Source organism: Helianthus annuus, chromosome 12 (genome assembly GCF_002127325.2).
Source record: "Helianthus annuus cultivar XRQ/B chromosome 12, HanXRQr2.0-SUNRISE, whole genome shotgun sequence".
NCBI classification, from domain to species: Eukaryota; Viridiplantae; Streptophyta; class Magnoliopsida; order Asterales; family Asteraceae; genus Helianthus; species Helianthus annuus.
Window position 1 is genome coordinate 30,579,121 of NC_035444.2, and position 72,089 is coordinate 30,651,209.

The 72,089-nt window shown below is 36.3% G+C and overlaps 3 protein-coding genes and 3 long non-coding RNA genes across 7 annotated transcripts; 1 reads left to right on the forward strand and 5 right to left on the reverse strand.

Moving 5' to 3' along the window:
* Positions 1 to 15,507: 15,507 nt before the first annotated feature.
* On the reverse strand, positions 15,508 to 16,894 carry LOC118485027 (RNA-binding protein CP29B, chloroplastic-like). The gene is made up of 4 exons (XM_035981239.1): positions 16,888 to 16,894; positions 16,700 to 16,798; positions 16,473 to 16,621; positions 15,508 to 15,840 (listed from the first exon to the last, which is right to left on the reverse strand). Exons 1-4 carry the CDS (start codon positions 16,892 to 16,894, stop codon positions 15,508 to 15,510), a joined length of 588 nt encoding a protein of 195 aa, XP_035837132.1.
* A 933-nt stretch (positions 16,895 to 17,827) lies between these two features.
* On the forward strand, positions 17,828 to 26,073 carry LOC110894523. 2 transcript variants are annotated; one of them, XR_004874678.1, is made up of 5 exons: positions 17,828 to 17,965; positions 18,541 to 18,607; positions 20,612 to 21,092; positions 24,506 to 24,572; positions 25,833 to 26,073. It is a non-coding gene; the product is annotated as an uncharacterized LOC110894523 (long non-coding RNA). The 2 variants fall into 2 exon arrangements; XR_002566389.2 differs by lacking the exons at positions 20,612 to 21,092; positions 24,506 to 24,572; positions 25,833 to 26,073 and adding an exon at positions 19,852 to 20,092.
* Positions 26,074 to 26,393: 320 nt separating this feature from the next.
* On the reverse strand, positions 26,394 to 31,326 carry LOC110894522. Its single transcript, XR_002566387.2, has 4 exons — positions 31,211 to 31,326; positions 26,995 to 27,027; positions 26,675 to 26,701; positions 26,394 to 26,607 (listed from the first exon to the last, which is right to left on the reverse strand). It is a non-coding gene; the product is annotated as an uncharacterized LOC110894522 (long non-coding RNA).
* LOC118484845 (zinc finger MYM-type protein 1-like) lies at positions 28,468 to 31,735 on the reverse strand. Its single transcript, XM_035980878.1, has 2 exons — positions 31,532 to 31,735; positions 28,468 to 31,326 (listed from the first exon to the last, which is right to left on the reverse strand). Exon 2 carries the CDS (start codon positions 31,078 to 31,080, stop codon positions 28,519 to 28,521), a length of 2,562 nt encoding a protein of 853 aa, XP_035836771.1. The 5' UTR covers positions 31,081 to 31,326; positions 31,532 to 31,735; the 3' UTR covers positions 28,468 to 28,518.
* A 5,740-nt stretch (positions 31,736 to 37,475) lies between these two features.
* LOC110896543 (transcription factor bHLH30) lies at positions 37,476 to 39,185 on the reverse strand. Its single transcript, XM_022143829.2, has 2 exons — positions 38,517 to 39,185; positions 37,476 to 38,159 (listed from the first exon to the last, which is right to left on the reverse strand). Exons 1-2 carry the CDS (start codon positions 39,006 to 39,008, stop codon positions 37,716 to 37,718), a joined length of 936 nt encoding a protein of 311 aa, XP_021999521.1. The 5' UTR covers positions 39,009 to 39,185; the 3' UTR covers positions 37,476 to 37,715.
* Positions 39,186 to 70,163: 30,978 nt separating this feature from the next.
* On the reverse strand, positions 70,164 to 71,445 carry LOC110896544. The gene is made up of 3 exons (XR_002567977.2): positions 71,299 to 71,445; positions 71,065 to 71,168; positions 70,164 to 70,658 (listed from the first exon to the last, which is right to left on the reverse strand). It is a non-coding gene; the product is annotated as an uncharacterized LOC110896544 (long non-coding RNA).
* Between the last annotated feature and the right edge of the window lie 644 nt (positions 71,446 to 72,089).

The window sequence follows — 72,089 nt, forward strand, 5'->3', positions numbered from 1 at the left end:
AGGAACTGCTTGTAAGTGCACCCTGCACATACGTTAGAATATACAAATGGTATTACGGACGTGCTATTAATATCCAAATGTATCGTAGTGTGTCTCAACGACTTAACATTACCATGAGGTGGATTGTTATTGTCGTTGTTGTTTCAATTGCTTCCACTGGTTCCTCCTTGTGAGGCTGCATACTGTGCTATGGAGGCAGCAATGATTTGTTGGAGTTCTGCCTCGTTGGTAGGCATTCGTGGACCACGTCTCGGCGGCATCTTCTAAAAGATGTGTTCACATAGGTCAGGCCATAATAAGTAAATGAATCATACTTATTATATTCATCAACACATAACATCTCATGTTATAAATAAACGAAACACATAACATCACATGTTATAAAATATACTAATCAATCTAACATCACGTATAATGAGAATACTACGATTGCGCTATCATAAATCAAGACCACAATGTCAGGTTTACAAGTTCATAACTGTATCGTGCATCGTCAATGACTAAGGGTCACATCGCCCTAGTCCAAACTATCAAATCAGTGACAACAACATCCAATATACAAAACATCAAAAATCATAATCATCTAAAATGCGGTCTCCAAAAAGGCTGTATAGTCTGCACAATCGCGGTCCTCTCATCAAATGTCTACCTGCGTCGAACAAAAGGCCTATGCTGATGGCGGTGGAGGAGGGGGAAAACGAGAAAAGAATAAACATCGCATATGAAGCCAGTCCTCCTCCATAGCGCGATGAGAGCGCATCAAGTATGCTATCTGCTGCTCAGGAGTCCAAAAACGAGCGGCAGAGTCGGGGGATAACGGACGAGGAGGGTGTGATACCGCATGTGGGTTCTGGCAATGGCACGGTGGTCGCTGAGCTCTCTCTAGCTCCTGTATGCGATGGGTCAGCGCCTCCTGCTGTATCATCAGCGATGTAAGGATGTCCTCTATGGAATGCCCAACGTGGTATGGGTGATATGGATCGGACAGTTGCATAATCGGGGGCGTAGTCCATAAGAATGGCTCGCCAGATGGAGTGAATGACGGTGCAGCAGATGGTGTAACAGAGGGAACAAAAGTATGATGAGAAATCTGGGGGTGCAAACTGGTCTCCTCCTGACACGAAAGGTATATGACCAAACGGCTGTCGAGATGAACCCTCTCCAGGACGTGGTGGAGGTATGTCCTAAAGAAACGTGATAGGTAAGTCTGTGCGGCGAGTATTAAAGGTGTGTGTGGGAAGCAAAGGAACATCGATGGGAGCCGAAACAGGGGCTGAAACGGGTGCTACGGGTGGTGTAACTGGTATCACGAAAGGTGGGTAATCATCGTCATCGCCTATCCACCCATTGCGGGTGTGCGCGTATCGTGGATCAATATGGGTCGCAAATAGTGCACGGTCAAATAGTACCGGCACTGGATCAGGAAGAGGTGCTACAACAGGATCCTCTAACAAAAGTGGAGCATCAACATGAGCATCAGCAGCGTGATCATCTTCCAACGGCGGAGCAACAACAGGATGATCATCAACAGGTATATCATCAACAAAAGGAGCAACAGCAGGTGCATCGACATGAACAGGGTCATGCTCTAATGCAGGGTCAGGAGCAACAACTGGCTCAGGGGCCTAGCAGGCTCCGGATCAACAAACTCCATGTCAAAATTAGCTGGATCAGCAAACAAGGGATCGACAGGGGCTACAGGATCCTCCAGGGGCTGGTCTAAGTGTACAAACTCAATCTCCTGGCCAGGATCAAAACCAGGTGGAAAAACAGGATCTGAATCATAATCAACATCATGATCAAACTCAAAGCTATGGGCGGGAACCAGTGCAGCTGATGACGCCATGTCCGGGTCGGCGTCGTATGAGTGGTGCTGCACTCCCTGAGTGTGCGAAGGTGCGGAAGCCACAAACTCAAAGGAGTCTAGAATAGGTGAATGAACGGGAGCCTCCTCTGCGGGAGCATCAGCAGGAAGTAGGATATCACCAGCAGCAATAGGGATCTCACCCTCAAGGTCATTCTCAAGTGGGTCCTCCTCAAACAAGTTGACATCATCGTCGGAAACAATATCAAGGGGCATATCAATAATCAGATAAGCAGCAAGGGGCACAGGAGCAGGGATCACCGCGAGTGGTAAATCCCCAGCGAGATGGCCATCAGCAGGCTCGGCTACGACATCAGGCAGCGTAAAGGGCTGGAAGTCGTCATCGTCTGTGCTGGTAGTATCTGAAGTGTAAACCTCGTGCTCCGATGAAACTATGTCATCTGATACTATAACCATGGGATCTGTAGTGTCTGACTCTCCAGTATCTGATGAAGACATGATGTCTGTAATACAAACACACATATGCACAAACAATCAATCATATAATCAAATAAACATGTTAGTCACCAATAAGCAATCAATTAGCTCCCCTAGTCCCACTAGACTAACCTCCCAGCCTCTCAGACTGAACCTCCTAGTCTCTCAGACTACCCTACCAGCCTCTCAGACTGAACCTCCTAGTCTCTCAGACTAATTCCCTGGTCTCCCCGACCAAAACCTCCCCAATCTTAAAGATTGGCCCCTCAGTCTCCCTGACTGAATCCCTGGTCTCCCCGACCAACCTCCCAGTCTCCCTGATTGAATCCCTGGTCTCCCCGACAAACCTCCCAGTCGATAGGACTGAATCATAATTTTTGAAAAATTGTTCATACTTTTTGTTTGTAAAAATGTTTTGTATCCGGGATCTGGACGTAATATATGCAATGTAAAAATGTTTTCGTGAGAGCCCTAGTGATCATAGTCTAGACTCGAGAAGGAATCCTAGTTCGCTATAATCAAAGCTCTAATACCAAGTTGTCACACCCTGGCTTTGCGGAAGCGTGGGTTTATTTGGTGTGACTTCTTAATACCATAGCTTAATCACAACCAAGCTATATGAAAATAAAACCATGATGTTCATCCATTGATTCAAGTTTTAAAAGTAAAGTACGACAACATTGTTTAAAGTTGACACATGCAACGAGTTTACAACACAACAAAATAAAAACATTGTTCATAAGACGCAACCACAAACATGAAATAAACACAGTTTAAGACTTGTGACTCGTCCAGGTAAAAGTCACAACCCCTAAACTTGGATGACATCACTCCTCTTACGCAGCATGAAGACATAGCATACCACGCCAGATCCCTAATTCCCTGAAATACATGTAAGTTGAAAAATCAACAAAAATGTTGAGCGAGTTCATGTAAAAGTGAGTATGTAAAACCTTTATAATACATTTGTATGTATGAAAATCCCTGGTATGTAGCAAATAAGGAAATAAAGAGATCACCAATGGTTTGCAAGGCCATTGATATGTGTGAAGTGCAGTAGGAAGACTCAAACCTAGCAGATTTTTGCGTCGGGCTCAAAGTCACCCCGAGGTCCGTTCGGTTGGGCCTGGAGTTCGGCTTGCTACACCCAGATAGATCTACCGCTAATGACCCTCGGTCCTACAATGAAGATTAATGGCCTATAGTTTCCGCCTACCCACTCACATGATCTAAGTAGTAACCCTCCTTACGCTAACCATACCATGTAAAAAAGTATTCGTAATCATAGTAACATGTATTTCACCCCCGAAGTATAAAAACTGAAAACAGTTAAGAGAAAAGGGGGACATGAACTCACAGAAGTGCGTCTCGAAATAGTAAATCCCAATCAACCTGCTGCGTGACGACCTACACGTACTAATTTCTATTAGACGGACGACCGTGCCTTGGCTTAAGGTTTAACGTCTTTGGGAAATAGTTAGGCAACTATTTCGTATTTACACTTCTTAATTATTTATAAATATATTCCTTCCCAAGGATGAGGGTTTTAATACATGTGCGTTTTTATAATTCCAAAAAAATATTTTTAAGTCTCACTTAATAAAATATATTTTAATTCATTTGTCTTAAATATTCTATCTCCAAAATATACATATTTTTCCCAAAAATATTATATTTTATTCCATACAATTTCCAAAATAATACTTTTATCAAAATACACATTTAAGAGTATTTTCCGAAAATACATAAGTTACGTTTTAAAGTTCGCATTGCATCAACAATCTTGGCATAACTTAAATATTTATTTGTGAGGGCGTTGGTATTATTTTGGAGTCGTTACTTCTCAGTGTATTCAAGTTATATTATTTTTACTCTAAAAATAATATATACATAGTTCACAAAATAATCATAAAATCACACAAGTGTTTTACTATGAAATATATATTCTAAATATATATTTAACAAGTTTTATTTACGAAAATCCACCTCCGACACTTGGTAATTTTGTAATAAAAATAATGGCGAATTTTATTTGGAAAAACAAGTTAAAAATATATTCATAACACTTGTCACAAAAATATTTATAAGTGTTAATTTTCTGGAAAAATTTCACCAGAGTTTCCTCTGTACTTGAGGTGTCCACGCTTACTAGCGTATCATTTTCTTTTAAAAATTCAATCAACCAATTTTCCAATCATCAACATACAATATTCAAACATCAAACTAGTAAAAAATAAGTATAAATCGCAAACTCATGAACTCGTAAGTTGTGTAAAAATATGTAGTAACTTCCTAACATATTTAGTAGATCTTGTTGGCTTTAAAAATAAAATTTGTTTCTTGAAAACATTATTCTTAAAGAATATGAAATTTTACAACTTCTAGTAAAAAATTACGAAAATGTTTCTCTGTTAAATCCTCTTGTCACACAAGTGTCTACACACTTGCTTGTTCACAAAAATGCTTTTAGTTTATGAAAAGTCCGGGTTTTAAACAAGTCTTGCATCTTACACTTGGTCCTTCCGAAAAACCACTTGTAGATCTTTAGATCTACTAGTTTAGAACTCTATTTTACAAGAAAAATCACTTTTACACAAGTTCATGTTTATGTGTAGAAGGGTTCATCATCTTGCATCTTTTACACTTAACATATCACTAGTTCATGTTCCATGAACATGATCTAGCATGGTTAGATCACGATCCGTTCCACTACTAGCAACAAACAACATAAAACAATTACATCTAGACAAGATTCGCAAGATTTACACCACTAGTTACTCTTTATCCATCAAGTTCATCATTGTTTCAAGACTTTTAGTTTGGATCTTGTATGTTCTTGAGTTTTAGCCGTTAAATCTCTTATTAACCACTTTAAACAAGAGCAAGAGGGTGTTTAGAAGCACTTACTACTAGCTCGTGGCTAGGGAAGAATCAAAGCGTAAACAAGGTGGATAAAAGCAATGTAGAGAGGTTCTTGAGTTTCCGAAAACACCGAGCCTCCTTGTATGATCTCTTTCACACTTGTATGTAAGAAAATGGCTTGAACAAGATTTGAATGATGGGTGGGTAATGGTGATGGTGTTCGGCCGATCACAAGGCAAGAGGGAGAGAGAGCAATTTTTGTTTAAGTGTTGAAATGAATGGAAGTCTTATCCTCTAAGCATTCTTATTGACCATCTTATGTGTTTAACCAATATGTAAAGTGCCTCCAAGATATTAGACAACATCAAATAAAACAATAAAAAATGTGAGGGGTGTGTCCTCCTTGTGGAACCGATCGGATTAGGGGGGGGGGGATTATTGGTTGGATTTCAATTGGATGGTTAGTAACTAGGTAGTTTAGTTAGGAATTTAAATTGGTTATTAGTGTGTTTAGAATTATAAAGGGTGTTAGGGTGTTCGGGGACCCTAACTAGCTCAGAAAAGTGTAAACAATGTCATTGACAATATTTTTATGCTCCGGGTAAAGTCCGGTTGTTCGGTTGGACATTGATCCGTTAAAGTGCTAAATAAGTATTTAAAGTGTCTTTTATAGTGTTTTTAGTGACACAGTAAATCCCCGACACTTTGGAAAGTGTCTAGCATTATTTTCCCATATTTTTGCTCTTTACTAGTTAAGTTAAATGCTGAATTTTCTAACAAAGTGCAGAATTTTGTATTTAAAGCATGTTTTAGGCACATCCGGTCACTATAACTATCACCTAGTGACGCAGTTTTACAATCCTCACCTCCCTACACTCCCTACTAGTGTAGTGATCTATTCCCGGCTCATACTGGCCTTAGAGACAATGTCTGTCTAGTGCTGGCAATGTTAGCATGTTTACTGGGTTATCCGCTCACTGTGCTAACTGTGCTTTTGTGCATCAAGTTTATCACTATAGTTCTGTGTAATAAATGGAGTGACAGTAATACTGTATGATGCATGAATATGTATGTATCAAGAATCAAGAAGCAGTTTAACCACAATTGTAAGCAAGCACAATAATTAAGCATTAATTAAATATTAATTAATTTGTACGGATACCTGTTTTGGTGAGGGTTGTCACAGCGGCGCTAATCGAGGGCTCGGTTTGACGAATGAGCCACTCGATTGTTTGACCGTCGGACTCGTGACCGAGCGCACGAGTGAGCTTGGTGCTTCCATTTTCTTTGAGAGAACATCACCTTCTAATTTGATCCAGGAGACGATTTTGCCCTAAACCCACACCCCTTCTAAGAACGAGAACGTGAGCTGCCGGTGGTTCCTTTTTTTCTGGAGGAGAGCCGCCAACCAGAAGCCATACAGGTGCAGCATTGTGTACATGAGGATGCCGTCGTGAGCCGCCGATGATTCATTTTCCGCCAATCTTCAGCAACCAAGGTGCCGGTCGGATTTTTCGGTTGAATCGGTTCATTAGTTTTCCGATTATTTGTTTTACAGGGGTATAAAAATGGTGTTTTTCAATTGGTTAATGAATTGCTCTTGTTTTGGTTGAATCGGTTTATGTGTTTTCCTGAAAATTATGTTTTTGATTATGTTTCTGTTTGGGTTAGCCGGTAAGCGGTGGTGGTGGTGGTTCTCTAGTGGAGGGTGGTGGTGGTTGTAGTTGATGGTGGGTAGAATGAACAAGACAGTGAAAGAGAGGGAGAGGTTTATAATAAACTATGTTATGTGGGTCCCACCTGATTTAATATATTAATTATTTTATTTTAATGACTTAATAGTTATTTTTTATATTAAGGGTATTTTTGTAATTTTACACTCACTTAACATAAAAAACTAACCATCATCCGTTTCAGGGACTATCCGAGAACGAAAGTTGAAAAGTTGGGTACTATAGAGGTAATTTTAGAAAGTTAGGGAGTAAAGGTGAAAAAAGCCAAACCACAGGGACTATCCGGGCATTTAACTCAAAAATAAATGTAAGAAGTGGTGGTGTGTGGAATGCTAAGGGGTTGTTTGTTAGCCTCTGAATGATCATTAAGAGGCTACCTCTTAATGGAACCATTAAGAATTTTACCAATGAGAAGGTAAAAGAATGTGACATGTGATGATTTACCATTCAGAGGTTACCTCTTAACCATTCAGACTTGAGGTTAACTCTTATTCATTCAGAGGTTTTAAACCATTAAGAGGTAGCATCTGAATGGTCATTAAGAGGCTAACAAACAGCCCCTAAGTATTAGTAAATATGCTTGTAGGATTAGAGAGAAAATAAGTGTTTTTAAAGAATTTATAAAAATATGATGTGACAGCTGCCTGGATGCGTTTGTACATTTAGCTCCATGCATTGGTAATGGTCTAATACAGTTAATTTTCGAAAACCAATATTTTGTCAATTACTTGCTTACAGTCTAAAAACAGGAAAATCACCCGAATAATCTTCTGACAAATGCAATTTTAAAATAGAATTTTAACATACGATTTTTTTTACAAAGCCACATGAATTGGTATAATTATATAAAAATATCAGTAAGAAAACGACACATGGATAATAAAAAGTTTTTTTAAAAGTATATCTCATCAAGATTATAACATATTATCTGATCCTTTTTTATAAATCACGTTACATGATGTTGCCTTTGTATTCTTTTAAATGAAAAATCCCTAGGTCAAATGATTATTTTTGTAAATATTAGTATGTTTTTTTTTTTTTTTTTGAACGGCCAACAATTTAAATGAAAAATCCCTAGGTCAAATAATTAGTTTTTTTGTCAATATTAGTATGTTTCGTTTTTTTTCAACGGCCAACAAATCAATTCCGAGTACTCTTGGGCACCCACTGGACAAACGGAGTACTCCGAGAGTAACCCGAGTCGTCCACCACCAATTCCGGAGAAAACCCGGTAACCCACCCGCCCGTAGGCGCATGACGGTAAACTTACCGGTAAAACCCGTTTGGCTCAAGGATCGAACCCAGGTTTCCATGGGTCTCCTATCACTGTCCACGAGTGCCTCACTCCTTTTTTGCACCAAATGATAATTGAATTTGAGTCTTCAAAGAAGAACTCAAGTCTTCAAAGAAGAACTCAAATTCTCTTACCACACTTAAGCTAGATGTTATTGACATGTTACGTTTTAATTGCGAAACTAGAACTAGAGCAATGTGCAGACGTAGAAAGTTAAATGTGCAAAACTTAAACCGAGGAAAAGGAAACAGGGGTTACTTAAGTATTCTTGTCGGGCTGTCGGCCACACCTAAATAGTGGATCAGAGTACAAGCTAGCAACCCTCAACGTGCAGTCAGCCCATCAAGTGTGGTCAGCTCCCCCATGGCCCAACCCAACATTTGGTCCAAATGCCCAATCACTATGCTTTCTAACTATTTAAACACAAAATGATTGGTTTGAAGTTTGGTCAAGGTCTTGAGGATTTTAGTTTACAAGGTTTAATATTGTAATTTGATGAATAATCTTTAGTAATCTCACTAGCAACCTAACATGGTGCTGATCCATTGGCAAATATAAGGCCTTTCTATACTTAGGTTTAGGAGGGAGAGGTCTTGGGTTCAAGTCCCACAAACGACAGATAATAAATCAAATTTGCCATTCAAAAAAAGTAATCTCACTAGTATATATATATGTATATATATATATATATATATATATATATATATATATATATAATATATCGTACATTACGGCTTAACGTACTTCATGTACAACAACGTGCATGATTTTTTCTATAACATGCGTGATTAATGTTTTCAATATGCGTGATTATTGTGTTTCAACATGCGTGATTTTGGATTTTTGAGTTATAACGTGCGTGATTTTAAAATGAACGTGCGTAATTACCTGTCGTACGTGATGTACGTTAAGCCGTAATGTACGTTAAACTTCCTCTATATATATACACACACATTTAATACATTAAGTATAGATAAAACAAATGCTATTCGTTCATGAAGGAATTTAACCAAATTATAACATCTAACAAGTTTTTGTAAAAATATATCTCATCAAGATTTTCAACGACCACATATAATGAGAAGGATTGCATTCCTCTCCTGATTTTTTGTTGATATTTCCAATTGATATTTCTATTTTTGTAATGTCAAAATAGGGGATATATGCTAACAAAAAATCTTTAAGAAGAATTGATCAACTGATCACTTAGGTGTTGTTTGTTTTTCCAGAGGTAAAATGTCAGCAGTTTACGGATCACATCTGTAGCAGAAGAGGTGGACCAAACCTTTGTAGTCTGCAAGAAGAAGACTATTTGTTTTTTTAACTTCTGCAAGGTTCTGAAATAAACTGATTTATTAAATTTAAAAGAGTTTTTTAACATTCAAACTTAAATAATAGTTATACAATACTGAAATAATATTCATAAAAAGAAAATAACATTTTTTAAATCATTTAATCCATGCTTTGCATTAACTGTTCAACAATCTCATCTCGTAACTTAGCAAATCAAGAAGTAATTAGATGATGATATAAATTGGATCAATATAAATATATAATAACATGTTCCTTCATCCAATATCTTTGTATTTAGGAATTTTCCATGATGATTACCATAAAACCCTATCATAGATTAAAGCAATGAAACACATGGTGATTATCTATCTACACAAGATTAAGACGACTTGATAAAAAGCATAAACATTTATCAAAACCTAACATTTCAGGAACAGATTCAATCAACAAGAATGTGCAGCTTATAACTTAAACATCTTTCTCTAGAATAAATGAAGCACCAAGAACATGTCCCCAATACTTACCACTCTTAATCAAGATTCAGTCAGATACAGATCAAGATAAAAAATCAAACCCCCATGAAGTATTGTTAAAGAACCCCAAGTCATTGGTGGTTATCACAACTTAAAAATAAGTAATACAAGTAAGGGCAGGATTGAATACATGCATCAAGAATGAAGGAAGAGAGAGAAAATATAAAAAGAAAGTCTATTGAAAAAAATAAAACCTTTGGAAGAAAGAGAAGAGAGGTGTTGGGTGAAATTGGGTATGTCTCCTCCCTTGAAACCCTTAATCATGCTCCCTTCTTATGCTTACAAAGACTTTTATCTTTTAGTGAAAACAAACACACTGCAGACTCAAACATCTGCGCATGGTCTGTGCGGGACAGACATAAGAGGTTAAGAAGAGCTTTCCACAAAAAAACAAACACCCCTTAGTTGGACTCAACAACTAGTGGCGCTCCTACGAATATATACTTTTAGTTAATAATGTCTACTGTCTTTTGATATTAAAAAAGGGCACTGGGAATGTCAAATTGTCAATCAAAAAAAGAAAAAAAGAAGTAGAAGAAGAAGATGGTGGGGAATGCGGTCATTTATCATTGACATTTAGGCCTTAAATGATGATGAATATTATCTTCTTTTCTACGTTTGAATACCAAATATTCAATGAATTCATTCCCTGTCCAATTGAGCTTTCTATTGACCACCCCAAGACTTGCAATTCTTATACTTGTAATTTAGAAAAGGTCAAGAGGTGGCATATTATAAATAAAAGTTTGTAAAGAAAGGGGAAGTAGATACTAAAAAAGCAAATGTTAAACAATATGATGTGTTCTTCTTAAAGCCATTAAGTATCGGTATGGGTATCAAATTTTGGTCTAGATTTTCGGAGACATAGTAATGCAAATCAACAAAATTAGAAGGGGTTGGTACTTGGCTTAATAGCATACCAAAAGAAAGAGACATGGTAAAAAGTATCAATATATACTTCTATACATTTGAACAAATAACAAAGGAACTAATGTTCATTTGGCGCACCAAATGAAACTATTGAAACACATGATTGTTTATGGGACAAAGTTAAATCACATAAAACAAGTGCTAAAACACACCAAAAGTTGTCTGTTTACATACTCTTTACGCTCTATGATTGATTACAATGTGTGTGACCTTTCACAAAAATTGTTGTTAATTGATATTAACACAACCCAAGTATCAATCGAATTAGGCAATTAGAGGCTAGATCTAGATGGATATAATGAAAGGTCTACAGTTAGATGAATTAAAACCGTACAGAGTAATAAGAAGCCTTAAGTGTATGTTGGATAAGGTGTAATTTGTGTTTGTATTCATAAATTGTAATTAAGGTTGTTTATAAAAGGAAATAGTTATATACTTAACACATATTTACATAAAGCTACCTCTAACTTTTACGAATTTACATTGTCTGTAATATTTCCTCGCAAGCTAAAGCTAGGTAATGACCTGTAGCTTAGATCGTAAAACTGTATATCTATGAGTAGGTTTAGACTTTGTAATGACGTTTGCAATTTGATCTTTAAAATCCTTTGTGGATATGAATTGAACTTGTAGTTTTACTTGTGCAACTTTTTCTCGCACAAAGTGAAAATCAGCCTCAATATGTTTTATTTTTTCATGGAAGATGTAGATTTTGGAGAGATAGGTAGCACCAAGACTATTGCACAAAAGAGTTGGGGGAAGTTGTGTATGTACCAAGTTCTTTCAGTAATGTTTCTAATCACATGATTTAAGCCAATGTGTTTACCAAAGCTTTGTATTCTAATTGTATGGAGGACTGATAAACTGTTTTCTTTTTACGTGTGATCCAAGAGATGAGGTTGGAATCCATATATATAGCGAATACCATATGGATCAACGGTCACTCGAATAGCCAGCCCAGTCAACATCCGAGATGTATTTCCTTTGAGAAAGAAGACTATTCTACACAGTATTACCAGCGAGCGTAAGTAAAAGCTTGTAGATCAGAGTTGGATTCATGACGAATTGGCAATCTGCAATCAATTGAGCCTTTTAGGTTTAGAAGGATGTGTTTTGCAGTAGACTAGTGGTTCTATGTAGGAACGTGCATGTATTGGCATACCTTGTTAACTACAAAAATGATGTGCATTCTGGACAAGGTTATATATTAAAGTGCTCCAACCATTGACAATATTTGGTTGGATCTAGTAACAATGCACTATCCCCAAGATAATTGTTATGACATGCTTATGCGAGATGGTACAGGCTTGCAGTCAGTGAAGGCATTATTGTGTAGAATATCATAAATTTATTTCTTTTGAGAAATAAGAATATTCTTGTCTTGAAGAACCAGGTCAATTCCTAGAAAGTAATCAAGAACACCAAGATTCTTAACAACAAATGCTAGGCTGAGTAGTTGAATAACATGATTGAATGTAGTGAGGTCGCTTCTAATAACAAATATATCATCAACATAAACTAGGATATATAGAAGAGTTTTGCCACTTTGTATGTTTGGTGATGAAACCTTGTTTGTGGAAGGCTTGTGTTTGGTGATGAAACCATGTATATGGGGCTTGTTTAAGGCCATAAAGCGATTTGCGTAAGAGACATGCATGATTAGGATGTTTGGAATCAACAAATCCTTGTGGTTGTCTAATGTAAACTATCTCTGTAAGATTTCCATGTAGAAAGGCATTTTGAACGCTAAGTTAAAGGGGTCACTACTTTGTAATAGTAAAACAGAGAACCGCTAGGATTTCGTCAACTTGAAAACATGGCTAAATGTCTCATTGAAATGAATGCGATATTGCTGGCGAAAATCTTTAGCAAGATGCGAGCCATGTAATGTGTAAAGGTACCATGTTGACCTCTATTGATCCTATAGACCCATTAATAGTCAATAACATTAGTTTTAGGAGCATGTGGAACAAGTGTCCAAGTACTTTTTTTTTTTGGAAAGAGCTCTAAGTTCATCGGTCGTGGCTTGACGTTACTCTTGATATTGGTTTTGCAATGGTAAACGAGGTGGGTTCAATATGATGAAAGGAAGCCATTGAAACATGATTGGTGAAAGGACTTTATGGAACACACGATTTTAAATTTGGTCAAAGATTCGGAGGATGTGGATGAGTTGGTAGAGAAGAAGATTGAGAATTAGAATAAGGAGAATGTGAAGTAGTAGAAGAAGAGGATGAGGGATGTCAGTAGGTGGTGTAGGTGTGGTTGGAGTTATGGGGGTGTAGTATGCGGAGTAGAGGTGTTATCAGGGAAACGAGTAAAGTTTGAAAAGGATGAATAAGTATTGGAGGAAGTAGTTTGAGGAGTAGACTAAGGAGAGTTTTGAAAAGGAAACTTGTGTTACAGAAACTAACTTATCAAGCAATATAGATGTGATATGTTGTGGGATCAAGACATTGATACCCATGACATTGGGGATTGTATCCAAGGTAGATACAAAAGTGTAATGAAAATTCCTTTTGTGAGGATTGTATTATCGAAGATGAGCAAAATTTTGACAACCAAAAACACAAGGATGAGTAGGTCTAAGTGTGTGTTGGAAAAATGTGTAATTATGTGTTGGTATTGATAAATTGTAATTAGGTTTTACAAGCAGGAAGTGGTTATATGCTTAACCCAAATTCACCTAAAGGTACCTCTAACTTTGATTAATTTACGTAGTCTCTAATAAGAGTCATGAAAATATAAGAATTGTAGACCATAAAAAGGATGGGATATTAAACTAGAATATATGATGGGAGAATAACCACCACTTGCGTAACATTATTCATAATCCTATACTCTAAATCCCCTAATCTTATATCTAGCTAGGTTTATACACTGCTCATAAGGATTTGGTTCTTTTTGTTTTGGGCCCATAAGATTTATAATATTATTCCCCCTTTTAAATACACCTTGACCTCAAGGTATAGTTTTGTAAAAGGATTAAGAAAACTAGAACGAGTTTTGGATCATTGATCAAGTAATCCAATGGTTGAGATTAGATGGTCCCAGAATCTTGAAATTACGCAACAAAAACAAGTGAAACAAATGGGGAAAAAGACAAAAATAAAAAAGAATAGCCACTATTGTTGCCTTTTAAAACCACGTTTCTCACGATTTTTAAACGACTGAAACTCTTTCATACACTTTAATATTTTTAAAAAAATTACACCATAAAAATGAACATTTTATTCTCTTTAATTTGATTAGGCTATTACTATAGTTTTTAAATCATTTTTCAATTCTTTTTTAACATGTTACGTGATTACACACCAATACATGTTTATGTGATTATATAACATTACATAATTGCATTATATGCTTCATATTCAGATTAAATATAACCCTACGTGATTTATATACACCAGGTGATTATATACCATTACATAATTAACCGTAGTGTTGCTACGTGATTATATGGACGATTATACCATTGTCTTCAAGTACAGCTGTTGTGAAATTGCGGCTTCGTAACATTCACATGAATTTTGTACTTTTTAAGAGATCTGATCCATATATATCACTACTAGAAAACATGGTTTTTGTCATGTAATTTTTGGTTACAAAATGGTAGCAATTTACTTGTTGTCACCAGTTTGCCACCGAAAATACGGTGACAAAAACACCTGTGTCAATTGCCCTAATGCCACCAAATAGCCACCATTTTTATATTTTGCTACCTTTTTTTACCACCACAAAATTGGTCAAAATTATTTGCCACCGCTTCATGTTTGCTACGCTCCGCCTTGTTTGCCACCGACTTGTGACGCGTTTCATACCATTTAGCCACTGATATTGCCACCATTTAGCCACCATTTAGCCATCTGTTTTTTCATGTTTTAATACCATTTAGGCACAATATTGCCACCATTTAGCCACCTATATTGCCACCATTTAGCCACCATTTTTTACACAATTTGCGAGTTTTGATACTATTTAGCCACCGAGCCACCACTTTTTACACAATAGCCACCATTTTTTACACAATTTGCGACCGAGTTGCGCCACCATTTAGCCACCATTTTTTACACACTGATTACTGGAAGATTGGTTTTTAATTCAATTTTTTTTTCTCGCTGCTATTTTCATAAAAAATTACATATCAATAAAACTACAAATAATATAAAAAGGCTAATAAAATCCCAAAATTATATAAAACATCTCGTTTTCAAAAGCATATAAAAATTACCAACTAAAACATAAAATAAATTCTCCTAATAAGATAAACATCTAAACATTCAAAACCAAGTGTTTATAGCCTATCTTCGAACTGTAGTTGTTAACATAGCTTCAATTTGTGACATCCTATTAAGTATAACATTTTTATCCACCTTATCTTTTTCTTTTTCAGCCAACAACCCCGCAATAATTCCATTGAACCTTTCTTTTTCTTCATCTTTTTCCTTAACGAGCTGCTTGATAACTAAATTCAACTTTTCAATCTACAAAACATAAAGCCCAAAACTATTTTACCGGGTGCATAAAAATTTATAGCAACAGTAGCATGCTTATACTTCACTAAAGAATACAAAAAATATAATCTTCTAACACACAGAAGATGAATACCTGTAATTCAATACCTACCATTGTTAATGTTATGTAGAGATGAGATACTTTGGCAGCTTCAGCAAACTGAATGCAACGATTTGAAGCCATTTTAGTAGATGGTATGTTCAAACCTAAGAATTCGAACTGAATCTGTAAATCTGCTTCATAAGTCACAAATAACTTGGAAATAAGGTTGCTTCTTGGTTCTGGTTCCCAAATGCCTGCCAACTTTCTTGAAACTGATATATTCTTCTTTATCACCAAATTAGTTGATATAGCATGCCCATCAGTATGAACTCCCACCTTTAATCAAAAGTAACATACAATTGAATAAAATTAGTATCGAAAAGCTTCAACCATGTTAGTAGAGATTTGAAACCTTAGCTACAAAAATTTTTATTATCGGTGTGTCAAATAAGATAGACAAAGGTTATCTTGTTTCAACAAAAAGACAGTTTTCACATCATCATAAAGTTTCAGATTGTGTTATGCATAAAGTCACACAATGGGCGACTTCGAACCGTCTTCCTTTATACTATGACAGACCCATTAGTAATAAAAAATGATCTCAACTCTGAGCCGGCCCATTTGTATTGGAACGGGTCAAAACTGCCACCTCACAGCATTAAAAGTTCTATCCTCGATAAAACTATTTACATAAAACTAAAGATTAATCGATTTAAGTACCTTTAGTCTTTAGAAGACTGACAGAAGGGTCTTCAACAGGATCTTTATTTTTCCTGCCACATTAACTACTAGGGGTGGCAAAATGGGTGGGTTGGGCAGGTTTGGGTAATGGGTTAGGATGGGTATGTGTTAGGATGGGTTTGGGTTAAGATGGGTTTATTAAGAAATGGGTTATGATGGGTTATTGTCAAGATGGATTTGGGCATGATAGGCTAAAAATATAAATGAATAAAAAAATCTACATAAACCTTATTTGTGCTGTCATAACTTCTCCCTCCCCCACCTCCAACACTGTTGTAGCCGCCACGACCACCGTCTCTTTGCCCTCTAGAGAAAGAGTCTCCTTTGCTTGGTGGTGGCCCGGAGTTCACCCTCAAATGCCTTCCGCCAAGTTCATGCAATTCCAATCAATGACGTTAATTTATATGGTGTCACGATTAATGAAAAAGTGATTTTGGGTCTTGTTTACTTACATAACCATTGAACTGTCGTATACCCGCCTCAACTTCTTCAACGGTTGACATGGTTACAAAGCCGAAACCCCTGCTTCTTCCACTGGCTTTGTCATAAAAACCTGCAATATTCACAAGATTATAACTATAAATCAACAAGATAAATGATAAATTAAGATTTTTCTCAATTGGGTCAGTGATTCTACTTCACTTGTCATTGCGGATTAACTGTTATTTCAATAAAAATCCCAAAAAAATAAAATAAATAACCCACTAGCAAATCACAAACAGAGTAAAGATGTTGAAATGGTCAATAACTAAATTGATTTACCAATAACATTCAGCAAGAAACTCACAAATTAAACTGATTTTGTAACATCCGGCATCTCATACCACCAATATTATCTATTTTGACGATGATGAACTTCATTTGGTACCGGTTCGGTACCGTACCGGTACGGAACCGTACCCGAATCAAAATTCATTTGGTACATCAAAATTACGCTCAAAATTCATTCCTATTTCATACCCGAATCAACAGTAGAACACAATTATTTTAGCAGAACTATGAATTAAGAAAAGTATATCACGATAGTTCCAATGCTGAATTTTGAACCTAAATCCTCTAACAATTTCGCACCAAAAATATCTTCATTTGACGAAATTGATGCGCCGTTTACTTTTTCCACCAAAAAACTCACGTAACTAGACGAAAATAAAAAAAAGTCACAGTTTATCACTGCCAAAACTGATGTTTGGTTTGCTATATTCAGATAAAAGAATGCATTACAATCTCAATTTTACAGTTGCTATACTATTTACCATCTTTTTGTATCAAAAGATACAGAGATACACCAAAAATCAAATTCCCACTTAATTACAAAGACTTATGTAGTTAAAGGCGGCAATGTAACACCCCAAAAATATAAAAAACTTTATGTATTAAATTATAATGTTTAAAATAAACAAAAGGTAAACTAACTAGGAATAAATAACCTAGTTAGTCATGAATCTAGTAGAGACAAAGAAGCTTAGTTAAAAGCCCCTAAATAATAAAGGACTAATAGTTAAGGGACCAAAGTTGATAGAAATCAAACTAGTTTTAATAAAACAAAAAAATCAAAATCCAAACACACAATTGTGTGTCTGGATCGATCTAGAAACATAGGGGGCGACCAACTCACCTACAAACCCTAATCGTGCAATTTTCACCAAATTGAGGGCTCCAATCTAGTCTAAATCGATTTCCAAGCATGAATTCGTGATCACCTCGTTGAAGGGGTCATAAGGTATGCAAATTTTAGTGTTTTTGATTCATCTCAAGTTCTAGACAAATTGTGAAAATTCAAAATTTAGCTTGGTTATGTGATGTATAGATGAAACTTGTAATGAAAACAAGTTTAAGAATGAATACTAGTTGATAATTGCAGGAATCATGTCAAAAATTATGAAATTTATGATAACCCATTCATAGGTTAAGTGGGTTTTGCAAAATAGAATGAATACTATTCAGAAAAGTCAAATCGTAACTAACAGGTTGACAAAAACTTGTTTAGACACGAATTTTAACGTGTTCTAAACGTGTCGACGTGTTTAACACTTGGTATCTATATGATGATTTCAATGTTAGTATGCATGCTTGACATGATGGAACCGAAATGTGTGAATAAATAGGCGAAAATAACAAGTTGTGAACTTGATTCTAGTTAGATAAAAATTAGACCCGCTAGGTGTTCGTTAAAATGCCTAAGTGAGGATTAATATGTTAAAAATCGGATGGAAACGCATATTTGATTATTATAGCGAACCATGCACTAATGATTATGAAAAGAGTTCTAAATTGATTGTGAATCGAACTCTTTAGGCAAGGAATCCGGATCGTCGAGCGGAAAAGCCGGAGGAGATACGCGTTTGAAAGGTGTGCTTTAAAGGTACGTGACTTGTCGTCTCGTTACATTTATGTAGATAAGTCTAGTCGTAAATATGTTTAATGTTGATTATAGCAAAAATAGTTGCGCTTGGTGAGTCTAGGAAGTGACGGAATTCACTTGACAAACCAAACGGGTCAAACGAAATAGTTGATATAGGTATGATGTCGAAATAGTGAAATTGAAATCCTTTGGTAAGTCTAAGAAGTGATGGAATTCACTCGACAAACCAAACGGGTCAAAGTAAGTAGTTGGTTAGACATGTTTATTGAAAATATTGCTTAATTAGTCATAATGGGATGTAAGTAAAGTGATGTAATTCACTAGATAAAGAAAGGGGCTAAAAATAATGGTCAAAATAGTAGTGTTTGGAGTGACTCGAACGTCACTCGTTAAATTGAGTTATAAAAGCAGAAACCATGAATTAGAAGGGATATGCTAAGGTCGATAAGCCCGGAAATGGGTAATTTAAGGTTAGAAAGCAAAGTCGACAAATTATGAAGGTATGTAACTTGTTTTGTTACATTATGTAAATTTGATATTTAAATAATTTATAATTGTGTTTTAGAATAAGGATTTGTATTAGTTGAAGTGACAATGTTCACTACTTGATTGAATAAGTTAAAATTTGATTAGAAAGCGTTTGGTAGTCATTAGAAATGGAGGATTCCATAAATGAGCCAAACGGGTCGAATAATTGTTTAGTAAGTAATAAAAGTGTGTTTTGAATAGCATTCGACGATGACGGATCACAAGAGCGTGTAACCATAGATTTGGTAGTGAAACGCCGATGATCATAAGCCCCGGATGTTGGGTAAATATGCCTTGCGGTTATAAAATTTGTAAATGGTTGAATTAGTGCAAAACTATACGGGTCAAATAAATACGTTAGGCATCTATAGACTTCCAGCCCGTACACTTTATCTTTGACACAACGATCATGATAAAAGCGTTGGTAATTTAACTACGGACGCGTAGGAAAAAGAATCGCCTAAAACGGACTTACGGGTCATAAGTTATGGAAATTTTAAGTTGGGACTAGTTAAAATTGGAGCTGGGAATTTACAGCATCAGCTGAACAAACAGGCTGTGAAAAACAGGGCTTGGCGTGAGGCCAAGGCCCTTGGCATCACGCGACGCCCCCTGATCCGGGAAAATTTTATTTTCTTGATTGTTTGACCTTTAGAACTTGTTTATACCCATAGTAGCTTTATCAAAACTAACATTTGTGGTGGTTTTAACCTTAGGTGATGTTGGAACTAACCGGAAGATGATCGAGCTAGCTTTTGAAGAACCGAACACTAATTACAAGCTTGCGCAGTGTTTTAAACTTTATTAGAATATGGTTATGGGTTGTAAACAAATAGTTAAACAACTTTTGGATGTTTGAATTTAGACGTTATTCGACTAAGGTTTTTGCCACTAATGAACTATATGTATGAAATTCATGTTAACTTGGCAATTTTTATCTAAAACGTTTTGAAATTATTATTATTATATTCAAGTAATTTAGACGGGCGTTACAAGTTGGTAATCAGAGCTCAAGGTTGTCAACAAAGTGTTCGGTTCAAGCTTGATCGATCGTCCGGTAAGGATTAATTATTTATTTCAAATAGATGTTATCCTATGTAAGTAAAAGAGATGGAAATTAATGTGGACGGAAAGAGTGCGTTAATACACTCAAACCCGAAAGGTGCACTAAATGAGAACGGTCAAAGCAAGTTACGAACTTGGCTAAACCAAAGCAAACAAAGTTATGTTATAAAAGAGATGTTTAATAATTGATGTAAACGATACGAAATATGTGAAAAGTGTATGGGAGGAGTGTATAAATACGCTCGAACCTGGGAAATACACTAAGTAAGAAAGGTAAGGCAAGATATGTACTTGACCATACCGAAAAAGAATAACACATTACTTATGATTAAGTGAGTGTGATATAAATTTCCGTATAATAAGATGGAAATGAATTAAATAAGTATTGATTAACCATTATGGATGTTTCAGTTAAAGAAATGTCTGCAATAACCGGAGATGATTCGACATCTCAATTGACTGAACAAATGAAAGCTAAGATTTCCGAGGCAGTCGGAAAAGCTCTAGAAAATAGTCTATCACGTTATATTGATAGATTACAAACCACAATCGTGCCGGTGGTGGACGATATTATGGCTGAATTGAAAGACATCATATTACAAGAAATAGAAGAAAGGAGGGTGTTGGATATGAATCCAAGTTCCGTAAAGAAATCCAAGTCTAATAAAGCTCCCAAGAAAGGAGTTACAAAAAGTGTGTTACATCAGTGCAAATTTTGTGGAAAAATTCACAAGGGCACATGTGGTAAGCCAAGACATAAGAAGTCTAAATGTCCAGAAAGGCTTGGAACCAAAGACGCAACCGACACAATGTCTGATGCCCAGAAGTCAAGGACAAGGTCGTTTTTTTATAACAGCCACAGAGGCTAAAGTTGAACCTGATGTCATTTCAGGTATGTTTCTTGTAAATTTAATTTAACACAAACTTTATCCGATGCAAGTGCGAATGATAGTTGCATAAGGGCATATATGAGTAATGAATTGGGAAAATTATGTAAAAGAAATACATATATAAATGTATATATATATGTAGATAAGAAAATAAATAATGGCGAGTATGTGAAACCGAGGTAAAAGTAATCTCGGTAAATATTTCAACGGGAAGGAGTGCATGTACACTCAAACCCGGGAACTTAACGAAGTGAATAAATGTTGTGTTGGGAAGGAGTGTAATTACACCCGAAACCGGAAATTGTAATAGTAGTGAATGGCAAGGACAAGGTTATACACTTGGTTAAACTAAATAAAACATATAGGAACATCGTTATATTGATAAACGATGTGAGAAAAAACTTCCATACAACGTCATGGAATAATAAAAAATGAAATGAATGGATTTCCATTATTGTTATAATGGAATGATGTCAACCATAGTTGGCAACAATACAGTATCCCTCATGACTGAGGAGATGCACGAAAGAATCTACGGAAAATCGGAAAGGCTATAGAAGCCGTTTAACCCGGAAGCTATAAGTCACCTTAATGACGGCAAAGAAAGAAGGTTAGCGAGTTGAGAAAAAGCCCATTGGGGTGAGTATTGCGGGTACACGTATTGAAATTTCATTAAGATAACATTGGGCAACAATTAGACAATGGATTGAGGCTAAGAATGAGAAATTAAAACTTGGGCAGAAAATACCCTCAAGGAAAACCAAATAAACGATACATATTATTCGCCACTACGAATAAGAAAGTATCGTCAAATGCAAATTTAGAAACTTGGGTATGGGTAACCATCCAAGTAACATATTATTACTCAAACCCGTATGAGGAAGAATGATAATCACATTGATAAGTGTAGTTGAATAAAAGATTAGTAAAATAAACATATTAGAAGTGTTAGAACGAAAACGGGTAAACCCCAAGAGTTATATAATGATAGCAATGGTTTTAACAAACAAGGCCTAAGAAATGAACCCTCGGGACATTGATAAAAGAGATGGTGATGCAGATTAAAAGTTAAAAGACTCAGATTAAGAGTTATGACTAAAAGACGATGAAATTCTGCAAAACAGAAATTTCGATAGTTGTGTTCAACTATTCCAATATTGGACGGGCTTAAATAAAGTATAGTACTTGATATTTCAAGTGAGCGCAAACCGAATAGTGAAAGTGCGAAATATTAGTGAATCTACGTGATAGGTCGTAAAAGATTGTAGAAAGGAAAATGCAAACCAGTGAAACAGAAGTGTTAAAAACATTATGATAAAGAACCCGGGTAACGGGTTGAAAGGAAGTAGGGGCATGAGTAGGATAAACCGACGCGAAAATGACGTAAGAAGTCATAGAGTCGGAAATATAATCCGAAAGAAAATGAGTGTAGCCTTAGGCTATGGTCAAGGTCAGATGAATTTCAGAAGTGAAAATAAATTATTCTAAACATAAAAAGGGGGGATGCCTTGACGCCATATGTATATATATATATACACACAATTAAATAAAGAAACAAGTAGAAGATGATCTACGGGATCACCATAACCTCCGGGTTATAAACAATATAAAGGTCTACGGGGCCAAAATGACCCTCGGGTCACAAATACAAAGAAACAAACTATAGGGTCTCACCTTAAAAAGGTGAAGTTCTAATAAAATAGCCTACGAGGCAAAGTGAAGGAACCTACGGGTCACTTTGGGATTTAGCATGAGAACTTGTTACGATCCCCCGCGTAATATAATAGCGGAAAAGAATAAATTCTCGTCGTTAATTCATGGATATGAGTAATTGACATAAGTTAAAGAGGAAAACGTTAAACGAAAATTTAGTTTTAGTAAGAAACAACGTTTAACGATTATGAATATTACGAGACAAATTAGAAAATAGTTAATAGTAAAGGATATAGATCTTTACACCGATAGGTGTAAGACGATACATTAGAAAGAAAGATTTTGTTGATGAAAGGTTTATGAAAACTTAAACATGACGTGATGCGATGCGATCATGGTTATAAAAGGTGATATAGAATACAACCACGTTGTAATATGAGTTACTCGATATAAAATTATAAGCTCGCAAAGGGCCGATGACGGCAATATAGTATACCAGAATAACGAGGTATGAGGTAAAACGGTGACTAATCAGTCTAGCCGATAAGACCATCCGAAGTCAAAATATTGTTGTGATTTACACAAAACACTGGTCAATATGGGGTAAGTATGGAGTGAATATGTTGACGAACTCATACTATTGAGTGGTTGATTGTCAATTGGGACAAATAGACGATAAAAATAAGAAATATAAGGCAAAAGCTAAGGTCCATGAGGACTTATACATAAAAGACACCCATGTCAATACGAATGATAACCCTTTACCGAGAAGAAGGAATGTCATGAAAATGAAACTAGGCTCGTTGGTCTAACCAATGAACTACGTAGAGAAGGTTCCGGGGACGAAACCTCTTTAAGGGGGGTAGACTTGTAACACCCCAAAAATATAAAAAACCTTTATGTATTAAATTATAATGTTTAAAATAAACAAAAGGTAAACTAACTAGGAATAAATAACCTAGTTAGTCATGAATCTAGTAGAGACAAAGAAGCTTAGTTAAAAGCCCCTAAATAATAAAGGACTAATAGTTAAGGGACCAAAGTTGATAGAAATCAAACTAGTTTTAATATAACAAAAAAATCAAAATCCAAACACACAATTGTGTGTCTGGATCGATCTAGAAACACAGGGGGCGACCAACTCACCTACAAACCATAATCTTGCAATTTTCACCAAATTGAGGGCTCCAATCTAGTCTAAATCGATTTCCAAGCATGAATTTGTGATCACCTCGTTGAAGGGGTCATAAGGTATGCAAATTTTAGTGTTTTTGATTCATCTCAAGTTCTAGACAAATTGTGAAAATTCAAAATTTAGCTTGGTTATGTGATGTATAGATGAAACTTGTAATGAAAACAAGTTTAAGAATGAATACTAGTTGATAATTACAAGAATCATGTCAAAAATTATGAAATTTATGATAACCCATTCATAGGTTAAGTGGGTTTTGCAAAATAGAATGAATACTAGAATTATAACTGTCACAAGTAGTATTACTTGGTATCTATATGATGATTTCAATGTTAGTATGCATGCTTGACATGATGGAACCGAAATGTGTGAATAAATAGGCGAAAATAACAAGTTGTGAACCTGATTCTAGTTAGATAAAAATTAGACCCGCTAGGTGTTCGTTAAAATGCCTAAGTGAGGATTAATATGTTAAAAATCGGATGGAAACGCATATTTGATTATTATAGCGAACCATGCACTAATGATTATGAAAAGAGTTCTAAATTGATTGTGAATCGAACTCTTTAGGCAAGGAATCCGGATCGTCGAGCGGACAAGCCGGAGGAGATACGCGTTTGAAAAGTGTGCTTTAAAGGTACGTGACTTGTCGTCTCGTTACATTTATGTAGATAAGTCTAGTCGTAAATATGTTTAATGTTGATTAATAGTTGCGCTTGGTGAGTCTAGGAAGTGATGGAATTCACTTGACAAACCAAACGGGTCAAAAGAAATAGTTGAAATAGGTATGATGTCGAAATAGTGAAATTGAAATCCTTTGGTAAGTCTAAGAAGTGATGGAATTCACTCGACAAACCAAACGGGTCAAAGTAAGTAGTTGGTTAGACATGTTTATTGAAAATATTGCTTAATTAGTCATAATGGGATGTAAGTAAAGTGATGTAATTCACTAGATAAAGAAAGGGGCTAAAAATAATGGTCAAAATAGTAGTGTTTGGAGTGACTCGAACATCACTCGTTAAATTGAGTTATAAAAGCAGAAACCATGAATTAGAAGGGATATGCTAAGGTCGATAAGCCCGGAAATGGGTAATTTAAGGTTAGAAAGCAAAGTCGACAAATTATGAAGGTATGTAACTTGTTTTGTTACATTATGTAAATTTGATATTTAAATAATTTATAATTGTGTTTTAGAATAAGGATTTGTATTAGTTGAAGTGACAATGTTCACAACTTGATTGAATAAGTTAAAATTTGATTAGAAAGCGTTTGGTAGTCATTAGAAATGGAGGATTCCATAAATGAGCCAAACGGGTCGAATAATTGTTTAGTAAGTAATAAAAGTGTGTTTTGAATAGCATTCGACGATGACGGATCACAAGAGCGTGTAACCATAGATTTGGTAATGAAACGCCGATGATCATAAGCCCCGGATGTTGGGTAAATATGCCTTGCGGTTATAAAATTTGTAAATGGTTGAATTAGTGCAAAACTATATGGGTCAAATAAATACGTTAGGCATTTATAGACTTCCAGCCCGTACACTTTATCTTTGACACAACGATCATGATAAAAGCGTTGGTAATTTAACTACGAACGCGTAGGAAAAAGAATCGCCTAAAACGGACTTACGGATCATAAGTTTTGGAAATTTTAAGTTGGGACTAGTTAAATTTGGAGCTGGGAATTTACAGCATCAGCTGAACAAACAGGCTGTGAAAAACAGGGCTTGGCGTGACGCCAAGGCCCTTGGCGTCACGCGACGCCAAGGCCCTTGGCGTCACGCGACGCCCCCTGATCCAGGAAATTTTATTTTCTTGATTGTTTGACCTTTAGAACTTGTTTATACCCATAGTAGCTTTATCAAAACTAACATTTGTGGTGTTTTTAACCTTAGGTGATGTTGGAACTAACCGGAAGATGATCGAGCTAGCTTTTGAAGAACCGAACACTAATTACAAGCTTCCGCAGTGTTTTAAACTTTATTAGAATATGGTTATGGGTTGTAAACAAATAGCTAAACAACTTTTGGATGTTTGAATTTAGACGTTATTCGACTAAGGTTTTTGCCACTAATGAACTATATGTATGAAATTCATGTTAACTTGGCAATTTTTATCTAAAACGTTTTGAAATTATTATTATATTCAAGTAATTTAGACGGGTGTTACAGGCAAAGGTGCTTTGATAATCAAATTCGCACTTAATTACAAAGACTTATGTACCAAAAATCAAATTCCCACTTTTTTATTTCGTTGTGGCCCTCGCTTTTTTTTTGCGCTTTGCCTCAAGGCCCGGCGAGGCTTATGCGCCTTGAGCGCGCCTAGCACCGTTAATAACTATGTCCAGTAGTTCATTTTAAAAGTAGTTGCAACTCTGTAGACATTTTATTCTAATCCTAATATCTGGTATAAGGCAAAACACATTCAAATGTCTCAAGTTTACATAATAAATCTCAAAGAAAGAAACCCTTTTAACACTCTAAATTCATAATCTTAATAATCAAAGTGTACTTCTTCTTTACTTTAGGGTTTAATGCACATATAGAAAGCCCTAAAGACTAGACAGTTGAAATCAATAACAAGAAAAACAACTCTAATTAAACTTACAAAAATGAGACCTTCAATTCTCAAATCCTCCTGCTCAAACAGCCATATCTGTATGCGAGCTTTCTGTATCGTAAAAAAACCGTTAAGTAATCGAACAAAATAAATAAATAAAGGTCATGAAGACACTTACACTCTGGAGGAACCTAAAGATGAGATTCTGAATCCATAAAGATTGAAATTGTATCAGTAATCAGTTGAATAAAAGAATTAGGGCAAACTAATTTAGGAAGAAAAGCATAATATTTTGTCTTACTATAGACTTGTGGATGATCAAATCCACATCGGTTGATATAAAAGAAAGGAATTCCATCACGGGAAAAAGGCAATTGCAACTAATTAGGGTTCTATGATCTTAATTGAAATTAGCTTGTTGGAGTGGACGACAATTGAAACTAATTATTAGAAAACAAAATGCATAGGATTAAAAAGTCATGAGAACAAGAATCATACCTTGTGTAGATCATTGTGTTCTTCGATTCAAACCTGGAATGGTGTATAGGGGCGAATGAGAAGTGAATATGGGTCTTGAAGTACAATTGAATTAAAACCCAAATAAGTGGAGAGGCGCCAAGATAAAAATAAACCCGCTCAAATTTCATCGGTCGCTAACACCGTGACAATTCAACTACAATTTTTTATTTTCAGATAATATTTTATAAATTATTATTTTCTTCTCACGAATTTGCAACCAATAATAAACGGTCACAAAGTTTTTGACCGCTTAGCCACCATGCAACAACAAATACGCTTATTTCTCATTATAGTGGGAAATTGGGGGCTAAATTTGCTACGATTTTTTTTTGTGACAAATTTTGGTGACAATTGCCCAGTTTTCTAGTAGTGTGTGTGTATATGTATATATATATATATATATATATATATGGATAGGGTAAAATGAAAACTCATACAAGTTGTGAAAACTTAGAGAACCCAGACTTACGAAAGGTTTCTTTAATTCTTTTTTACCAAAAATCCTAAAAGAACCAACTTTTCCAAAAAAAATCCTTGTTTTTTATTTACAGTAGTCGTAAATGCTAATCAGCTTTTTACAATAGTTGTAAAGGACCGAAAACACCATTTCGATTTTTTTTACAACTGTTTTTATAACATTTTAGTCTAGGGGTGTGAAAAAAATGGGAGCAAAACTCGCACGGATAGGCCGAGTTATCTAAATTCTCACAACTCGTAGGAGTTTTCCCTTGATTCGAATCTGATACACACACATATATATATATAGTGTTGGGTTATGCGGAGAACTTGCTTTATATACAAAACTCTTAAGAACCATTTATAGTTATATTTAAATGGGACAAGGGATGGTATATTTGTAATTAAAAGGACAATAAAATAGTTATATTTAAATGGGATAAGGGTATAAATGTAAACATACACTAATTTAAAATGGAAATAACTAGAATTTGTTCCACTTTTTTCTCCAACATCCTAATGATTATTTTTCAAATATTACTCCATGCCATCATTTATTTAGGCTTTTTATTGTTTTGATTAAAAAAATAATATTTTATTTATATATATTCATCAAACTAATACTTTATTTATATATCTTAATGTTAACATATATGTAAATATAACATTTACATATATGTAAATATTCGAACCGATCATCAATTTATGTAAAATGGTTAGCATACATGAAGGTATAACAGTTATATATATGTAAATATTGGTATCCATCACCCAGGGCCGGCTCAACCATTTTGGTGGCCTTAAGCGAAGTACAAAATTGAGGCCTTAAAAAAAAAAAAAACCTGCTTGTACAGTTAAGAATGAAAAACATACCGTTGTACCCATTCACAAACCTAGTGCCTTGATAACAGACTATTTTATAAAAACCCTCCTCCTTTATCCGGGCTTGGGACCGACAAAATAAACTAAAAAGTTTATACTTGGCGGAGTTAAAAATTTTCTTTTTTTTTTGTATTCTTATATATTTATGTATGTGTAAAGATATGTTTAGATTAAGTTTACTTTTCTAGCTTTAACAGATGCAAACTTTTTAATAAAATTTTCATAATCAGTGTCTTCTAACAAATCGTTTTCAATTGACAAAGTAGCTAATCCATTTAATCTTTCTTGTGACATTGTAGATCTTAAATAATTTTTTAACAATTTTAATTTAGAAAAGCTTCTTTCGGCGGAAGCAACAGTCACGGGAATAGTTAACATAATCCTATAAGCAATATAAGCATTTGAAAAAGAGTTAAAACTATTAATATAGTTTAGTATATTAATAGGAGTGTCACATTCTAAATGTATGATATGTCTTAGAACTTTTAGTTCTTCAAATAAATCTAAACCATCAATATCTATACTAGTATCATGTTTTAAAGAATTTTCAAGATTAATACAATGTTGTTTTAAAGTATTATCATCCAATAATTTCAACTTTTTTATACTAAATAGAAAACCAAAAATACTTTCAAACATTTTAAATTGATCAAATCTAGTTTTGATTGAAGAAATAGCTTGATCTACTATATATAAAAAGTAATCGGTTTTAAATAATTCAATAGGAGTTTTAGTAGTTTCATTAGCAACATTTTCATCAAATCGTCTATTTCTATGGATTATACGTTTTTCACGAAACATAGGTTCTACATCCATCTCTAAAGCGATTTCTTTTGCATCAATAATAGCATTTTCGAATCCATTTTCTCTATAATTTTCAAAATAACACAAAAGGCCATCTAATTTTTTTATAGCACTATCAATACACATATCTTTTTCTTGTAAGCTCTTGCTAACACGATTAATAGCACACAAAATTTCATACCAAATAACTATTCCTAATAAAAATTCAAACTTATTAAATTCAAAATCTGCCAAGAATTTAGCCTCACTTAGAACTTTTGCATCATCATCACTATATAATTTCACAAGTGCCTTTTTTATTTGTGGTGCTTGATATCTAATTGCCTTAACACTTTCTACCCTACTTTCCCAACGTGTTTGTGATAAAGGTTTTAGAGTTAATTTTGGTAAACAATCTTGTAGTATTTTCCACCTTTTGGTCGATGAAGCAAAAATTGTATAAGTACGTTGTATAATTCCAAAAAACTCACGAGCTTTTGTACATGAATTAGCCATATCACAAAGAACTAAATTTAAACTATGACAACCACATGGTGTATAAAAGGCTCTAGGATTAATATCTAACAATCTTTTTTGAACACCTTGATGCTTTCCTTTCATATTTGAACCATTGTCATAGCCTTGTCCTCTAATATTATTTATGTCAAGTCCTATGTTACTAATTTCTTCAACCATAGCATCAAATAGACCTTTACCCGTTGTATCATCTACTATTATAAATTCAAAAAAATATTCTTTTACTTCAATCGGTGTTGATGAGATATCTAAGCATCGTAAAATAATTGACATTTGTTCTTTATGACTAGTATCGGGTGTGCAATCAAGTATAACTGAAAAGTATTTAGCTTCCTTAACTTTGTTAACAATTTTATTTTTAACTTCACATGCTAATAAACTAATTAGTTCGTTTTGCATATTATGACCAAGATAATGATTGTAGATTTCTTTGTTCTTTATTCGTCTAACATGTTCTTTCATTACAAGATCAAATTCTGCAATCATTTGAACAATAGCTAAAAAATTACCATTGTTTTTTTCATAAAGTTTTTCGTTATCTCCACGAAATGGTATATTGTTCATGCTAAAAGTTTTTACAACGCCAATAATTCTTTTAAGTACATCTTTCCAATGTTCCTTATCTTTATTTATAAGAATTTGAGTTTCTTTATCAATTGTATTATTTTTCGCTAATCTTGATTCTAACTCAAACCATTTGCTCATATTCATAATATGTTCTTTACTTGATTCATGCTTTTTTAGTTTATCATTCATATTTCTCCAATCCTTACTACCTCCTTTTGCTAATTTACTTTTACAAGAATTCACATCAAATAATTTGCAACAAAAACAAAATACCCTATCTAACTTTATTGAGTAAAGCAACCATTTTCTTTCGTATTTTTCCCCATTTGCCATTTTTTGCATATAAAAAGAAGAGCTAAAGTTTCTAGAATATTCATCTTTTGGAAAATCATAATCATAAATCTTTACCGGTCCCTTTTCTACAAGCAAATCTCTTAAATTAGTATTAATAACAGTCCATTCAGTTGGATCATCTAAATTTATAGTTTCGTCTTCATTCAAAAGTTCATCACTATTATTTTCATTAGCATTCAAATGTTCATCACTATTATTTTCATTAGCATTTAAAGGTTCATCACTATTATTTTCATCAACATTCAAAGGTTCATCACTATTATGCTCATCCACATTTAAAGGTTCATCGCTATTATGTTCATCAACATTTAAAGGATTATCGCTACTAAGGTCGTCCGTTTTTAATGGTTCATCACTATTGTTATCTTTCACGGTTGTTACATATTTTAATAAAGATCCTTTTAATGATTCCATCTGAGCTTCTAATTTTTGTTTCTTTTTTCTCTTAGAATGACCCGATTCATGCTTTCTATATCTATTAGACATTATAGATTTAAAAACCTAACAACTGTCAACAATTCACACAAAATCTAATCTAAGAATTCAATTATCAAATAAATCAACAGTAATCTCAAAATCAACAGAAATCAAATTAGGGCAAGTATTATAAGAGTACCTTAGAAATTGGAATTGGTAGAAACCAACAGGAATCCAATCTCTGCAACTTTGAAATTGGCAGACTCGAATGTCCAAAACAACATCCAACAACCGAACAACGGCTCCCTCAATCGCCTGTATTTTATATCCCGAATTTGATTGTCAGAAGAACTCAGAATAAAAACAATTTTGCAAAATCAACTATATCACTTGATTCAATTTAGAAGAACAAATATAGGATTAATGAATATATATATATATATATATATATATATATTTTGTAAACTGAAGAACTAAGAAACATGAATAAGAAAGACGTTATTCATGGATTAAATCATGCCTGTGGAGTGTTAACCGTCGCTACAATCTAGCATCATCATTCGAAGTCCATCAGACTTCTTTTCCCAAAAGTCCCGCCGGGATTACATCTTGATTCTTGCCTGTGATTGGGCGTCCGTGCGGCGTGCGACCTTTCCAAGTTTACAGGTTTCCAGCACATTCTAATTGATTACATCAATTCACAATTCACGCTTCTTTTGTTGTTAGTTGTTAGCTATACATGAGGCCCAATACCAATACATTACTGATTTGTTTAAAGGCCCAATTTATAAATAGGCTGTATAATAAAAAAATTTATTGGAGGCCCTACAAATTTTGTGGCCTAAAGCCCTAGCTTGAGTACACTGGCCCATGGGCCGGCCCTGCCATCACCAATTTCTTCAAAGTGAATGTTAATTTACATATATGTATATATATAACTATAATATTTACACATATATAAATATCTATGCTGATCATCATTTTATGTATTTGTTTAACATACATGTATGTAAGTATAATCGTTACATATATGTAAATACTCATATTCATCACCAATTTCTTCAAGCTGAATGTCAAATTACATTTATGTAAATGTTTCACATACACATACGTATAAGTATAATATTTACACATATATTCAAACTGGTTATCAATTTCTTTAAGCCAACCCTTTAGTTACATTTATGCAAATCTTCAAAATCAAAATTTTAAACTATCTGTCCATTTGAAAGTAAATAATGAATACAAACCATATCAAGTCTAAAAAAATATCATGATCATGAAGTTTTTTACAAGACTTGCTTTATATCAAGAACTCATAAAATCCTTTTAATTATATAGCCATTGATCATCAATGAAAAAATCCGATCAACTCTAAAAAAAATCAACAACATGGAAACATTTAATGTATTACCATTAATGTTAAATATAATACACTCAAATTGATAATACAAAGAAAAATTGGATCCTGTAGGTTTCGGTTGTTTTAACGTGGATTTTGTAGATCTGAAAGTGTTTTTAAATGTGAGAAAAAAATGAACTGATTCAAACTTAAACACTGATAAACCGGGATATATAAATCATAAGATAATTGAGGATGTGTAAAAATTGGATAATTCATGTGATTGAATATATATATTTCATTTTGTTTAGATTTGAATGTGAGAAAATAGTGGAATTCATTCAAAAGAAATCTTTTGAAATTGAGATAAACCAGGTTAAATTAAAAATGTGATAATTTTCTAGGTGTAAATTTACTTTAATGCCCCGCATAAATAAAATAATGAAAAAATAGCATGAAATAAAATGAGTGGCTGTAAAGAGTTCTGCAGGTTCTGTAAATTTTTTTGGTTCTGAAATGATCTTGATCCTATATATAGAGGAAGGTTAACGTACATTACGACTTAACGTACATCACGTATGACAGATAATTACGCATGTTCATTTTAAAATCACGCACGTTATAACTCAAAAATTCAAAATCACGCATGTTAAAAATAATAATCATGCATATTGAAAACATTAATCACGCATGTTATAGAACAAAATCACGCACGTTGTCGTACGTGATGTACGTTAAGCCGTAATGTATTAGGTTCAAGAGTGAACACTAGTGTAGCTTGCGAACTGAGTGAACTAATCCTGGCCATACACGTGTGTAGATTAATGGCCAGGATCTGATGTTGAAATACACTAGTGTATTTTACGATTTGATGATGAGATCTTGGCCATACACATGTGTAGATCAATGGCCAGGATTTGTTCACTCAGTTCGCAAATACACTAGTGTTCACCCTAGAACCTCACCCTATATATATATATATATATATATATATATATATATATATATATATATATATAGGACAAGGATCCATTAGGAACCACCCTTTATTGCGAGAACCACGAGAACCAATGTGAACACAACCAAAAATACCTAAAAATTGCTAAAAAACACACAATTTTTTTAACATTTTTTTATAAAAAAATCACTACTTTTAGTAGCCAATTTTTTTTTTAAATTTAATTTTTTTTATACTAAAAGTAGCGATTTTAACTTAAAAAATATTAAAAAAAATTTGTGTGTTTTTTTGATTTTTTTACGTTTTTTGGGTTTTAGTTTTTGGGTGGGGGAGGGGGGTTTAGGTTTGGGGGGGGGGTTTAGGTTTATTTTAGATTTTTTGGGGGGTTTTAGTTTTTAGCATTTAGCTTGGGGGGGGTGGGGTTAGGTTTTTTTTAGCTATTTTAGGTTGTGTTCACATTGGTTCTCGTGGTTTTCGCAATAAAGGTGGTTCTCGCATGAACCTTATATATATATAGGGTGGGGTTCGGCTACAAAGTCCATTTTTCCTACAAAGTTATAAAACACCGCAATTTCAGCCATAAAACACACTCAAAACCCACAAATAACAGAGTGAAGACCACTAAAACGCCATATATATATATATATATAGGGGAAGGTTCATTTGAGAAGAAATTTAATGTGAGAAGAAAAAAGAAGAAAGGGCATATTAGTAAATTGCTATTTCATTTATAACTCATATCATTAAATTTTCTATCTTTAATTAATTAGTCAACTAATCATTAATTATCCTACATATAATCTACAAAACCTACACATATCAAAATTTTCCTACATATACCCTACACATTATAGAATTTTATCCTACACAGTCGAAATTTATCTTACACACCTCGAAATATATCCTACACAACTCGTAATTTATCCTACACAACTAGTAATTTATTCTACACTTTAAATTAAGTTGTTTTTTTAATTTGGAAAAAGTATATATATTTTTAAAAGGAGTTACAAATTTAATTTAGCTAGTTATTAAAGGGGAATAATACAAATTAATGATTTATGTAAGTTTACCAATATACCCTTATATTAAAATTAAATGCAAATATTAAATGAAGTAAAAATGAAGTATTCTTATTGGTTGAAACTTCTTCTTTTTTCTTCTTACAAAAAAATTCTTCTCATTTGAACACTCCACTATATATATATATATATATATATATATATATATATATATATATATATATATATATATATATATATATATATATATATATATATGTATGTATGTATGTATGTATGTATGTATGTATGTATGTATGTATGTATGTATGTATGTATGTATGTATGTATGTATGTATGTATGTATGTATGTATGTATGTATGTATGTATGTATGTATGTATGTATGTATGTATGTATGTATAGGGTGAGGTTCGACTACAAAGTGTAAAACTCCTAAAAAGTGTACAAAGTTATAAAACACTACAATTTCAGCATAAAACACACCAAATACCCACAAATAACATGGTAAAGATTACTAAAACACCATATTCAAACCCTAAAATTCCATAAAAATTTGCAATACACTATTATAGAACTATGAATGTAAAACACAATATGATAATCAACATGAAAATACTAATCTTAGTCATTCGATAATCAATGCCTTATCATTCAAAACACAAAACAAAACCCATAATTATGGTGTTTTAGTTATCTCCATTCTTTTTTTTGTGTGTGTTTTATGGTTAAAATTATAGTATTTATGACTTTTTACACTTTTTAGAAATTTTGGACTCTGTAGTAAATTTCTAGCTCTCTCTCTCTGTATATATATATATATATATAACAATATAAATTTACATCCACAATATCTTTGTGATTTGTGGCTGAGATTGATCGGTGGCGTTTATGTAAATATTGAGAACCTTACAACTACTAGGAAGGGTAAATTGGGAAGATTCAAACAAATATGTACATGATAATCACATGTCATTTCCCCCATCGTATTTAAAACGCCCACAATTTTTTTATACATGATTATTTTCAAAAAAAAAAAATAAATAAATAAATAAAATCTAGCATTTTTTATCTTTCCAAACGAGCATAATATTAATATGCTTTTCGAATAAAATAAACTAAGTTTTTATGGCGTTTTCAACTTTGTGTTTTTATGGCATTTTCACCTGGTTTTTATGGTGTAACGTGGTGTTTTTATGGTGGATTCAACTAGGTTTTTTGAGGCGTTTTTCTAAACTAGATGTTTTTATAGCGTTTTCAACTGAGTTTTTCATGATATATTTCTGAACTGTGTGTTTTACGGCGTTTTCAACTAGGTATTTATAATGGCGTTTTTCTAAACTGGATGTTTTATGATGTTTTTATTTGAACACCCAGTTCATTTCATTTTTTTTTAATTTCAAAAGTATAGTAATAGTATACTCATTGGAAAGATAATAAAACACTCGATTTTATGGTGTAATTTAAAAAAAAATAATCATGTAAAGAAAAGTTACGAGAGTTAAAAAAAGATGGTTGAATATGCATGTGACTTTCATGTGCATGGTTGCCATGTGAGTGTGGCATGTGCATGATTTTTTTGACAATATTAGCCTTTGTGTAAGTTAGCATCAACGCTGCATGTCAACACCAAAATCGTTCTCACCGTTTTCACACTTGTAGCCGTTTTCTATATATATATATATATATATATATATATATATATATATATATATATAGGGTGAGGTTCTTGTAAAAATGACCTTTTTCGTGAGAAGTGTAAGAAGACATAGAAATTGATATGTAGGCATCATGTTTTGAACTTAGGGATGATGTTTTGGCAAGAAAAACACCAAACATAACAATTTAAAACACAATGCAACGTATTATGGGCGTGAAATTTAAAACACACTGCTTAACAGTTAAAACACACTACTTAACGTTCTTGGCATGGTGTTTTAAGTTTTAAGCCTATAATTTATTGCATTGTGTCTTAAATTATTATGTTTAGTGTTTTTCTTTCCAAAACAACCCAAAACATTATGCCCAAATCCAAAATATGATGTTTACATATGAATTTTTATGTCTTCTCACACTTCTCACGAAAAATGTCCTTTTTACAGGATCCTAAGACTATATATATATATATATATATATATATATATATATATATATATATATATAACAATATAAATTTAAGACTTATTAATATGACAATAAGTATAACCACTTAATCAAATTTATTTAACCTAGTATTAACCCCAACCCCGGCATTGCAATGGGTGGGCTTAAAACCGCGCCAAGTAGCACCAAAGCCACAACACAGCTAGCGACCATCAACATCAGAAAATAAAATTTATAAAAAAGAAATAAATAACGAAAAAATGAATCTGAAAGAATAGAAAAGTATTCGTAAAAACCTTAAACCACACACGTGAAAATAATACTAAGTCGATGTAGACTCGCAAGCTGTGACATGAATGTTAAACCGGAAAAAAAAATAAATGTAAAAAAGTTAAACAACGCATGCACGTTACGGCGTGTTAACACTCAAAATTTGAACTAAATTGTAAAACAAAAAATAAAAGGTAAAAAGTATAGGAACAAAATTTAAAACTGATAAAGCGTTAGGATTTGTAAAATGTAAAACATTGTAAAGCTAAAAGTAAAACAAAAAGTTAAAAATAAAAAAGAAATTAAGAAAAATGAAAACTAAGTAGATACAACCATGAATACTAAAGTTACAGCACAACCATGAATAACTGAGTTACAAATGCGAATGCAACAAATTAGTATATACATATATTTTCAATTTCCATTTAGGTTTTAAGTTCTTTGGGAGCCTAAGTAGTGGGGTGGTCATACGCATGGCTACTTTGGTCCCCCACTATTATATATGTTTTTAGTTACTGTTGATATATTATTCCATAATATGGTGAGAACCACACCACCACTCGTGAGATGAATGGATTTAAGTATTTAACTTTATATTGACATCATCTATATAAAATCATGACGTATGTTTTCCAATTTATTGACAGATTAAGGAAATCGTGCATAGCCCTTTCAGGTTTATATGGAGATAATATAACATCACCCACAATATGGTATCAAGGATGATGTTTGCATTTAAAGGTATCATTGTTTGATAAGTATAAAGATAATACAAGGGAAGGTAATTTTATTTATTAAATAAAATTTGATATAAGTTACACATAAGATTATTTCATAAGTATTGGTATTCAAATTTGATATAAGTTGAATGCAAAAGACCACAGATGCAAAGGAAACAAACAATGACTTAATTTCAAAAGATTCATGCAAAACAACCGGCATGCATGAGATTGTTGAACGTACTATAAGCTCATAAATACTCGCTACATTTATTCTATATATGCATTCGATTAAGGATACCTACGATGCTCAAAGATGTCAATGTTATTTGTTCTTCGCCTCTTAATACTCACCAAAGAAGATCCATCCCCATCGTCTGTTTTCTGACCAATTAGCGACTTAAGTGTTTCTTCGATGGCGCTTATCGAATGGTGATCTTCACCTGTTACAAACAAAACGTTCTTGACTCGTCGTCCAAGTGTTGTGATCTCGGCTTTTAGGGTTCTCAATCGTAGCAATTTTAATGTTTTGATCAGGTCTTTTAAGAGGTCTGACCGATCATCGCAACATAATGATGCTCTGATCACGATCCGACCATCTTCATCCGATGTGTTTTCTATGGTCAGCTCATCTATCTCACTTGGGATTGTACTTTGTTTAGCGATGATGGAGGTTTGGTGCTTGAGCTCTTTCACGTGCTGTACCACTTCAGCAAGTAATGAAGCCTTATCTGTCTAAAGCAATTGATTATTATACTGAGCTTTAACTAATAAGCACAATGAAAAATCAATTTTAATTATAATCCAAACCAGGACATATTGGCCTATTATAATCTATACCGCCAACGTGACTAATGACAGAATAAAATTACAACATTCTGATCAGAGTAAATATCAGTCAACTGTTTATTAGGGAACAATTAGGGGTAGGCGAAATTACTTTTCCATTAGACTTGTTCGCCTTTGGCAACGGAAGTAAAAGTTATGAGCGTCATTCGTCACGTTCATTGTATGGATTATTGTCGACCAAATGAATCATAGTTTGGATTATTAAAATTCAATTTCCTAGAAACAAAACCAATCAAGACTTACTTTAGTAGTGTTGGGAAGTATGCTACGGAGCTTAGTAAGATGAGTATTGATTCGTTCTCGACGCCTTCTTTCTGCTTCGCTGTGGCTTTTCGAGGCTGCTACGGCTTTGGCATCCACCATCTCTTGAGCAGTCGTCTTACTTGTTTCAGTTTCGACCATAGATGGGTCGGATCCATGGTGAACCGCATGGAACCATTGGTGGTGGTCAGTGGACGACGATGTAGTAGTACTGCCACCCTCATATGCAAACTGCAAGCCATCAACCACCCTCTTAAACAAACCATCATGGGAAGGGAGGAGTGATGCCGGAGCAGAATACGGAGGTGCAGGAAGGTTAAACTGGTGGTTATCTCCAGTTGGGCATGGAAGAAGATGGTTGAAGGTGGTGTGGTGATGGTTTTGATGAATGACTAGAGGGATTGGTGATGATGGTGATGGTTGGAACATAGATGAACAATCGTAAATACCCATTATGTGATTAATGTACTGCATGTGTTGATGAAGAAACTAGAAAGTCATGTAAAATGAAATGAGATGTGGATGTAGTTAGGGAATAAAGACTGATGAATAAAAAGGGAATTTTAGAAGCAATCCTCTCATGGTTTCTTTAACACTTTACTTTTTTGTCTGTGTGTTAAGTTTTGTGAGGTTGCGGAAAGAGCGACGGGAGTGGTGCCTTTTTATTCTTGCAATAAGCAATCATAACTCTTGAAGCTCTCTCTCTATTGGATTCACAGGAGCATTATTCTTACAAACTTTCTAAATATTATATATAGTTTTTTTTTTTTTTTTTTTTTTTTTTTTTTTTCACAAAGTGAAACTATTTTATTAACCATTCTAGTGACATCTGTGGAATTCATCACATGAGAATGACCTTTTTTGGCTTAACAAACCCATTCAAGAGCTCCAAAAACCCAACATGTAACCCACTTTTAATGCATTTCTTTAACATAGATCTAAATATTTTACGAATTTGACTTCTTAAGGGTGTAAGAGTGCTTCTTACTCTTGCCACACATGTCACAACTTCTCTCTTTTTAATATTAGTGTCTAGAGATTAGATATGTTGTAAGGTTTATGAATACATTAGGTGTTAGTCAAGTTATTTAAACTTTATTATTATTAAGGTTATGTAATAATTTTGTTACAATCGAATTATGTATTATGTATGGGTCAAGTTATGTGCGGATCAAGAACAGGAGCGGGTATATTTAAACTGTCATTTGGCAGTTTTTACCGCCATAATCTTATGTATATATATGGCCTGTCCGGTAACCAAGTCCGGCACCAAGACAGATCATTTCCTAAAATTTTCTGTCCATTCTCTTGTGTTCAATCGTTCTCATTCATCACGTTTATATTCAAGTTTCCTAAATCGTTCATTATCATGAATTTTGATATGCAATACTCTCACTTATCCGCTGCAAATTCGAATGAAATCCAACATAGTGGTATCAGAGCCACATCAAGAATTCCTGCAGAAATTAGAATCTCCTCTACTACACTACCATGCCAACATTGTGAAGAAGAACAACATGAAGGGGTGAAACACAAACGAAGGGTGAAATTATGTTTCTATTGTCACCGGCCAGGACATCAGATTTACTCGTGTAAATCAAAAGAAAATGACGAAGCAACCCAATAGGTTAATCAAGCGATTAACGCCGGAATCCAAACACAAAGGATGGATGCAGGAGATCGGGGTGAAATGATCGTTACTGGCACGGATGGTGGCCAGTGGAATGACATATGGTATGTCAGTTACTCGTTCTCTCATCACTACGCCGGTAATATAAATGTCTTTAAAAGGATTAAGCATTTAATTGGTGTTGATACAAAAACCGGTGAAAACGATTTCTTGTTCATCCGGGGTATAGGAAATGTGGATGTTAAATCCAACAACGAAACTGTAAAAATACAAAGTGTTTTGTATACTCCCGAATTGAACACAAATGTTCTAAGCATGAATCAACTAACATTACAAGGTTTCACCGTCAAGAAAAGTGGTGATACTTGTAGAATTTACCCAATGTTTTCTCCACCCGTGTTAAACACCATAAGTGATGTTTCTGGTCTGTCCAAAGAAGAAGAATTGGGGCTGAAAGAAAGACAGAAAGTCTTAAACTTGAACGATGTGAATGAAAAAAATAAACAAGATTACTTAAATTCATACTTCGAAGAATTAAATGTTTCGAATGAACAAGAATTTGATTGGAGTCGGGTGATCATAAGGGCATTAGAATTCAAGGAATTCTCCGACTGTTAAGCCCTGTTAGATATGATTGACGATCGGGATTTCGTGTTTAAGTACAAGCATGATCTGGAAATGAAATTCGAAACTATGGTGGGTTGGTTCCTAAAAGAAAAAATGGAAATAACTTAACGGATAATACCCCCACAGTTGGATGACGGAAGAAAGATAAATCTGCTTAGTTTGTATATTATGGTAGAAAAGGATGGAGGCTATCAAAGTGTCACGATTGACAATTTGTGGCCGGCCATAGCAAAAGATCTTGGCTTCGAATATCAAGACGGAGATTTTATCAGAATTATCTATGCGATGTATTTAGATGTTCTTGTATTCTATTACAAGTTCAAATCAGTACAGAAGAAGGCACAAGACAAGGAAATGCTGGAACAAGAAGGAAGTCCCATGGCTGTAAACGAAAGATCAAGAAGAAGCAAAAGTGCTGAAGCCGATTTATCACAAGATGATAAAGTAACAGAGCATTATGCCTTGTTTACAGGAAACAGTCAGAATGGATCGTGGAATCTTCACAAGAAACGACGCCGATTCAATTTCAGTGAAGCACGAAAAGCGGTCGATGAAGCCAACAAGAGTGTTATGATATAACCATAATCAAGTTTACGGGAGGGTGTTAGTCAAGTTATTTAAACTTTATTATTATTAAGGTTATGTAATAATTATGTTACAATCGAATTATGTATTATGTATGGGTCAAGTTATGTGCGGATCAAGAACAGGAGCGGGTATATTTAAACTGTCATTTGGCAGTTTTTACCGCCAAAATTAACCGCCATAATCTTATGTATATATATGGCCTGTCCGGTAACCAAGTCCGGCACCAAGACAGATCATTTCCTAAAATTTTTTGTCCATTCTCTTGCGTTCAATCGTTCTCATTCATCACGTTTATATTCAAGTTTCCTAAATCGTTCATTATCATGAATTCTGATATGCAATACTCTCACTTATCCGCTGCAAATTTGAATGAAATCCAACATTAGGTCCCCACTAGATCGCTATCAAACGTATTCTATGGTATCTTAAGGGTTCTCTTAACCGATTGTCAATCTACCACTAGATATTGTTTTTTCTTGGATCCAACCTCTTTAGACAAAGTTCCAAAAAATGACATACAGTTGTGAGATCAAGCACCAGGGCAGAGTATAAGGTGATTACTGATACAACAAATGAGATTCATTGGAAAATACAAGGGGCCGGACAAGTGTTTTAAAAATCAAAAAAAAAAAAAAAAACTCCTATGTATCACATGTTAAATTGTTAGCTTACCTAAATCTGTAAAAGGCCCAATCTTCATTTAAACCCAAATTTCAAACCCAATTGTGAGGCATGTGAATTTAACTCTAATTATGTGATAGTTGAGGAATCATTTTTAGGTTTTTGGTTGTTCATGATACCACCAATAAATGTTGATATGCTTGGTCAAGGCTATGATAATAGAGCAAACATGAAAGGAAAACATAATAGATTTCGAAGTAGACTTTTAGAAGAAAAAAAATCCTTGAGCTTTTTATAGTACTTGTGGTTTTCATAGACTTAATTTTGCGTTAACACGATTACTAAGTCTAGAGAACTTTTTTGGAACAAAACATTAATGGATATATACTATCTTTGCCCATTCCATTAATATCTCACAAATTTTGAAAGACAATATTAAAGGATTGACTCTTAAATAATTGTTTGTCACTCGTTGGGAAAGTCGTGTAGATAGTATTAAGCATATTAGAACTCAACTTTTGGATATAAGAAAAGCTTTACAATTAGTCATTTGGTTTGAAATATTATCAAAGGTGAATGTGGTGGAGAAAAAGTTGTAATCAAAGGATGTGGTTCTTGATGTTGCTATTCATGAAGTGGACAAATTGATTAAACACTTTATGAATTTTAGAGAAGTGGGGTTGTCTAAGGCGATTGATGAAGCTAGAGAAATTATCAATGAAATATGTATTGATGTAGAATTTCCTAAAAAGGGTGATACGTACAAAAAAAAATCGATGAGACTTCAAGTATAAAAGAAGTTATATTTTAACCCGAGGAGAATTTTAAAGTAAATTACTTTTTATGTATTCTTGATCAAGTTATTTCTTCTCTTGAAACGAGATACGATCAATACCAAAAATTCAAAAAAATATTTGGGTTTTTGTTTCCAAAAAAGTTGAAGACACTAGATTAAAAAGATCTTAAGTCTTGTTGTTATCGTCTTCATGATGCATTGAAATATAAAGAAGAATCGGATGTTGATGCTAATGAACTTTATTTGGAAGTGAAGTTGATTGAGACAGTCTCACCACGTCGCATTGTTAATATTTTTTATACTTTAAACAGTATCATGTGGCTTGGTCATTTTTCTAATGCTACAAAATGCATACTAAGTAACACTAGCTTTCAGTAACAGTGTCATCTTTTAGAATGAAGCTTCTTAAAATTTAAAGTTGTTGAGGTTTTATTTGTGATTGATAATGTCTCAAGAAAAACTTAATGGACTGGCGATGCTATCTCTTGAAAATGAAATATTATAAGGTATGGAATATAAAGACATGATCTACAGATTTGCTTCCAAAAACGCTAGGAGAGCCTCACGATTTGTTTAAGTTAGTTCCTTCATTTTGCTACACAACTTAGTCTAGGAAAAATGTTGAGATTGAATTATGTTTCCCCCGTAATATTATGCTCTCACAGAGACACTGAGCTTGATATATTCCTACTAGTATACAAATTGTCTATCTTCTGATTAAAAGCTTGTATTTCGCTAGGTTTGACATTCTTTGGTTCGAGCTAACTTCACATTGAGCATGCGCGGTGATATTAATGAACCCTTTGGTTTTCACGTTCCATATTACGTGTATTACATTAGTAAATACCTTTTGACGTTCCATATGTTTGTAGCTATATGTATTTTTTTAGAATGACAACGCTTATTCTACTCCACTACTTTAATTGTAACACCCCGTGTTTCTGAATGTCAAAGTCAAAGTCCAAGTCAACTTTGACTTCTTTGACTGTTAATGTTTCTTTTTGCTTTTGTATTATGTGGAGTAAGTGTTGTCTAAATAAAATGATCGAATGTTTAACCAATGCGACCGATTTACGACTGTGAATAGTAGGAAGTAACAATGCGATAAAGTTAACTACTCAATAATCAAACCAATCTAACTATCATCGAACTCGAAACTCGAATTACACGAATTTTGGTGTGGTTATACGTGTGTGTGTGCCTTATGTGTTACCTGTGCGTGTTTACTTTATGATTGTGTGGTGATCAATCGAAACTCGAAAAGCAATCAAACTCAATCGAAACCGACATCGAAACGTGAATTACAAATGATTGCATGTTAGATATAGTAGTTGGGACTGAAAGTAATTTGACTAGGAACTCTATCGTATTCGTATCATTGTCCATCGAAATCGAAATATCGAAAACCGTCGCGGAACACTCGAAAAGGGTTGCTGATCGAATAGGAAGCACCCTGATCGAACAGGCCAGCCGATAGAACAGGTTGTTCGATCGAGCAGGCCATTCGATCGGAGGTCCTGGCCGATCGATTGACACTTTCCTCTTTATAAGTTACATCAAGAATTGAAAGTATACAAACGACAAAGATCATATGTGACTTGGTTGTGATTGGACCCTTGGGTGGTCCAATGAGCTTACATCATTTTAAGGCCCAATCATCGGTGTCGGTTCAAAGAGGTGTGCATGTGAAGTTGTTGGTAATCAACGCACCGCCCATTAACCACCCATATTAACCTTGTTATGAATTGTCGGTGATTCTTGGAAGATTATTGGTTCAATCTTGCGGCCCTATAAGAAACATAATTCTCTTCACCGCCCCATTACCCTTTTAATCATTAATCATTTTTAAGTGCATCGTAATTGTTTGACCCATTCAACCGGCCCACTATTTTTAGAAGGCCCACAAGCACCATCCATATCCAGCTTTTTTTCTCACTTTGAATTGTCATTTGTGCAGTCCAAGGCCCAATTATTGATTAGTGTAGTGGACTAGAGGTGCCACCATTTGAAGGTAAACACGTGTCGGATTTGTTTTTGCGAAAAATGACAATGATGTTTGATGAACAGGAGAACTATTATTTTGAGAGATTTAATGATTGGCATCACGGATTTCTAGATGAGGGTTATAGAAAAGTGAGCAAAGATGGATGGGCAAAAAGGTTTAAATATTTCGTGTGTCTGAAAGACGAAACGTTGGATGATCTTAAAGACCGATATAGTGTTTTACTGAATTATCTGAAAGATCATGAGATATATCCGTCAAATGTTGAAAAATTGGATAAATTTGCAGATGCATTACCGATTGAATGGGGTGAATGTTTGAAGAATTTAAGGGAGAACTCAAATTTTTCAAAACTACCTCTAAATCAATTCATCAGCAAACTTAAAGCTCATGAACTTGAAGTTAGAAAGAAAAAAGAAAGATTTGATCAAGGTTTTGGAGTATAATGTGCTAGATCTAAGTTCAGATGTGATTGAAGAGATGCACAAAAGGGTTACTAAATGTATCAGGGCAAAACATGTGCTGAAATACGATTTCAAACGAGGTTGTTATATTGATAATAATGGAAATCCTCTTGATTTCGTTAAAATGTTCTGTGCAGGTACATTCACAGCAAAGGAAGAAGAAACTCCAAAAGCTGAAGAATCGGTGAAGAATGAAACAATGTGCTCAAGATGCGATAACGTCAAGACTGATAATGACAAACTTGTGAAAGATATAGCAAGATTGGCATCTGAAGTCAAAAAGTTGAAAGACGAGAAGCACGCTGCTGAAAACCAGATTCTTTGGTTACATGAAAATTGTGAGAAACTAAAAGCAGAAAATGACAAACTGTTAAATGATTGTAACAGTTTAACTTTGAAAAATCAAGAATTTGAAGAGCAAATGAAAATTCTTGAAGATGGGAGAAATGTGTTCAGTAAAAACAACATTGAAAAACAGAAAATGATAAATTCCCATCTTCAGAAAATTATCAAACTTGAAAAAGAAGGTGAATATGCTCAAATGAGAATTAAAGAGATTGAAAGTAAACAGAAATCATCAGAAGATGAAGATTTCTGGATCAAGTTGGAAAACAAGAACTTGAAAGCGAATGAATCAAAATTTCAAGAACAGATAAAAGTTCTGGAAGATAAAACATCTGTTCTTGAAAATTTGAAGATTGAGAATGAAAATTCTATCAAGTCTCATCTTGAGAGAATATCTCAGCTTGAGGAAGAAGCTAAGAATTCCAGGATCAAGATTGATGAACTTGAGAAGAAATTGATCAGTTTTGCGACGAAATCTGACAAGTTGAATATTCCTTGTCCAAAACCGATCAATTCAGTTCCAATAAGTGACAATGTCACAAACTTTGACACTGTCAAAGTTGAAGATTGTGATGAGACACCTGATGATGAAAATGTTAAAAAAGAAAAACAAAAATTGTTTTTAAATTTGAAAGAAAAATTTCAGAAAACTGTTCTGCAATCAACTGAAAAAGGTGAATGCTCTAAGCAAAAGTCTTTGAAGAAGAAAGCAGAACAGAAACAAAAAGATAATAAAAGTTCATCGGGTCGATCATCAAATCAAAAACAAAAATTACAAAAAGTAAAAAATGAAAACTCAAAAAACGTTGGTAATAAGTGGTGCAGGTCAGACCACAGTGCTAAAGCGTCAAATCCAGCAAATGTGAGGAAGGAATACCATCAAGCCAAACAGTGTTACGACTTGAATGTTTGGAACAACGGTGGTAACTGGTATGATAACAGAATGTGCTACAGCTGCGGCTATCACGGGCACATTGCTGTTAACTGTCAGTACTGGAGTTATGAGACCAGGAGGTGCTATAATTGCAATATCAAAGGTCACATTGCCAGAGATTGCCCAAGAAGATCGAATGACAGATTGAGGGCTAATTCTCAGAAAATGGCAAAGAAGATACCAGTCGTTGTCAAGCCCAAAGAATTGAAAGCTTCGGGTCAAAACGTCAAAGAACAGTCAATTCAGGAAAAGAAAGTTAAACTTTCACAGGGGCAGAAAGACAGACCGAGGAAAAAGAGAAAGAAAGCGAGAGAATATCTCGAAAAGATTTTGTCCTCGGGTTCACCCGACAGCTCGAAGAAGAGTTCTGATGAATCAACTTCCTCGGCTGCAAAGTCAAGCAAGATGAATTCTTCAGATACAAATCTGAGGACAAAAGAGGAGAAAAAGAAGAAAGTGAAGTTTTCACTTCCTGGCGATGAATCTGTTTCTTCGAAAACAAAGGAGCCACATGTCGGCGATGAATCTGACTCATTAAAGTCAGACAAGCCACATTCAGGCAATGATTCTGGTTCGTCAAAGCCAGAGGAGCCATTGGTTGAGGTAAAATTGTCGAAAACATCCAAGGCTGGTCGGGCTTGGGTGGATCTTTTTAAATGAAAAACCTGACTTGCCGGAGCTCCCAGGTTTGTAAGCGTGGAGCATGAATCGGCATCTTTTTAAATCTGTGTTTGAAGATTTTGCAGGAATTGCCGGAGCTCCCAGGTTGGTAAGCGTGGAGCATGAATCGGCATCTTTCTTGAATTTTATTCGGTAACGTCAATCATGCAAACGGTAAAGAGGTTTGGTTGTGTTTGTGAATGTTTTACAAGTGGTACAGAGGATTCTGGACTGCAAATGGTAAATCAAGGACATTAACTTGTACTTGGATTTTCCTACTTTTGTGTGGAAAACAAGATGATGAAGTAACCCCGTACCTAAACTGTTTGGTAAACAAACTAAGTTTTCCGGAAAAGCCATTTTGATTAAAACAAACTTAGGTGTTTTGAGATCACAATGGGAAAATAGTTTGTTGTGAGGGGGAGTTCTGATTGTTTATGCCAGGTGGATAGAGAATTGAAGTGATTCTCATCAAGTTGTCAAGTTTGTACAGTTTGTTTCAAATTTTCCTAGAAAATCAAAATTGAAACATATTTTGATTTTAGGGGAAGAAAAATTTTAAAAAAATTAGAAAATTTGAAAAAGTCAAAAACAATAAAAATTTAAAAATGAGTTTTGTTGTAAAAAAGAGGAAATGATTGTAAATCAGTGGACTATCACAGCACGCTAAAGAAATGTAATGTCAAATGTAATAAACGGTCTCACTGATGATGTGACGATAGGTTTTTGTACATTTAGTAGATTTATTCGGGATATAAACCTAAAATTTCAAACTTATGAAATTCGTGGGGAACACTACTTGGATATATAGGTAACCCCTGAAATCTCGTTTGAAAGGTCTCGTATTCTGATATACTAGGTGTTTATACTCTATGATGTCTGGGGTATTATTCCGGGACTTCTGCTGAACGGTAGTTCTGACCTAGTCCTTGGCTAATACTTTCCACAAAATGCTTGAAATATAGCATAAAGCCCTCAGTTGATTAGACAATAAAATTGATAATCATCTGTTGTAGCTGAAAAGATCCTCTAAAGGGGACACACTGCTAAGTCGAAGCTGATATCCCTCTGCTGAACGGAAGTTCTGACCTGAGATCCCTCAGTTCTCGCATCTTTCCCCTAATTTATGTACAGACATCATTGTAGTGTTCATACCTGTAAGACTGAATATTTGGATTCTGGATACGGGAGTATATTCAAGAGGTGGGACACATGAATTGAACTAAGTTCATAAAATACCTAAATAGTATCCTGAATAGATTGAAAATTGTATGAAAATTTAAGAGGACAATTATATCGTCAATCTACGTGAATTGTTTAGAACTTAAAACGATTAAAAGCTTAACGGTGCTTGTGTTATGTTTCAAAAACTGATATGATCCTCTTGCACAAACTCACAAAAATATGTTTGTTTTGCATTTAAATTTCTGTCTTTGCATTTATGTTTCATATTTTCAAAAATCCAAAAAGATTTTCGACAACTGATGGTGAAGAGCTGTTTTTCAAAATCTCAAAGGCTAAACTTGATGAACATACAGGTTGGTTAAGACATTTGAAATGTTTAAAATGATTCATTAATTTTTTTTAATTTGAATTAGAAATTGAAATGTTTCAAATTTGTGATTAGTGTTTAATTTGTAAAAATTCTCAAATGATTTGTTGATTCATTAAGTTGAATCACAACTTTATTTGTTTGTGATAGAGTGTTTGAGATATATGCAGATGATGCAGATGATGAGCTGAACAGAGAGAAGTCAGGAGATAATTTCTATGGTGGTAACAAATCCCAGATGTCTATCCTAGCAGGGTGATAGGGGAAGTCTGATGAAAGTTATAGCCAAAGAAAGAAAGATCCAGGCAGAATTTCTGAAGAAGACCAAGCTATATCCGAGAATGTCATGTTGAAGACTCTCACTGAAGATTCCGTCAACATTCAATCTCTTGATACGCAAAGCCAGGTGTCGATCCCAAAAGCACGGAAGCTTGACGAAAGGGGGAGCCTGAAGATTCTGAAGAAAGAGAGCAACGGAAGCTGAAGACAGATCCACCGGGATTCTGTTCAAGCAAGAGGAACTCAAGAGAGAGAGAAAGTCAAGTCGCTACGAGTTTCACTACGAGATTGACTACGGCAATATCCAAGGGGGAGATTGTTGATGCATTTATTGTCTATTGCCTTCGTCAATCCGAGTCGTAGTGAAAAGCCGGAAGGAATGAAGTGCATAATGTCATATTTAGTTAGAAATGGCAAGGTGGCAAACTTGTAATTAGTGTGAACTTTCATTAAATAGCCTTAACCATATAAATAGGGGATTATGTCACTAGTTTAGAGATTTTGATAGAAGTTTAGGAGGAGACTTGGAGGAGAAGACTTTCTAGAGAGAGAAAGTAGAGAGAAAAAGTTGTATATTTGTGATTCTTGTACCGTACACGTCAAATTTAGCAATGGAATCACATTAGTAGTACGTTATCGTGTGTTCGGTCACGTTCGTTCACGGATTCCGCACGTGAAACGTTCGTTACGCAATCGAACGGCGTCAAAACCGGTCCTACATGGAGCCTATAAATAGCCCTGTCATTGTCACTCTTTCTACTTTTGGAAAGCTCTGACCGAACCAGCCCTTGTTCTTCACCTTTTCTCAGATTTCTCTCAACTCCGGTAAGTTTTCACTCTAATTCTTGTACGTTTTTCATCATTACACGATTCTACACCTTTCTATCTTTCAAAATTTGATTTCTAACCGTGAAATCACCAAGATCTAAGTGTTCTTGGATGATGTCATCATGGTGTTCTTGAAGAACATCATACTTTGCCCTCATTCAACCATGAATAGCTTATATCTAACCGATTTCCACATAAACAAACTAAGATTTGCAAGAATCTTTCGGGTTAAACATCAAAACTACCGTTCCGAACAATTCACCGGCCAGACTTGGATGATTCCTGTCCGAACCGGTGGCAAGTAAGAACCCACGTTCTATGGTTTAACTCGCTGTTAAAATACCTTGAAATCATAACAAATAATCAAATAGCCAAGTGTTAGAAGATAGGCCGACCAGGTCAGGATCGCTGGCCGAACGGCTAGGCTATTCGATCAAACAGCCCAGCCGATCGGACATACCAGCCGATCGACCGGGCCAGCCGATCGGCTAGCACATGGTCCCACACTTTTCAAACTTTATGAAGTATACTATTGACGAAGTGATGTTCGATCGAATATGCTACTCGATTGGTAAACATTACTCTTCGGATCATGAGATACTATGCTTCAACACTTAATCGATTTACAACTCGTTCGTAGTATGGAGTGCCACCCGATCGAGCATGCCGTTCGATCGAGTGACATCCTGCTGAGGATCACTTCTGAAGTTCCTAACCGATCGGTTAAGCCGGCCGATCGAACAGACCGTTCGATCGATCGACCTGAAAGGTAAGAACACTTCAGTGTTCTCAAATGCTACAACGAAAACTTCAAAAGTTCAACCATCATACACAAACACATCCTTCTCAAAGGAAGAAACAATCCACTCGAATGGTCCAGCCGATCGAGCCTACCAGCCGATCGAACAGGACAGTTCAAACGGACTTTCAAACTGAACGAACAGCTCGTTCGATCGAACCTGCTGTTCGATCGACCAGGCTATTCGATCCATTTACACACGTTTGCATTTCAGCATTACTCATCGTTATGCTATCGAATTATTCAGGCTAACCCTACTCTCAGCGCTCCCTTCAATCCATAATCAACCACTGTGAGTATACTCGAATCCCTTTTGGCTATAGCACTTTTGGGTGTTACATACGTTACTTATCAAAACCATAATAGAACACACTATTCAAACTATTTGAGCGCTAGCCGATTGCATGTATTACGTGACTAAATGTATGCTTGTTGTTATGTTTACACGTGGAATGCTGTCTACCTGCCTTAGCAACATAGTACTATAGTTTGGACTCAGCACCCGTTCTCACGGGGGTTGTTAAGGACAATTACTTGCATGGATTACGGTGGTAATCATGTATTGCGAACTGTCTCGGACAGTCAACCCGCAGTCGTTGGTATTGATAGATCCATGTCGATAATAAACATGCATCATTTCCCTCTGTGTACGTGCTGGTTATGCGTAAACTATTCGAACTCTATATGCTGTTATCAAACTTGTATGCTCACCTTTACATTTTATGTATTGACTTTATTTTAACGTATGTGACAAGTGTTTAAGATATTTGCTTGCTAGGGAAGTGAAGCTAGAATAAAGCTTTAGAGGCCCCCAACAAATAGTTGTCTGTCAGGAGCAAGTAACTAGGGCATAGTTGTCTGTAGATCTTGTCAGGCTGGGTCTTAGAAGCATTGAACAATATTTATTTATGTTAAATCTGAGTTGTCGGAACAGAATTACTTGTTTGGATGATTATCTGTAATAATGTATTTGTTTATTCGGGATACGGTATGGGACGTATCTATAACTGGATTTTATGAATAGTTGTTATGGAAACTTCTGAACAATCTGTTTCGCTCAGTGCCATGCCCCGATGATTCCGCCATCGGTTGGGGTGTGACAGATTGGTATCAGAGCCATAACTATAGGGAATTAGGCTAGACACGACCTAGTCCGGGTCGCTGTCTTAGAGACCTACACTATAGTTAGGAACTAACAGACCAAGCCTATATGCCTCATTATTCTTGCTTTGCACTACACAGCTATCACCTCATCATCTGACGCCAAACGAGTAATTTGGTCAAGATTAGGTGTGAAAGCCTCAAAACTCTCGACTAAATTATTTGTTCCGGCTGCAATCTATTCACAAATGAGGAGATTATTCATCGGGAATAGGTGTGGAAACCGCAAACTCTCGACCGATTTATCTGCTCAACTTCCTCAAATTTTACTAAAACAAGGAAGAAATTGCTAAGCCAGGGGTGAAACCCGAATCTTGGCAACTTATTCCAACGTTTACTCATCTCACCAAAGCTTCGACGGACTCCAACGACCTGAACTCACAAGTATGACCTAGGGAATACGCGCGGAATGCCCAAGAATCGAGGCAGAAACGCGATCCCGAAAGTTGGAAAGTGACGACAGGTCTACTGCGAATAGTCGAATCACTTTGGGTAGTCGATGTCTAGTAGCCGCAGACAATCCAATTCCGGATTTCGTGTTATGAGTTGGCAGTTGCAACTCTGATGATTCGTCGATTTTATGTGTTTTAAGTGTGTTTGCCTGTTTAAATGTTTAATTTTGATGATCGCTCGATTTTTGCTATCACTTCGATTAACACACATGACTCATATCGCTATCCTATCTCAAAATGGTAACAAGTTGCTATAGTTCTAAAAGATACTATGCTACGAAATACAGTTATACTATACTATTCGACACGCTATACGACTATACGATGCTACTCGATATACCATACGCGACCAATATATACGAACGACACACGAGCTTTGAATGATAGGTTTCTGTATTCTGACTACCTCTTCGACTAAATAGGAATGTGTTCTGTGTTTATATGTTTCTGTGCTCTACGTGCTTGTGTGTTTCCGTGAACTATGTGCTCTACGTGCTTTTGTGCTCTATGATTACGTGTATCTGTGGTTATGTACCTATGTGTTTATGCGATATGTGTTTCGACGTGTTCGTAAGCTTTAGTAGTCTAGACGTGTGAGGTGAGATTCGATTTCGTTGCGTTGAGTCCTGTGACGATGTCTGTTGCAGACCATGTCGTCGTCTGGATCCCAACACCACCTGACTCGTCAAGAGAAGAGAGACAAGCGTCTCGCCGCCATCATCGCCAAAAGTGTAGCAAAGGCTGTGAGCAACGTTTATGAGAACGCCAGCAAGTCGTTTGAAGAATCGCGAATAGACGCTCCCAAAGATGCAAACAAGACTGCTTTCAGTTTCAAGCAGTTCAAAGCATGCGGACCCAAAGAGTTCACCGGAGAAGATGGCCCTACCGCCATGTTTCACTGGTTTGACTCGGTCGAAGTCACTCTGCGCCAAAGCGGCTGTCCTGAGAATCTCTGCACTCTCAATGCTACAGGCGTCTTCCAGTCATGTGCTCTAGACTGGTGGACGGCCGAACGGAACAAGCGCGGAAATGATGCAGCTTACGAGCTAACATGGGAGGAGTTGAAGGCAATTATGATCGACGAATTCTGCCCTCCTCATGAACGCCAAAAGCTGGAGGACGAGTTTTGGACCATCAAGCAGAAGGATGGAGACAACGCTGCTCTCACTGCTCGTTTCAAGCAACTTAGCATCATATGTCCTGATCAAGTCAAGACCCCAGGTCAAACCATCAAGAAGTACATTCGAGCTCTGCCCGACTGTGTAGCCGACTTTGTTCACGCCGCCAAGCCAGCAACGATTGAAGAGACTTACCTACTCGCCGCTGAGATCAATGACAAGCGAGTGAAGTCTGGCTTTTGGGATAAGCAAACCAAGTCTCTGCACCAAGCCACCGCAACAGCATCCACCGACACCGCCACTGCTCAATCCTCCAAGTCATCAAGAAGAAAGAAGAAGCACAACAACAACAGCTCCAGCAACAAGCGCTATGCTGCCGCAACAACTGCTGCTCCTCTACAAGCTGTACCAGCTCAGCAGCAACAGCACCACCGCTCAGCTCCAGTGATCAATGCACCGCCAGCAAAGCGTGCATACACAGGCCCTCACCCGCTCTGCCCGACATGCTCATATCATCATCCAGTGGGTCTAGCATGTCGTTTTTGCGCTCACTGCAACCTTTACGGTCATTTCACTGCGAACTGTCGCTTTGGTCCCCGTCAAGCCCCAGTGCAAGCTACTATCAACCAAGCTCTACTCCCCGCCCCTCAAGGCCAACAAGCAGCTCAAGCACCTGCAGTCAATGCTCGAGTCTACTTTGCATGTGGTGATCCTAACCACTTTGCAAACAGGTGCCTGAACAGGGTGGTTAAGCAAGAGCCCCAGCAACAACAATAGCAGCCTCAGCAACAGCAGCAAGCAGCCCATGCTCGAACCTTCAACATCAATGCTCGTCAGGCTCAGGCGGATAACAACGTGGTTAATGGTACGTTCCTTGTGAATGGTATTTATGCATCGTGTTTGTTTGATACTGGAGCTGATAACTGCTTTGTGTCGTTTGAATTCGAGAAGCTCCTTAGTCGTAAGCGCTCTTATCTGCCCTCATCATTCGAAGTCGAAGTCGCTACTGGAAGAACTGTCGCCGTTAACTCTGTTCTCCGTGATTGTACTCTGGAGCTCAACAATCACATCTTTCCAATCGACCTTATTCCGATGCAACTCGGAAGTTTCGACGTCATAGTAGGCATGGACTTTCTTCGCGAAAACCATGCTGAAGTTATGTACTTTGAAAAGATGATTCGATTCTCGCTTGCGAATGGTGATCTATTGTGTGTGTACGGTGAAACAGCTTCAAAAGGCCTCAAACTCATGTCATGCGTCCAAGCTAGCAAGTATCTCCGAAGGAATACAGTGCCTTCTTGGCCAACATTGTAGTAGCGGAGAAGGAAAAGAAAAAGAAGGTTGAAGTCAAAGACGTTCCAGTGGTTCGTGAATTTCCTCAGGTGTTCCCTGATGATCTTCCTGTACTACTGCCAAGTCGTGATATCGACTTTCATATTGACCTTATTCCTGGAGCTAACCCCGTTGCCAAAGCTCCGTATCGACTCGCTCCATCCGAAATGCGGGAACTCTCGAATCAACTCCAGGGATTGCTTGAAAAAGGCTTTATTCTCCCGAGCACCTCTCCTTGGGGCGCGCCAGTCCTTTTCGTCAAAAAGAAGGATGGATCATTCAGGATGTGCATCGACTATCGGGAGTTGAATAAGCTAACCACCAAGAACAGATACCCTTTGCCCCGAATCGACGACTTATTTGATCAGCTGCAAGGTGCCCAATGTTTCTCGAAGATTGATCTGCGTTCAGGCTACCATCAATTGCGGATTCAAGAGGAAGACATCCCCAAAACCGCTTTTCGAACCCATTATGGCCATTATGAATTCGTTGTTATGCCTTTTGGTCTAACTAACGCACCCGCGGTCTTCATGGATCTGATGAATCGCGTGTGTAAACCCTTCTTAGACCGTTTCGTCATCGTGTTCATCGACGATGTCTTGATCTATTCCAAATCGAAGACCGAACACGCGCAACATCTACGTTTGGTTCTCGAGTTACTTCAAGGGAACCAACTCTATGCCAAGCTTTCCAAGTGTGAATTCTGGTTAGAGGAGGTTCAGTTTCTGGGTCCCATTGTGAATAGTCAGGGAATACACGTCGATCCCGCGAAGATTGAAGCCGTCAAAAGTTGGATTACGCCTAAGAACCCGTCTAAAGTTCGTTCTTTTCTCGGACTAGCAGGCTATTATTGACGATTTATTGAAGGATTCTCCAAGATCGTTGTGCCGCTTACCGCTCTTACTCATAAAGACAAGCCTTTTGTGTGGGGAACCGCATAAGAGTCTGCCTTTGAAACCCTCAAGCACATGCTGTGCAACGCTCCTATTCTCACGCTGCCCGACGGAAACGACGATTTCATTGTCTACTGTGATGCTTCCAACCTTGGTCTTGGTTTTGTTCTCATGCAGCGAGACAAGGTTATAGCTTACGCATCTCGTCAGCTCAAGATCCACGAGAAGAACTATACAACCCATGACCTCGAGCTAGGCGCGGTTGTTTTTGCATTGAAGATTTGGCGACACTACCTTTATGGCACTAAGTGTACAATCTACACTGATCACAGGAGTTTACAACACATCTTCAATCAGAGGGAACTTAATATGCGTCAACGCCGATGGGTAGAACTCCTCAACGATTACGACTGCGAGATTCTTTACCACCCAGGCAAGGCGAATGTGGTTGCCGACGCGCTCAGCAGGAAGAGTTATGTGCTCAGTATCTGAAACGTTCAAGCCCAGCATAATCTCGAAACCCTCATCCGTGAAGCCCAGCATGCGTGTTTTAATGAACGCACCTTGAAGAAAGAAAGGATTTATCACGATGGAGCTCAACTTGTAAGCAAGGCAGATGGGATTTTCTACTATCTGGACCGAATTTGGATCCCTAAGCGGACCGATTTGTGAAAGATCATCATGAATGAAGCCCACAAATCCCGATATTCTATTCATCCCGATGCCGATAAGATGTACCAGGACCTGCGCTATAAGTACTGGTGGCCGGGCATGAAACGGGATATCGCTCTTTACGTTGGAAGTTGCTTAACCTGCGCAAGAGTTAAGGCTGAACATCAAAGACTTTCTGGCTTACTCGAACAACCGCTGATACCTATATGGAAGTGGGAGAGTATAGCTATGGATTTCATAACGAAACTATCGCCTACGCCATCAGGCCACGACAGTATTTGGGTTATAGTTGATCGTCTGACCAAATCAGCTCACTTCTTGCCAATACGAGAAGACTACAAGGTGGAACGGCTAGCCCAAATCTACACCGACGAGATCATTTGTAATCATGGTACGCCTCGCGACATCATCTCTGACCGTGATGCTCGGTTTACTTCTCGATTGTGGGAATCTTTTCAAGCGGCTCTTGGTACGTCGCTTAATCTGAGTACTGCATTCCATCCACAAACCGATGGACAGACTGAAAGAACGATCCGTACTCTTGAAGACATGCTCCGGGCGTGTGTCATAGATTTTGGTGGTAGTTGGAACAAACACCTGCCGCTAGTCGAATTCTCGTATAATAACAGCTATCATGCCAGCATCCAAATGACACCCTTCGAGGCCTTATATGGAAGGAGATGTCGTTCGCCTATTGTGTGGCATGAGATTGGTCACTCGCAACTAACCGGTCCCGAGATTCTACAAGAAACGACTGATAAAATCCACCAAAATCCGAGACAACTTGGTGAAAGCTCGGAATAGACAGAAAAGTTACGCCGATAGAAGACGCAAGCCCCTTGAATTTGACGTTGGCGACTACGTACTCCTAAAGGTATCCTCTAGGAAGGGTGTAGTCAGATTCGACAAGAAAGGGAAACTAGCGCCTCGGTATGTTGGACCTTTTAAGATTCTGGAAAGGATCGGAAAAGTCGCCTACAGACTCGAACTACCAGAAGAACTCAGTAACGTCCACCTGACTTTCCATGTGTCTAACCTCCGAAAATGCCTTGCTGATCATGACCTAATCGTACCACTCGACGATCTTCAGGTCAACGAAACCTTACACTTCGTGGAAAAGCCTGTCGAAATCATGGATCGCCAAACCAAGCAACTCAGGCGCTCACGCATCCCTATCGTGAAAGTCCGATGGGAAGGCAAGCGAAGCGCGGAGTTCACTTGGGAACTCGAAAGTGACATGAAGGCCAAGTACCCGCAACTGTTTGAATAAAGATCTGAAACGTCAAATTGGTAAACGACTCACGGTGATGTGCAGCTTCGAGCCTAATTTCGGGACGAAATTCCCTAAACAAGGGGAGGCTGTAACACCCCGTGTTTCCGAATGTCAAAGTCAAAGTCAAAGTCCAAGTCAACTTTGACTTCTTTGAATGTTAATGTTTCTTTTTTGCTTTTGTATTATGTGGAGTAAGTGTTGTCTAAATAAATGATCGAACGTTTAACCAATGCGACCGATTTACGATTGTGAATAGTAGGAAGTAACAATGCGATAAAGTTAACTACTCAATAATCAAACCAATCTAACTATCATCGAACTCGAAACTCGAATTACGCGAATTTTGGTGTGGATATACGTGTGTGTGTGCCTTGTGTGTTACCTGTGCGTGTTTACTTTATGATTGTGTGGTGATCAATCGAAACTCGAATCGAAACTCGAAAATCAATCAAACTCAATCGAAACCGACATCGAAACGTGAATTACAAATGATTGTATGTTAGATATAGTAGCTGGTGTCACGGCCCTCGGCCCCGGTTTAACCCGGTTCAAGAGCCGTGGGACAGGAAACCCGTGGTATTTAATTTAGGTGACAGCGGAAGTCTTTTAACACCGGATCTTTTAATACTTAAAAATGCCCGTTTAATATATTACATAAAGTTTTAGGGATAAAATCCCATAATTTACAATAAGATGATTCCCAAGGAAATCTTTATTTCTCAAAACATGTTTCTTTATTTATTTACATTGAGCCACTTCTCTGAGCTTGTAGTGCTTCACGGCACTTTCCTTGGATCACAACAGATCACCTGAAACATGTTTGGAAAAGGTTTTGTCAGCGGGGAAATACTGAGTGAATCATTCAGTTTACTGAAAACATTATGTTTGTTATAATTCACAGTATTAAGAGCGATTACAATGTTTCTGATATCAATCCAACTACCCACAGTATTTGTCACTCGACCATCCATTGGCTAGCCCATTTGTCCAATGGTGTCTGTGACTGTGGTCAGATCACCCCTTGGCCACCCGTTTGTCCAAGTGTGACGGGAAACAAGTAATGTATACAAAACCCCACATACCGGCTGTAACTTGGTGATTACAAAGACTAATCCCTGTAATTATAACTTTGAAAATAACTTGGAGTTTTGTAAAACAGTTGATAAAAAGAGAATGACTCACATTGCAGAATTAACGAGCAAAGTACAAGCATACTGATTTGCCTTGATTAACCTAATTTAACAATAATGCACACACACAAACGGGTTAGTAACTAATACAGCAGTTACGACAATTCACGAGATTAAACCCTCATAATGATTTACAAGTGCAATACTTAATAATTCAACGGATTCATGACGAATAACAGAGCATAGTCCGAATTCGAACAGCACTCAAATATTCAAGTCGAAATCACGACGAATAATCAAAGTACAAGCTCAATTTGAGCAGCACTCGGACAATCGTTGGATAGTTATAATCGATCGGACGTTGTATCGTAATAGCGATCGAGTTATTACCCTGATTGCGGCAGCACTTCGTGATTGTGTGTTTAATTGTACTGTTTCAGCTATAACTCTACGTACAGACTGAGAATTTCCGTCGTTTCAAACACAGAATTCAAGTGCCAATGTCTGCTATTTATACTGATTTTTGGACACGCTTACCGACCGTATGCCACTTCCCTTACGGTCCGTAAGGGAAGCAGTCTAATTATAGGCTAGCCAGGTTCGGGACTAACTATGCTGAGTTGACAGATTTATAATTTAAAATTTTGACAACGAGTAATTTGGATAACCGTCAACTAGGGTTTACCCCCCTTGAGTTTTAGGGGCCCTGATCCTAATTCCGATTGTTCTGAAAATTTTAGAGTTAATGCAGAATCACTTGGGTGTCTCAATTAGGGTTTCCTTAATAGATAATTATTATTCTAAGTATTATTTTTAGTGAGAGTTGTTACATCCTCCCCACCTTAAGAAAAATCTCGTCCTCGAGATTTACTGGAATAAATGAGGATATTTGCGCTTCATTTCTGATTCCAGCTCCCAAGTGTATTCTGGTCCTCTCTTTGAATTCCATTTGACTTTGACCAGCACTAGTCGTTTGTGCTTGAAAAACTTGACTTTTCTATCTTCGATCTGAAGTGGTTTTTCTATGAATTTCAGTTTTTCGTTTACCTCTACATCTTGAAGAGGTACTACCAGGGATTCATCTGATAAACATTTCTTGAGATTGGATACATGAAATACATCATGTACTCCAGCTAGTTCTTCTGGTAGTTGTAAGCGATAAGCAACTGGTCCTATTCGTTGTATCACTGGGAATGGTCCGACATACCTTGGACTCAGTTTTCCTTTCTTACCAAATCGTACTACTCCTTTCCAAGGAGAAACTTTCAATAGTACTTTGTCTCCGACTTGAAATTCTAATGGTTTGCGACGATTGTCTGCATAGCTCTTTTGACGATCTCGAGCCGTTTTCAGTCTTTCCTTGATCTGAGTTATCTTGTCAGTAGTTTCTTGTACGATTTCTGGACCTGATAGTTGATTTTCTCCTATTTCTGCCCAACATACTGGAGTTCTGCACTTGCGTCCATACAGTGCCTCGAATTGAGCAGTTTCAATGCTTGAATGATAACTATTGTTATAGGAGAATTCAATTAAAGGTAAATGGTTATCCCAATTACCACAAAAATCTATTACACATGCTCGGAGCATGTCTTCCAAAGTTTGTATCGTCCTTTCACTTTGTCCGTCGGTTTGTGGATGATATGCAGTACTCAGATTTAGTCGGGTTCCCATTGCTTTCTAGAAACTAGTCCAGAAATGGGAAGTAAAACGACTATCCCTATCTGATACAATGGAGAGTGGAACTCCATGTAAAGATACGACTTCATCTACATACAACTTTGCTAACCTTTCCATGCTAAAGGTTTCTTTCATTGGTAGGAAGTGAGCTGATTTGGTTAATCGGTCCACAATTACCCAAATCGCATCATTACCTTTTCTGGTTTTGGGTAACTTAGTAACAAAATCCATTGTTATGAGTTCCCATTTCCATACAGGCATTTCCAATTGTTGTAGTAGTCCTGAAAGTTTCTGATGTTTGGCTTTAACTTGGGAACAGGTTAAGCACTTAGATACGTATTCGGCTATATCCTTTTTCATACCTATCCACCAGAAATTCTTCCTTAAATCTTGGTACATCTTATTATTTCCTGGATGTACAGTATACCTAGATTTATGAGATTCTTCTAAAATCTTATTTCTTAATTCTCCTTGCTTAGGTACCCAAATTCTTTTCTTGTGGAATTTCCAAATTCCATCATTTCCTTGTTCTAGTTCTTTAATGTAACCTTTCATTCCTTCCGCTTCGTCCTTGATTGCTGTTTCCTGAATTTCCTTTAATTGTTCCATTAAATCTATTTGTAGATTTAATCTAAGAGCACGACCTCGCTTTTACTTCTCATGATACTTACGACTTAAGGCATCTGCGACTACGTTCGCCTTTCCTTCGTGATATTGAATATCACAGTCGTAATCATTTAGGATTTCCATCCATCTTCTTTGTCTCATATTTAACTCTTTTTGCCCAAATATGTACCTTAAGCTTTTATGATCTGTATAAACAGTAAACTTACTTCCATACAGATAATGTCTCCAGATCTTAAGGGCAAAAATTATGGCTCCTAATTCTAAGTCATGAGTCGTATAATTCTCTTCATGCTTTTTCAACTGCCTAGAGGCATACGCAATTACCTTCTTGTGTTGCATCAACACACATCCAAATCCTAACCTTGAGGCATCACAATATACTTCGAAATCTTCTATTCCTTCGGGTAAGGCTAAAATTGGAGCATTTGTCAATCTGTGTTTTAAAATCTTAAAAGCTTCTTCTTGTCTAGGTCCCCATTCAAACCTAATGGCTTTACAGGTTAACTTAGTCAAGGGTACAGCTATCTTAGAAAAATCCTTAATAAATCTTCTGTAGTATCCAGCTAAGCCTAGAAAACTTCTAATTTCCATAGCTGTTTGTGGGACCTTCCATTTAGTGATTGCTTCTATTTTAGCAGGATCTACATGAATTCCTTAGTGATTTACCACATGTCCTAAGAATTGCACTTCTTGCAGCCAAAATTCACACTTCGAGAATTTGGCATAGAGCTTTTCTTTTCTTAACAAAGTTAAGAGTACATGTAGGTGCTCGCAATGTTCCTTCTGGCTTTTGGAATAAATAAGTATATCGTCGATGAAAATGATCACAAATTTATCCAAGTATGGTTTACAGATCCTATTCATCATGTCCATGAATGCTGCGGGTGCATTCATTTATCCAAAGGGCATGACTGTAAACTCATAATGACCATACCTAGTTCTGAAAGCAGTTTTAGGTATGTCTTCTTCTTGTACCTTCAGTTGGTGATATCCGGATCTTAAGTCAATCTTAGAAAAATACCTAGCGCCTTAAAGTTGATCAAAGAGATCATCGATCCTAGGTAATGGGTATCGATTTTTAATTGTAACTTTATTCAACTCTCTATAATCAATACACATCCTCATCGATCCATCTTTCTTTTTCACAAACAACACTGGTGCTCCCCAAGGGGATGAACTAGGTTGTATAAATCTTTTGCTTAGTAATTCGTCTAATTGCTTTTTCAATTCTAACATTTCGGTGGGTGCTAATCGATAAGGTGCCTTGGCTATTGGTGTAGTACCCGGAATTAAATGAATTCTAAACTCTACCTCTCTATCGGGTGGTAACCCAGGTAATTCTTCCGGAAAGACATCTGGGTATTCTGAGACTACAGGGATGTCCTGCAGTTCCTTACTTTTAGTGTTAATGATTACAGAAATCATATACACCATTTCTTGTTTTCTCGAATAACTAGCCAATTTCATTACTGATATGAATTTCAGTGGCTTTCGAGGTCTATCTCCTGTAATCAAAATCACCTCTCCCGTGGGGGTACGAATTTCTACGGAATTCTTATCACATAGGATTCGAGCATGGTTGGCTACTAACCAATCCACTCCTAATACCACATCGAATCCGGCTAATTTCATAGGCAACAAATTTGCAGAAAACTTATGGCCTAATAGTTCTATTTTTCCTTTTTGCAAAACTTTGTCTATGTTAACAGAATTCCCTTCTGCGGTTTCGACCGTAAAAATCTGCCTAAGGGTAGTTAATGGTAAATTAAGAGCTTGGCAGAATGAAGTATTAATAAAACTTTGGTTTGCACCAGAGTCAAATAATACTTTTGCAAACACGTCGTGAACTAGGAACGTACCAGCTATCACATCTGGGATGAGTTCAGCTTCTTGAGTGGTCAACTGGAATGCTTGTGCATTTTTCTTAGTAGCTCCGTCGGCTTGTTTGGCTTTGTTGTCTGCTGGTTTGGCTAACTTAGGACATTCAGATTGGAAATATCCCGTTTCTCTGCAGTTATAACAAATTCTTGTTTTCCTTCTGCAATCTTCTTCACGATGGCCTCTTGCCTTGCAAAAGTTGCAGATTATATTGCATTGTCCATAGTGTTTCTTCTTGCAATTTCTGCAGAAAGGAGGTGATGAAGATTGCCCTGTTCCTCTTTTCTTAGTATTACCCACACGAAATCCTTAGGTAATCTTCTGAGCCAATTCCTTCTTTCGATCTTCTTCTCTTGTGCGTACCAGTTCATCGGTTAAGGTATTAGCTAACTCCACAACATCGTCAATAGTGCGTGGTCTCGCAGCCTTAACGATGTTACGGATTTCTCTGATTAATCCCCAAATATAACGGGAAATGAGTACTGGTTCTGGCGAAGCCAGGGTAGGTACCACTCTCGCATATTCGAAGAATGTCGAAGTATATCCCCGACAATCTACGCCTATCATACGATGATTCAGGAACTTGTTTGCCATTTGTTCCTTTTCGTATTCGGGACAGAATTTTCTTTCTACAAGACTCTTAAATTCTTCCCAATTCATTGCATAGGCCACCCTTCTTCCTTTTGCTTGTAATACAGTGTTCCACCACTCTAACGCCCCTTCTTTGAAAAAATTCGACGCATACACATCTTCTTCGGCACATTTACTTATTGCAATTACTACTTCGGTTTTCTCCAACCAATGTAGTACTGCAGTTGCTCCTTCGTTACCTGCAAATTCAGCAGGTTTGCAAGCAAGAAATTCCTTGTAAGTGCAACCAGGCGTTGCAGCTTTCATTTTCTTAGGAGGTGGAGCCTGTCGTGGATTATTATTGTCATGATTGCCGCCTCCATTTACACTATGGCTAAAATTGTCTTCCTGGGTACGTTTACTAGGAATGATTTGTTGTGGTTCAATAGGTTTCTGAGCAGCAGCCATGATTGCAGGAATAGCATTAGCTATCCCTTGAGTGATGATATTTTCAATATCTTGTCTAGTCATGTATTGGTTTTCCTGATTTTGCTCAGATTGATTCTCTTCATTAACTGGTTCATTACTAGCGTTTTCCATCTGATAATTGGTATGAGTGTAATTTATTAGTGTCAAATAATTGCTAGTTAAATATATCAAAGCAATTACACATAAACACATAAAACCTTACAACACATATCTATAACCAAAATTGTCGAGTTTCTCGACTTCTACTTTGTTTGATAGATTATATAGGCGTCAATACACACTATCTTTCTTACAATGTTTTATTTTCCATTTTACAGAGTTAGATTTCACTATTACTATTATTATACAAACAGACTTTCCAACCCCACTTTTCTTTGATCAATTGGCAGTTCAGTAGTGACGCTCCCTCTCGTCATACTTCCAAGAGATTTGTTCCCCTATTTCCCGGATCCTATTCCCTGTACCTATCAGTTCTTCACCAAACTGATGAAGTTCGGCCAGGTTTTCATAACTCATTGGCGGGTTGGGGATAGGTTCTGGATCAAATTGAGGAAGTAAAGTATAGGGACTATTGATCATATTTTGGAATTGCCAATCATTTGTCCACCACTCTTCCATTTGGCCTAAAGGTCGGGTGTGGATTAGTGGGTCTGGAGTAGATGGTTCTAAGTTTATTGGGAAATGGGCTGTGGCAGGGTAAGAGTAGAGATTATTGTTGATAGGTTCTATGATATCACAATTCGCCAGTAGACGATCTATTTCATCTTGGAATGTGATCTCCTCAGGTTGTTTAGAGCTCTCTCCGATCTCTATTCCCTTTTTGCTTAATATCTTCCCTTATTTTTATTTCTGCTTGTTTGGAACTCTCTCCAGTTTCTATTTCTTTTCCTTTGCTCACAGGATTTTCTATTTTAGGAAGTCTCCTAGTGGCTGGCTTCCTCTTGCGTACTTTTCTCCATCCTACATATCTTCTTCTCTTTTTAGGTTTGGCTTTTTCCAGCGGTGGAGCTTGGAATTCCAGGGGTTCTTCCATGTCAGCAATGTAACCAGTAAAGTCGTGGGAGACTTCAATTGGTACTGGGTAGAGGTTGAGATGCTGGAATGCTTCGGATATCTCATTCATGCTGGATAGCATATATGCAAAATGCACAAAAATGTTAAGTTAAAACTTTGGAGCAAAGTTTAACAAATAAACATTGAAGTTTTATTGCATACCAATTTGTACAAAGACAACAGGAAAGAGACACACTAGGTTTTGATTTATTTATTTACGGAGTAGTGATTTTCTACTAGATTAAGCCTATCGGTATTTTTAGAGGTTTGCATTTTCTGCTACGGTGGCTAGCATATAGAGATTTGCCCATTTTTCATCTAATTCGTCCTCCCGAGGTGGACTAGAAACAAATTCCTGGATTTCTGGATTAAACCTCACTTTCTTGGCTTGGGGTTTCTTTATTTTCTCCTGACCCTTCCTAAGAATTGAATTTCTTTTCTCTGGGGTAAGAGGATTTTCATAATTTGCTTTACGAACAAAAATTCCTTCTTTTAGATCTGCTGGGGGTTTGGAGGAAGAGGTTCCTTTTTCTGTGGTTGTAGTGTCTAATTTGTGGTAGATAGCAGAAAGCTTTTGTTTACCCATACTGTATCTAATAAATAATCAGTTAATAATCACATATAATCACAAAATAGCAATTAGTAAAATTAAGTATTTTGTTAAATACTTAATTTATAGGCTTAAATCAGTGGCTCGATCAGTGGCTCTGATACCACCTTTTCCTGTCACGGCCCTCGGCCCCGGTTTGACCCGGTTCAAGAGCCGTGGGACAGGAAACCCGTGGTATATAATTTAGGTGACAGCGGAAGTCTTTTAACACCGGATCTTTTAATACTTAAAAATGCCCGTTTAATATATTACATAAAGTTTTAGGGATAAAATCCCATAATTTACAATAAGATGATTTCACAAGGAAATCTTTATTTCTCAAAACATGTTTCTTTATTTATTCACATTGAGCCACTTCTCTGAGCTTGTAGTGCTTCACGGCACTTTCCTTGGATCACAACAGTTCACCTGAAACATGTTTGGAAAAGGTTTTGTCAGCGGGGAAATACTGAGTGAATCATTCAGTTTACTGAAAACATTATGTTTGTTATAATTCACAGTATTAAGAGCGATTACAATGTTTCTGATATCAATCCAACTACCCACAATATTTGTCACTCGACCATCCATTGGCTAGCCCATTTGTCCAATGGTGTCTGTGACTGTGGTCAGATCACCCATTGGCCACCCGTTTGTCCAAGTGTGACGGGAAACAAGTAATGTATACAAAACCCCACATACCGGCTGTAACTTGGTGATTACAAAGACTTAATCCCTGTAATTATAACTTTGAAAATAACTTGGAGTTTTGTAAAACAGTTGATAAAAAGAGAATATTCACATTGCAGAATTAACGAGCAAAGTACAAGCCTACTGATTTGCCTTGATTAACCTAATTTAACAATAATGCACACACACAAACGGGTTAGTAACTAATACAGCAGTTACGACAATTCACGAGATTAAACCCTCACAATGATTTACAAGTGCAATACTTAATAATTCAACGGATTCACGACGAATAACAGAGCATAGTCCGAATTCGAACAGCACTCAAATATTCAAGTCGAAATCACGACGAATAATCAAAGTACAAGCTCAATTTGAGCAGCACTCGGATAATCGTTGGATAGTTATAATCGATCGGACGTTGTATCGTAATAGCGATCGAGTTATTACCCTGATTGCGGAAGCACTTCGTGATTGTGTGTGTTTAATTGTACTGTTTCAGCTATAACTCTACGTACAGACTGAGAATTTCCGTCGTTTCAAACACGGAATTCAAGTGCCAATGTCTGCTATTTATACTGATTTTTGGACACGCTTACGGACCGTATGCCACTTCCCTTACGGCCCATAAGGGAAGCAGTCCAATTATAGGCTAGCCAGGTTCGGGACTAGCTATGCTGAGTTGACAGATAATTTAATATTTTGACAACGAGTAATTTGGATAACCGTCAACTAGGGTTTACCCCCCTTGAGTTTTAGGGGCCCTGATCCTGATTCCGATTGTTCTGAAAATTTTAGGGTTAATGCAGAATCACTTGGGTGTCTCAATTAGGGTTTCCTTAATAGATAATTATTATTCTAAGTATTATTTTTAGTGAGAGTTGTTACAGCTGGGACTGAAAGTAATTTGACTAGGAACTCTATCGTATTCGTATCATTGTCCATCGAAATCGAAATATCGAAAACCGTCGCGAAACACTCGAAAAGGGTTGCTGATCGAACAGGAAATACCCTGATCGAACAGGCCAGCTGATCGAACAGGTTGTTCGATCGAGCAGGCCATTCGATCGGAGGTCAAGGCCGATCGGTTGACACTTTCCTCTTTTGGAGCCTATAAATAGCCCTGTCATTGTCACTCTTTCTACTTTTAGAAAGCTCTGACCGAACCAGCCCTTGTTCTTCACCTTTTCTCAGATTTCTCTCAACTCCGGTAAGTTTTCACTATAATTCTTGTACGTTTTTGATCATTACACGATTCTACACCTTTCTATCTTTCAAAGCATGATTTCTAACCGTGAAATCACCAAGATCTAAGTGTTCTTGGATGATGTCATCATGGTGTTCTTGAAGAACATCATACTTTGGCCTCATTCAACCATGAATAGCTTATATCTAACCGATTTCCACATAAACAAACTATGATTTGCAAGAATCTTAACATTTTCAGGTTAAACATCAAAACTACCGTTCCGAACAATTCACCGGCCGGACTTGGATGATTCCTGTCCGAACCGGTGAAGCAAGTAAGAACCCACGTTCTATGGTTTAACTCGCTGTCAAAATACCTTGAAATCATAACAAATAATCAAACAGCCAAGTGTTAGAAGATAGGCCGACCAGGTCAGGATCGCTGGCCGAACGGCTAGGCTATTCGAACAAACAGCCCAGCCGATCGGACATACCAGCCGATCGACCGGGCCAGCCGATCGGCTAGCACATGGTCCCACACTTTTCAAACTTCATGAAGTATACTATTGACGAAGTGATGTTCGATCGAAGATGCTACTCGATTGGTAAACATTACTCTTCGGATCATGAGATTCTATGCTTCAACACTTAATCGATTTACAACTCGTTCATAGTATGGAGTGCCACCCGATCGAGCATGCCGTTCGATCGAGTGACATCCTGCTGAGGATCACTTCTGAAGTTCCTAACCGATCAGTTAAGTCGGCTGATCGAACAGACTGTTCGATCGATCGACCTGAAAGGTAAGAACACTTCAGTGTTCTCAAATGCTACAACGAAAACTTCAAAAGTTCAACCATCATACACAAACACATCCTTCTCAAAGGAAGAAACAATCCACTCGAATGGTCCAGCCGATCGAGCCTACCGGCCGATCGAACAGGACAGTTCAAACGGACTTTCAAACCGAACGAACAGCCCGTTCGATCGAACCTGCTGTTCGATCGACCAGGCTATTCGATCCATTTACACACGTTTGCATTTCAGCTTTACTCATCGTTATGCTATCGAATTATTCAGGCTAACCCTACTCTCAGCGCTCCCTTCAATCCATAATCAACCACTGTGAGTATACTCGAATCCCTTTTTGCTTTAGCACTTTTGGGTGTTACATACGTTACTTATCAAAACCACAATAGAACACATTATTCAAACTATTTGAGCGCTAACCGATTGCATGTATTACGTGACTAAATGTATGCTTGTTGTTATGTTTACACGTGGAATGCTGTCTACCTGCCTTAGCAACATAGTACTATAGTTTGGACTCCGCACCCGTTCTCACGAGGGTTGTTAAGGATAATTACTTGCATGGATTACGGTGGTAATCATGTATTGCGAACTGTCTCGGACAGTCAACCCGCAGTCGTTGGTATCGATAGATCCATGTCGATAATTAACATGCATCATTTCCCTTTGTGTACGTGCTAGTTATGCGTAAACTATTCGAACTCTATATGCTATTATCAAACTTGTATGCTCACCTTTACATTTATGTATTGACTTTATTTTAACGTATGTGACAGGTGTTTAAGATATTTGCTTGCTAGGGAAGTGAAGCTAGAATAAAGCTTTAGAGGCCCCCAACAAATAGTTGTCTGTCAGGAGCAAGTAACTAGGGCATACTTGTCTGTAGATCTTGTCAGGCTGGGTCTTAGGAGCATTGGACAATATTTATTTATGTTAAATCTGAGTTGTCGGAACAGAATTACTTGTTTGGATGATTATCTGTAATAATGTATTTGTTTATTCGGGATACGGTATGGGACGTATCTATAACTGGATTTTATGAATAGTTGTTGTGGAAACTTCTGAACAATCTGTTTCGCTCAGTGTCATGCCCCGATGATTCCGCCATCGGTTGGGGTGTGACATCAATAATCCTAAGTTAATCGTCTTTGCCTAGGTTTAAACCTGTGACCTCATCTCTAAGAGGCATATGTCACCAAGTGGGCTTGTGGCTATACACTACAAAAAAAATGACTTTTGGGGACTGAAAAATCAGTATCTGATGCATAAGAATCAGTCCCTAATGGTTATCAAGGACTGATTTGCCAGTCCCCACCCAGTCCCGGATACCTAGTACTAGATACTGGTTTTAACAACTAAGAATCAGTCCCTATTATATGACACCAAACAGGACTAATAGTCAGTCTCAGATACATAAAAATTCAGTCCTAAACTTACCTCCCGGTACCACGTCATTTCAGTCCCTGATGCATTTCTTCCATGACTAAAAAATTAGTCTCGGATACTACTATAGTTTAGTCCCAGGTGTATTACTTTAAGGACTGAAAATCGGTCCTATAAACATGTCTGTATTGTCCCTAATAAGTTTTGTTAAGTTCGTGATTCCATGTCAAATCAGTATCCAATAAGATGTTTTAGAGACTAAAAATTAGTCTCAAGTACGACATGATTTCGGTCCTTAATATGCTTCTTTTAAGTACTAAAAATTAGTCTCACGTACTATCTTATTTTAGTACTTAATATGTACTTTTAGGGACTAATAATCAGTTTAAGATAACAAATATATTCTATGACTAAAAGGTAGTCGCCGATAGAATTTATAGTTTTATATATTAAACCATTCTCATTAACACAACATTAATATTATTCGTCAAAATGATTCTAGTTTTCTTAAACTCACAATAAACTCAAGCATTAATGTCATTAATGTCATTAATGTCACAATAACACCAGTTCATCACTTCTGAAATTTAGAAGAGTATTAGAGAAAAAAAGTAATAAACGTCTTAACTAACTGCCTTTAACTAACTGCCTAGATAGTGTTGTCACTTTCGTTGTGTAGTCCATTCAAACCATCATCTTCACCAGCATCATTTGTAGATATTGTGCTCTCGAAATCTGGATATTTTCGGCTCAAGAACACTGTCACTCTTTCGTAATTTTCGTTACTCTGTTTCAATTCCTCCTTGAGTTCAGTAACCTCATTTCTCAAATCTTCGTTCTCAGTTGAATCTCGTTGAGATGATTCGACTGCCGATTTCATCCAGTTATCTTTTTTCCTTAACATAGGACCAACACCTACCTCCCATGCTGATTGTATTGTTTTAGCCCTGCCACATACACTTTTGATGGCTTTTCTCTCCACGTGGTGTTCCATAGCAGTAGTAACGATGGTTCCTACAAATGGTTTCATAAATATATTTAATATGATTCCATTACCAACGTCGTCTTCTTCATTCCTTTTAAACAATACGTAAACTGTTTAACTGGTTATTCAAAGTTTTAGTTGATTTGAACATTATAATAAGATGTGTATTAACTGTTGGAATTCTTCTTCAATATGGAACATGAATTTACATGTATGTACAGAAACTATACACTCCATTTACCATAGCATTAGATTTAGTTAAATGAAAGTTATGATTCCCAGTTATATTTCATCTTCTTTGTTATAAACCAAACCAAAACTAAACCCACTGTTAACATGTTCTATACTTATGGTAATTATCAAAATGCTTGAAATTCTATTAGATTCTTGTGTAATGAAATAAAAAAAAAACGAAAGGAAACAAGAAAATTATACCGAAACGAACGAAGAGAGGACTTCGATGTTTTCCGGCGACGCCTGGATTCTCCGGTTTGTTCTCCAATCTCCGGCGGCTCCGACGTGTTCCAATGAGTTCCGTTCTTCATATTAAAAAAAACACAACGAACAGAATCAATAGTTTTTGTTTTATTTCGCTTCTATGATATCGACAGTTTAACAAGAAGGTAAAACAAGAGTAGATCGAAACGAAGTAAAGGAAAGAATCGATACCTAGACGTTGATTGGAAAGTTCCGTCGAACCCTGTATGGCTCTGGTCGTCTTCTCAGTTTTCGGCGATGTTACGAGTTTCTCCGGCAAGTGCAGGTTATGTAAAAAAAAATGTTATGATGGTATGAGGGAGTGGAACCGTGATGATGGTTCGGTTTTGTAGTGTAAATATGGAAACATTATATTTCGATCACAAAAGAAAACGCGGAATTAAGAATCAATCCCGATAAATCAGCGATCAATCAAGGAGAAAAGAAAAGGAATTGGTGGTTGTCCACTTTCTGTTTTGGCGGCAATGATTGGAAAAGGAAAGACAAAACAAATAGTGGTTAAATATACAAGGGTCTGTTACTTTGAATAATGTGAAGACGGCGGTGGACTGGTTTTGTGCGCGATGTTAGTGTGGGGCTACTGGGGTTCGAAACCCGCCCCACGCTTTCTTTTCTTTTATTTTTCACTTCTCAAATATGTTTCCTTAATGACAAGTCAGTCTCTCCTCTTTTGCTAACTGCGTTATTATAACTAACATTAAATCTAGCTAGTTTATATTGAAGGTTTTAAAATGTTACAACTTAACCCCTTAACTTATATTAACGGGACTAACTTGGTTATTAACTTTAGTTAACTTAATTACCAGCTAACTAGGTTAGTTTAAACTAACTTTAAAACCATAACGAGGCTAACTAGGTTATTATTTTTAAATAAAGATATAAAGAATAAAACTTTTAATTTATTATTTTAGTTATTTAAACACTAAATAAATAACCAAAAATTCAAAGCGGGTCGGATTTTT

Excerpts from the sequence above, each read along its gene's own strand:
- LOC118485027 (XM_035981239.1), bottom strand. Across the intron at positions 16,622-16,699 it reads TATACGACAGTTCAATGGTT|ATGAACTTGGCGGAAGGCAT; the intron begins ATGTAAGTAAAC and ends GATTGGAATTGC. Across the intron at positions 15,841-16,472 it reads GTTATGACAGCACAAATAAG|GTGGGAGTTCATACTGATGG; the intron begins GTTTATGTAGAT and ends TTTTGATTAAAG.
- LOC118484845 (XM_035980878.1), bottom strand. The coding sequence starts at position 31,080 with ATGTCTAATAGATATAGAAAGCATGAATCGGGTCATTCTAAGAGAAAA.
- LOC110896543 (XM_022143829.2), bottom strand. The coding sequence starts at position 39,008 with ATGCAGTACATTAATCACATAATGGGTATTTACGATTGTTCATCTATG. Across the intron at positions 38,160-38,516 it reads TACTTCCCAACACTACTAAA|ACAGATAAGGCTTCATTACT; the intron begins GTAAGTCTTGAT and ends CAATTGCTTTAG.